The sequence below is a fragment of the Anopheles coustani genome, chromosome 2 (assembly GCF_943734705.1).
Source record: "Anopheles coustani chromosome 2, idAnoCousDA_361_x.2, whole genome shotgun sequence".
Lineage (NCBI taxonomy): Eukaryota > Metazoa > Arthropoda > Insecta > Diptera > Culicidae > Anopheles > Anopheles coustani.
This window is the reverse complement of record NC_071289.1, coordinates 64,260,763-64,329,665: the sequence shown is the minus strand read 5'-3', so window position 1 is coordinate 64,329,665 and position 68,903 is coordinate 64,260,763. Positions and strand designations below refer to the sequence as shown.

The window sequence follows — 68,903 nt, the reverse complement described above, 5'->3', positions numbered from 1 at the left end:
TGAAAGTGCAAAACAAACAAGGTATGGAGATATTATCAAGAATATTTTCTTATCCTCAAGAACCCGTATCATTCACGAAAGAGGTGCACAGTGTGCAAATATTCAATTGAGTAAAAATGTGTTGGAGTTCCTTTTCGTGCCTTTTGAATGTTTGACGGATATGAAAAATGTACAACATGAATACACATTAGAATGAATGAATGAATGAATGAATGATGAAGATCATCAAAATAAAAAGTTACCGATCATAAGGTGGTCCGCGGGTCCGCGACAGCCGAGCGGTAGCGCCGGTTAGAAAATCGGCCCATGAGCGCCGGGGCTCACCACCTCGACGGCGTGGGTTCGAATCCCAACCGAGACCGGACCCTCCCCTGTACGAGAGGACTGACTATCCACGTACAACAGGGAAACAAGTCTCGTAAGCCCTTAACGGGCAGGCATGACCAAGAGGTCGTTACGCCAAGAAGAAGAAGATCATAAGGTGAAGCATCATCCAAACAGGGATGATGTTTTGTCCATAAACGAACGACGGAATGCTATTGGGAAAATGGACTCAATTGATTCTCCTACCACCATCGCAGTATTCGAAGGCAGAGTTTTATCCATTTTCTTACCTAGCATATCCACTAGCGTTCGCTGATGGTGCGCAACCTACGCACTGTTCCCGATTATCGGCAATAAAAACCAAATCAAAACGGTATGTTACCAAGAACACTCTTTTTTTCTTATGCGTTAAACGTGATAAACAAAAAACAACCCAACCAACGTGTGCCAATGCGGCCGATAGAGACATAAAACAACATTTCTTAGCGCACTATGGGGGAAAAGAAAGAAGAACTATTAAACAAATTCGAATCGATGGCGACAATTTTGTGGGATAGAAAAGAATGTCGGATAGAAAAAGGAAACAAAAACATGTACGTATCAACCAAACAAACTGTCAAATCAAAAATACAAAAAACTAGAAAAAATAATGAACGAACTACAAATGAACGTTATATCACATGTTTGTACAATGAAACAAAAAAAAACGAGAAAGATTCAACAATTGGAAAGAGTACAAAATGTTAGAAAAATTATAACGATCGACAAAACTCGACCAAAAACAAAAAAAAAATTCACAAAAAACAAAAAATGGTTGTGGAACAAAAATACAGAAATGGAAAAAGAAATAATTACAATAAAAACACATGAGAGTGAATCGTTTTTCAACGAAGAGTGAAAGCCGAAGTGTGGTCTCGAGAACTTCGTGTGCAAAACACCATTCCTCTCCCCTTCAACGCTCCCTGCAGAGGGAACCCCTGTTGCGCAAGGGGGATGCTGTTGATGTACGTACTGTGCGGTTCAACGGAATGGACGATACGAGACGATTATATTTTTATGAATGGAGCAAACGTTACGTTTACATGCACCCCGTCGGAAGAGCGTAGGTTTGTGCGTGGTACGGGACGGGTGGGGGTCAGTTTCCGGTAGGAAAACGTGCGCACGTTGAGCGAGAAAAACAAAACAAGTCAAACACGGGAAGAGAAGGCGACACGCGAAGCGAAAACCACACAAACCTGCAGCGGAAGCATTAGTGGCCAGGGGGTTGACGCAGTGCGCTCGTCGTCATGCTCGTATGCGCGCGGTTCTAATTAGTGGCGACTGCGGCAGACACCGTGGGGGCGCACAGCGACAGCTGGCCGCGTTCGGTTTGCGCAGGTCCTGTGCTCGGGATCGGGACGAAGGCAGGCAGGCGGAGGCGATCGCTAGCGATCCAAGCTGAAATGGGGCTCGGTAGCGACGTACTCACAGCATGTAGCAGATCACACCGAGGCTCCACATGTCGGTGTAGAAGTAGATCTCGTCGAAGTTGAGCACTTCCGGGGCGGCGAACTCGGGCGTCCCGAACATCACCTGCAGCTTCTTGCCCGGATCGTACCGGCGGGCGAACCCGAAATCGATAATCTTTATCCGGTTGCCGGTCTTTGTGAGGCAGAGGATGTTTTCTGGCTGGAAGAGATGGATGTGTGTGTGTGTGTCACTTCGCGTCGGGGCGGTGACGCCGTTCGGACTCACCTTCATGTCTAGGTGGATGATGCTTCGGCTGTGAATGTACTCCATGCCCTCGCAGATCTGTCGCATAAAGACGGCGCACGCCTTCTCCGTCAGCACAAAGTCGTTGTCGGTGACGCGCTCGAACAGCTCGCCACCTTGAATACTGCGGGACAGACAGCAACCAAGTAAGCATCCATCGCTTCCATCAGCCCATCATTCTCTCACTAATATATTTTTTTTCTCATTTTTATTTTAGAACTCGACACCGTACGCATACTCACAGCTCCAGGATCACGTAGAATTTGTTCTCGTAGTCGAACGCATCGTACAGCTGGATCAGCCGCGGATGGTGTAGGCAGCTCATCAGGTCGATCTCACGCACCTTGTCGCTCCGGTCGTTCTTCTTCTTGTACGGCACGATTTTGGCCGCCAGCTCCAGCCCGGTCGCCTTCTCGCGGCAGTGAAACACCGTACCGAAGGTACCCCGGCCCAGCTCCGGCAGTATCTCGAACTGTTGCCGCGGGTCGACGTCCATCTTTAGGTGCACCTCCCGGAACGGGAACGCCGGTGCCAAGTCTAGACGGGGCGCGAAGAGGAAGAGGAAGATAAGAGTGAGAAAGAGAGTGGAAAACGATAAATGGGCGAAGGTTTGTTTAGACTCTACTATAAACACAAACGCAAGCCCTATTCTTGTGAGTCGCGTGACGCGCTCCTAGAATGGCGAAACGACTCCCCGACGATGAAGGTGTTTATTTTGGAAATTGGCACTGGAGAACATAATTTTTATCTTGGCATACTTCGTTGTGATCGTGTGAAAATCGTGTTCGAGAAAGGGATAGTAGAAAAGATCAGCTTATGCATGGATTTGTTTCTATCTTATTTAAGCTTCTTGGATATCCTGCTTATCTCACTCATATGTCTGTTGTTAAAAATAGACGTTAGAAAATAGAGAGAAGCTTTAACCTTTGTTTAAGGAATATATAGCGCAAACGAATTTGTTTTCAACTCATCTACCCTGCTAAAAGATTAAGCTTCAATTTTCTTGTAATCAGCTCATGAATACCCGTAAAATGTTTAAAAATATAATTATTTGAAAAGTATCTTAATAAAATAATTGTCGGGTCCCAAATTGCAGAACATTCACCGATATACACTTCCACCTAAACTACCAAAGGTTGGATAATGAAATTCCATTTCGAGTTTAATTGATTATCTGACAACTTGTGCTGTTTTCACGGTCGCAAACAGTTCACCACAGAATACTGCAATTTCGACGTTCAATTTTGTTCGTTTCCCACCATTTTTGTACTATTATGTAAACTTTCACTTTCAACTTTGTTTTTCTTTAAATAATCACTGTTTAATAGCTTAAACGAAAACTTCCTTTGATCGTAATAAACCGAACTAAGGTCCGGTTTGTCGTTGTGCTTTTCAACCAAAATGGCAGCTTTTTGGAGCAAATATTAATCCTATGTTTAGGATCACTTCAAAGATGAACACTTGGCTTGCTTTATAGTTGCTTTTATGTGAAGTTTCACTCCCAAGCTTGACTACTGCTCACAGTTCATAACATTCGCACTAATTTTAGCATAACTCTGTTCGAATAATTTATACTTAAAACACACTTCATAACCATCTTCTCCTGAGAACATATTTTCATGCTGGAAAATTGATACTTTTGTAACGTGACACACATTTTCACGACACACTCTTTCGTTAGTTTATGGCGCGTTTTAAAATTGGACTCACGACACGTTTTACAGAAGATCGTTTCACCCTCGTCCATGGTGGGGCGCGCTCTTCTAGGCGTTCTCCATGCGCGTCGGCTGACTTTCCACGGCAAACTGACGATCGAGCTTGATCTCGCCGAACACCTTTCCCCATCGTGCGACGCATTTCGGCATCAAGAAGGGTTTATTAATTGGAAAGCTAAGCGTAACCCCGCTAGCGGCGCATAGAAGCGGGAAAGGGAAACAGTATGCCGATGCGGTTTAATATTACGTCCTTTGATTTCAGCGCATGCCCCTCTGCTTGGGTCTCCCACCTTGGATTTGATGCGCCGTGACGTGAGTTTTCAACCTACAACCGATCTTGCTTTGCCAATGGAATCGGTGACTCGACGGTCACCTGACGCGCTGTTCTGCGCGGTATTGCGTGCGTGTATAGGTGTGTTTGTCGGTGGACAAGATTGAGGGACAACCTTGAATAATCGGGTCACATTTATGTCGCTTTCCCGCGCCGCTCCGTGATGACATTGGAGGTAAAAGAAACACACGCCGGGCCAAATGCGGGTGGAAAAACAATGCGCAACCGATGAAAAGTGAAACAAAAATCCGGGGGAAGGACCGAGCAGACACTTTAACTGCTCTAGTAAGGGCACGCGTAGCGCAGTGTCCTTTCACTCCCGGTGTTTTTCACTTTGCCCAACGTTTCGCCTCATCTCCGAAGCATAAAGCCAACCGATTTAGCAGAGCATGGCATTGCGGCCACGGACCTCGGCATCCGAGACATGCATAGAAAGATCCGCTCCGTCCACCCCATCCCGCGGGAAGCTAGTGGCGCATTTTCCACCTTTCCATTCGGAATTGGGGAGGGTAGCAAAAAAAAACTCCAATAAATCAAATCAATTAGGGAATTAAATGGAGGACCCAAAGGTTGTCTCGTCCGCTCGTTCGTTCATCGGTTTGGTCGTCGGTGAAGCGTGTCGTCTAGCCGTGGGTGCCAGCGAGTGGCCACGAGCGATGATATATGCTTTCGCCCGGTTTAACCCTTGGAAACTTGCTTCGTCTGAACCGAAGAGGAAGATCACGTTTAGAAGTTTAACGGAAATTTAATAAACTTTCCTTCATCGTGAAATCAATAAAACAATTTTGAATATTTTTTATCTTTCAAAAAAATTCATTCGGTTGATATATAATAAAAATAAACCTTAGTTACTGTATGCAAACCAATTCGATGCCATCCAAGGGTTTTGGTCGTTTCACCAGTTGGATGAGGATCGCTGCTTTTCGTCTTAGTCCCTTGGGAGGGCTGAAGCAACCACGTTTACAATGTTAAGGACTACCAACCGTTATACCTCTTTCCCCTCTCCCCACGCGTACGCGTCCTTGTGCGCTTCGTCCCAGCTGTTCCGACGCAATTACATCCAGGGAGGGTATATTAAAAACACGCACCCAAACCGAGTCACCCAAACGGGATACGAGAAGCTGCGCCACACGGTAGTTGCCCACACCCCTAACCACGACGACGACGACCACGACGAAACGACCACAAACAACACGGACACGGGATGTAAATAAACGTCGTTGAATTATTGTTTGTCTTTGCATTTCTGTTTCTCATTTTTTACTACTCTTAGCCGCTCTCCCCCTCCACAAGTCGCAGCGTGCGCGAAAATGGCCACGGGTTTGGGAGAGAGGTGCGGCGGGGTGGCTGGGTTGAGGACTTTTGTGTTTTTGGCAGACGCGTGCTCCATCCGTGACACATACAGGCGCGGATCCCGGTTGGCGATCGAGTCGGTGAATTCGGATGCCCACGAATGCGGCACGTTTCACGCATTCAAAAATAGACCTTTGCGGTGGGTCGGATTTGGAAAAAGGCCCGGGGAGGCGTTAGGCGAGGAGGGAAAACAAAAAAAAATTGTTCACTTTTCCCAAATCCCCATTGAGCGGGGTTTTCGTTGACGAGGGCGTTTCGTTACTCCATTATCCGAGCAACTGAGTTTCTCAGTAGGGGGAAATGGCAAAAGATAACGAAACAACAGCAGCGAGAAAATCAACTGGGAAATACTGGGTGGAAAACAAGCGTGCGTTTGAATGTAAAGAGTTAGAACAAGACGCAACGGAACCTTGCGCATCGTTTCCCTTTCGCGAGGCCACAGGGGGACTGAGATTTTCCTTCAAACTCGAGAGTTCAAGAGCAGCACGGCGTACCCAACAATGTCGGACCGAGGCGAGTGAAAACGAATATAACTTTCATCGCTTACGGGCGGAAAACGAGCATCAACCCGCGTATCGCGGGAGGGTTTTGCTGCCCATCCTGGCAAAATGGCACAATTGCTTCAGATTGTTTGCCGCTAAACAGCGCAAGCTACTCGGACAATGGCCACTCTATTGGGGGTTATGGTTCGGGAAGGAGGATCACGCAAATGTTTGCCATCAGCACACATAAACAGAGGGTCGGTGCGCTGTACGTGACGGTAATTTAGCTCTATTTACTCATAAAGTCATTTACTTTCCGGTTACTTTAATTATTTACTTGGTATTAGTGATAAAATGAAATTTACAAAATATTTAGTCAAAAACTTGTAAAGCTTTTTAAATAGCCCCAGTTGAAGAAACATTTAGAAAGTTTGTAATGTGTTTATTAGGGTTTTCAGGAATGATTAAGGGTTTCAAAAAATGTATGTATCTAGAATTTTACTGTAATGTGTAAATTCATACCCACTTGTTCTTCGAGATCACCGAACATTGTTTGATTGCTTTTCATGTTATGTTTCGGTATGGAAACATGAAATTTAGTAGTATAAATTAAAATATTTATTACCATAATTTACACCCATAGTGGGGTTAGATCTCTAGTTTGAAAATTAGGTTATAGTTCTATGAGATTTTCGACTTAAGTTTACCATGAGCTATTCGGTACAATTCGAGTATTACCAAATGTTATTACTTTAATTTGATATTTTCCCCTCATGTGAATAGACAATGTTTGCTGGTATATGTTTTTAGATATCTTTCTGAACCAATATCTTGAAACAATATTTTAGAGCTTGATGTTTCAACTTTGTTTCGCCCTTTGGCCTTGGTAATAAACATTCTGCTATCGAACAGTTATTTCGCTTCCTTGTGTTTGCTCTCCCATTGTGCCCGTTCCGTTCCGTTGCTGGGGCTTGTCCGAACCGAAATGCTCCTTCCTTCCCCGTGTGTCGAGCGAACCACCAGTTGCCGGTGGTTCTATTTTTGGCACCGAGCCGTCGATTGTCTAACGCGGTACGGTCCATTTCGCGCACGATTCGAACGTTATGTCGGGCGGCATCTTTGCTCGGAGGCCCTAACAGCTGTTTGCTCCGGTGACCCCGTAGTGTTTCGCGAGGCCATTGTTTGAACGATCGGCCGTGTGATAACGAAACTAGCCACATTCCACAGTAAGTCCGCTGTCGGCAAAGGTTTAATTAGTTTTCTCACTTTGGCAAAAGAAAAGAAACTGCCATCTGCTCGATTTATTTTCTTTTTCATTTCCCCAAAGGAAGTATCATTTTTTGGCGTTAGTGCGCTTCCTCCCACCTCATCGTCGTCCTCTCGCACCGAGCGGCCCATCTGGCCATTTTCATGTTCGCCCCACCGTCGCGCCTTGTGACTTTCCCCGATTCTCGTAGCTCGCGGAACATCTGGAGCGGACACAGGGTGTGACAAAGGTCACACAGAAAATGAAGCCGTCCCGTTTTCGTCGGTGGCAGTCCGTTTAATGGCGTAATCCTCTATCCGATCGCGGTCGGAACTGATTGATCGCGTCGTTTGGGTTGAGGTTGAGGGGAGCAGCTTTAAACCGGGCCGTTTTGCGGCAGCCAAACAGGAAATGTTCGTACCATTGCGGTGGGGAGGGGAAGCATTGCGGGTTGCAGATTATTTGGACACTTTTCCGCGTGTTTGTCTTGTCTTTGGGTTTTGGCCCCGAGCCATTGAGTGGCGAGTGAACAGTGCGCAAGAACAGCTGAAGGTGTGGGAAAAATATTGCCATCTTGACCGGGAGGACATAACCGGGAGAGAGATCGCGGGGAAAAAAGGGATAGCACAGAGATGGGAAACCCATACATACACACGAAAAAACAAAAATGTTCCCATACACTTGCGTTAAAACGGCACACATTTCCCGAGTGCCAATGCACCTTTTGCGCGTGGAAAGATCAAGTGCAAGGCCCTGGGTGGCCCTGAGGGCGACCGTTGAATCATCGGCACGCCTCAGCTGGTGCAGCGCTTATGCAGGCGATTTCACGGCAGACGCCTTATGCGAGCAGGTAATTAATCGCGAAATAGCATTCGTTCACCTTTGGGTCGCACGACGAAGTGGTTTGAATGCACCTCGGTGAGGAATCTTACCTTGCTTAAGGTGACAATCAAAACATTATTAGAACATCGAAATGGAGAGCGGGGAAGCTGCACCGAGCCTTGGCAACAATATTGTTATTGGCATTCGAGTGTTACGAGGAAAAAATGAGTTTACTTTAAACTGAACAATACTTTTTGGACCTCAACATGATCGAATGAGTTATTAATTTTTAATGATTATAAAACACTTCCAACTAAAGCTTAGCTCTCGTAATCATTTTCAGTTTTAATGGTTTGTATACTATTAAGAGTAATTAACTAAGGTTGGTTTCATTTGAAATACGTTTCGGCGGCAATGCTTTGCGGTTTAAAATAAAAAATAAAAAAATAAAATTATACTCATATACATTTGAAAAGTCATAGCATTGAATAGTTAACTTAATTACAAGAAGAGGATATTTTTAGACTTAGTCTTTATATCATGATCATGTGGACCTTCTGTTTCAAAAGTGGGGATCAATGTTTTCAACATTTTATATTATTATTATTTTTCATTTCCACCAATGTTGCGATGTAATGTCTCATCAATACGCCAGGAAGAAAAACAAGCCATCGATAAATCACCCTACATTTTTATCTATTTCGCTTGCAATCTAGCGTGAGCATAGTTTACGGACTGTCTTAGACATTTCTTAGGCAAAATTCATCGTGGCACAAAAGTCTGCAATCCAGTAAATCCCGTCACGGTTTATGATTATCCACTCCATCGACATGCCCGATCGTTTCGTCGCATGTTTCTTGTGGGGAAATTAAAATGGATTTCCATCTGAAACCCGTCGTCACGCCGACGGAATGCACGCATGCTTCGTGTTTTTTTTGCGTAGAAGAACCAAACTCACCCGGCTCCGACAGCGCCGGTCCGTCGTCTATGATTTATGCCTCGTCGACCTTCGGGAAATTTATAATGCCGTCGCGGATCTGTCGCGTCCCGAGGCCATCCATTAGTTGGCAATGCGTCGCGAATGGTTTTCCCTTCCGCATGTGGCGCCCGTTTGGAGCATCTTGCAGTCAGCAAATTTGCAACTCATTTGTTTCGACGTCGTATTGATAATTAATTCAATCTTAATTCGAGTTTTTCTTTTCACGTTTTAGATAAAAAAAATTCAACAACAAGGTCAGAATAAGAACAGGGAGTGTTGAAAAAATAAATACACGAATGAAAAATGATCTTGTTTGACCCAGAGAAGCACTAAGGCATTGGCATTGGTGGCTGAGGTTCACGCGGTTTACGGACGTCGACAGACGTTGACTTTCCCTCCCGATCGATCTCATCTGGCACGGTCCGTCCGATGTTGCTTTTGCTGTTGCTGATCGATTTCCCAACCCGTTGCTCCCAAACCATCGTGCGGCAAACGAGGTACCGGGCGCCTCCATCAGGGCGCCTCCATCGTCAGGCCGCCCAATTCGCACGAACCCACCTGATGAACCACCTTGACACCTCCTCGTGTCTCACGTGCGGTGTGAACATGGCCGAAATGAAAGTCACTGAAAGGCAGCATCGGTCGGTCGGTCGGTGACGGTTGGTATGTGCGACCTTGACGCTCGCTCGATCGTGTAGTGTTTCATGTTGTTCTCCCTTCCACCTCGTCTCCGCCCCGTGGCTGGCGCCACACTGGTCGCGCCGAATTATGTACGCAGATATGTTGTTTATGTTGGCCGGACGCCATGTCGCCGTCGCGACGTTTCCGTAGCGCACGGCATTGTTTGGCATTGCGCGCTTCGCAAGCCTTTAAGGTTGACTTTCAGTTTTTGTTAGCGATGAAGGGGGGTTTTTCATAATAAATAAAAATAATTGAGATGAAATTTCGGTCCCCTGAAGGCTGCACCGATAGAAAGTTAACTCCTTTCTGTTCCGTGCTCTCGGAAATAAAAACATTTTGTTCCTTAATGATGCTCCAAATTAAAATTACCCCCAAACTTATAATTCATTTCATTTCATTTTTCAATTCGGAGAACATGCTTCAAACTGAGTTCTTACAGCGAGTGCAAGCCTCGATCGTTCGTCCGAGCGTCCGATCGTGTTATGCAATTGGCAGTGAAATGTTCACTTACCCAAAGTCAACGGCGTCTACAGTAAACAAACGGCCCGGAATCGGTCGTTCGGGTTTGGGAATTCAAGGTAGCCGGGGTGCGTATCCAATCATTCATTCACACATCGACCCGGATTCAGTTACGGTCCGTCTCGAAGGCTGACTCAAAGTGAGCCTCTCTCTCTCTCTTTTCGCTCTATTTCAGCTGAGCCGTTCGAGTGTAATGCAAAGGTTTATTGAACTCACTTAAGGGCGGCGATTTGGATGGCACTAACCGGCAATTGAAAGACAACTGGTTGACGGTTGCTAATGCTTCGGCGCGCGGTCAAGGAGGTTCAAATTATTTTCTTGAAAAATTCAGAGGATTTGCAATGTTTTGCTACTGTTCTATTATTGAAAATCATCTCACGCGCATGATTTGGATGTAATGGCAGGTTATTTCGTGTTCTTCAAAATAGATGATGTTTAAAATTAATCATCTGTTTCATTTCGGTTGTGGTGGAGGTAATTAAACTAAATTTTGAGGAATTTTGTAATTAATTTTTATATGAAGTTCTTCATCTTTTTGTTTGGAAAATAGCAATGAATTTTAAAACACATTTGCAACTGCAGCGCTCTGAGGTGTGTCTTTTTGTAATGTTACATCATTACCGGTGATGGTTGAATGAATTCGCCGTTACGGTGACGCGGTTTTGGCAGACTCGGCGTCACAACGAAACCAACCAGATGTTATCGTCGTCCCCGCTCAACCGAGCAGCGCCCATTGGCCAAAAAATCACCGCCTGTAGATCCCATACGTTCGGCGCAAAAATAGCCCAAACAAAACAGCCCACCAGTGAAACAACAATCGCGGAACGCGAAAATGCTCCATCAAGATCAACAAACGAAATGCGGTGGCAGTACCAGATGATGGTTCGCGTACCACGCTTCGAACCGTTCCGTTCGTTTGACACAGCACCGGTCAGATAACATCGGGCGAGAGGAGCAAAATCGCCGATCGAATTTCATCGTTTTGCGCCCGCTCTCACTCTTCATGGGTTTTGTGATCGGAGGAGATGGTTTTTTTCCCCGTCCGAAAGAATTTATTTGGTGCGTATCGAGCGACGATCAGCGTGGATCGGATTGTTTTACCCCAAAAGCGATTCCGCTGGCGATGAGTGGACGGATTGGAGTGGATTTAGTTTAACGAGCCAAACGAGGAATTGGAGCGGATAGTGTGATGGTTTTATTTTTGCTAATGAACTTATTTTTTGTCTCAACTGGCCCAACCGAAGCTGTTTGCTTTTTCGAGGTCCAGGTTTAGTATTTAAGACCATTTTGACTTTATTTTTACGGCCATAATTTGTAAGGTATACGATTTTAAATTGGTAGAATAAAATTCTTCATTAATCATTTTATGTTGCTCCACTTTACGAATGTAATTATATTTGGTCTATAAAATTTATGTTTTATTCTTCATGAACTTTTGAATACAAGAGATTGTATTATACATTAATTATCAATAAAAGTGCGTTTAACGATAATCAAGCATTCAAAATAAAAACGTATTACTTTCATGTATAAGGCTTATTGTTTTGTACACTTGTCCCTCCTAATTGTTGACTGATCCAATTTTCTGGAAATTCGTGCTTGAACAAATATCTTTATCTAAGGACTTTGTCTTTTTATTCAATATAAAAAAAAACAGTGTAATTTTTGAGTTGCTAGTTTTTGCGTTTCTAAAAAGTTACATAATCCTACAGAACAGATAAAAATGGAACTCTTTTCCAATTTTTCTTCGATTGATTAAACACTTTCTATTAATATTCTTCCGTACGCTCATTAATGTTTACCAGATTGGCAAAAACCTCATTGATCCGACAGGCAGGTCGTGTTGGTGGTGACAGGAATATGTTTGGATTTGTTTGTGTTACGAGCGCGTTCGATGTCCCGTCAAGCATTCGGCTGCATCGAGTCTTTTCTTTTCTTGCTCACCTCGGAACATAGTTTACTCCACCCGTCAGCGCACGTGCGCACCGTAGGCGAGAGGGAGAGTGATGTGTTTAACAAATCTCCTCTAATCCCAGGAATCAATTATCACGTCAAACCGTACCCGAGCGCACGTCACACTTCAACGTGGGTATTTTTTTTTTGGTTGTTGAGGAAGAAATAGTTTTCCGCTAGCGTTTAATAGTTACAGTCCTTCATGTTTTCCCTTATCCGACGTCCTTCGGTGTGTCGGAGTGGTTTTTGTTTAAATGAGGATTTTTGTGCTTGATCGTGTCTACCCGACTTTGTTACACAACAGAAGCCTACGTGAACGTGCCGATCAATGTACGCAACTTGACAGAATCGTACCCGAGGAAAAGCGGTAGGAAACTCACCCAGGAAGAAAAACTCCTCACGAGTCGAAGAGTGAGACATTTCAATTCTAATTTTAGTTGACACTATGCCAAAGTACTAATAACCGGCTCGGCTCGGGAAGGCGGAAGATCGTATGGTATTTTTTTCTCTCTCGTCCCTTGGCTCACGATGGAATTAACGCTGGTCATTACGTCGCCCAGCAAAAAGACGGGAAAATTTCGTTCCTCGCGGTGCCCGATCATTCGATCGTGATCATAACGATCAACAGTCCCGCCCTCCGCTGCCCATCACACCATCCCGATGGGAGAGATTTGATTTATCGCTGGCAAATATTTTCATTGACAAATAGGCCACATTATGGGTGTTTCTGGGATGGGGAGAATTATTTTTATTAGGCTTGACAACTGCTCGAAGCACGGTGTTTGTGTTTGATTTTCGGGAATTTTTTGGCATTCCGCTACCGCTGCCGTTCCTGCAAGCTGGTGCATTTAGAAGATGATCCCTCTCCCCCACACCAAAGATCCTTCCTTTTCTAGAGAAGAATTTTGTTTATTCGCGGTTAACAACCGGGTGTAAATCACGCGCTGGCGTTGATGGTGAAGCTCGTTACGGGCTGGTTGTTTTTGGGGTGATATAATTTGATGCTGCATTCTATCGATTTTGCGACCCACGTCGATCTTGAAATTGGAATGCAATAACACAGAAAAGGATAAAATTTGGTGTTACACCAATCAATCTACGATTATGAAGTTTGTGATCCTCTCGATCAGCTTGAACAAGACATCAGTACACGGTACAAAAAGTGTTTATTTGAACATAACTACTCGACAGACGAGGCTAGAAAGCTATCTGTATTTCTGTTTATATTGAGTGTTATATATTGGTTTAAAAGTTATTTATATATTAAACATGTTTTAAATAATGCTAATGATTGCTAAATGTTAGATGCTTTGTGTACCTCAAACTAGCATATCACCGTACTAGGGTAACTGCACCAATAGTTGCGCAGTTAGTCATGTAACTAACAATGTGGTGTAATTATTCTGATCGAAACATGGATTTTATTCTGAAAAACATCTTTTTGCACCGTAAACCATAAAAAACTCACGAAAAAAGCGTATTTTTCTTCCTAGTTGTTTGTTCCTATAATGCCGATATGGTTCCTATAGTTGTGGTATCGCGTTCATATAGTAGTGGTAGTACTTGGAAATGACTGAATATATTTTAGCTGTGACTTATTTTTGAAGCATATTTCAAACAGAACTGCAAAATTACTCATAAATCAATGCATTGGCCTCATAGACCTCTCAAAAACCAATGCATTTTGGAGTGATGACAAATAGAAAATGGATGACCTTAAGGAAAACATAGCATACCTAATAAATTCTTAAGCAATCCAGGAAAATTAGTACAACTTGTTTGGAAAACAATAATTTTGGAGCCCTTATTTATTACGGAATGGGAAGGTAAATGTTACTGTTTTTTATGTTCCTTATTGTTAAATCCAGTTCCAGGGGGGGTCCGCGACAGCCGAGCGGTAGCGCCGGTTAGAAAATCGGCCCTTGAACGTCGGGACTCACCACCTCGACGGCGTAGGTTCGAATCCCAACCGAGACCGGACCCTCCCCTGTACGAGAGGACTGACTATCCACGTACAACAGGGAAACAAGTCTCGTAAGCCCTTAACGGGCAGGCATGACCAAGAGGTCGTTACGCCAACAAGAAGAAGAAGAAGAAGTTAAATCCAGTTAAACTGTACTTTAAAAACTACGAGTAAACGGAATTTGATTTAAAAAAAAAATGATACAGAATGTTTATTGCGTATTCTGTTGCATTACTTAGCAAAGTTGTATTCCGTGGATGTGGAGACAACTTAAAAAAACGCTTGAGTCCATGATTATTTAATATTACCAAATGATGAATGTTCGTATACTATCTGTTTGATAAATCGTTATATTCCTATAAACAAACTTTTTGAACCTAATCTTTAAATTAATTTTCGTTTCTCTAAGAATTTTTTTCTTCTCTCTCTCTCTCTCTCTCTCTCTCTCTCTCTCTCTCTCTCTTTGCTCATGTTCTCCTTCCAGCCAAGATCAGTAATTCATATTGACGTAGATAATATTAGCTCCCATTGATATGTATGAAGTTAAACGAGTTGCCCGGTTCTCTTTACACGGTAAATCATCCCCTTTTCAAGTTTGTTTGTCCCATTAATTTTGCGGTTCACCGTAACTGACTCCGACCGGGCCGTTAATCAACGGGGGAAAGTTGATTGATTAGCCAATTCATCAATTCGATCATACCAAGACCACGAAACGGAGAAATAAACTTCCACGAACAAGCACTGCAGGTTGATGCTCCCGAACGCTTCGCTAACCTCGGTTGGTGCATCAATCAAACGCCTTCCCGAATGGAGGCGCATGGTCGTCAGTGCGCAACCCGCAACACCTGGAGCGTGGGTTGTAAACTACCGAGCTCATCATCCATTCTTCTTTACCCCACCATGCTATTTGGCAGTGGAGCGCGGGCTGACGTGGGCTGATGCTCCTTTCAAACACCCGAGTCAAACTGCCCACCGTAAACATTTCACCCTTTTTCCCACCCCGCCAGCACCTCGAGTACGAGTGATAAATGTGCCCTCGCCTGGTGCTGGGAGGAGATCGTTCCGTTCCGTTTCGGTTCGATTTCACTTCGTGTTGGTACGGATTTTTCCGATAGCGTAAAGCTGGGGGAGAGGTTTGCAATTTCCCATCCTTTTCCACTGCATAGTCTATTGTCAAACGATCTTCGTACTTCGTACACACACACACGCACACGGACGGCAGCTGGCATGACAGGCTTGACGTCAACCCCGTGGTCACTCTAATTGCCGCCGGCCATGTTGTCCCTTTTTGCGCCAGTTTTCCACTCCGAAGTCGTCCATGGTGTGGCATGTGCAGAATGGTGTTAAAATATGGCAAACGAAACCAAAACAAGAAGAAGCAAAGTAAAACACAAATCGGCACCAGCCAGGACTAGGGGTAAAGGGGGAGAAGGACACTGGCCAATACCACCACTACAAACCACCACCACCAACACCACCACCAAGTGCGAGCATCTCTACCCGGCTTGGCTCCGGCTGGCAGGAAAATAAACGAGCTACATTGTTTACTAATTGAGTCTGCGGTAACGGCGTCGTAAAGCTGCCGCAATGGCTGCCGTCATTCGCCGCCAAACGCGATCGAGAGCGGGAACGCCGGGAAGTAACTCCAGCACGCTGCACAGCACCCTCGGGTGTGGAACTGGGTGGAAAACGCAGCACGTACCGAAAGATAGACTGTCGGCGATCCGATCGAGACCAAATGGAACCGAAATTCGTGTCTTAAGACAAAGACGGGGGGGAAAGACACAAAGGAAAGCAGGAGAAACGTACGCCTTACATAGCACGCGGAAATGGTCCATTGCCGGACGGTGAATCGGTGCGAAAATGAGCCATCAACACAAATGCGGCATCATTCTTGGCCCTTTTTGGGAAGGCGTGAAAAGATCTTTTTTACTGTGGAAAATGCTTCATTGATGAATGGAAAATTATTTTCGTTCAGCACATGAAAATGTTTACTGTACCGTTGATAGGTTGATAGGCAATCATGAACTTAACATTATTAAAATTCTTTTAGTTAGTTAGTTTGTTAGTTAGTTAGTTAGTTAGTTAGTTAGTTTGCAGTGCTTTTAGCGAAATTCAAATACATGTTTTAATGTTTAGCTACTTGCTATCAATTCAAGTTTGAAAAGTTCATTTTATCCATGACTCAATATTTTGTCTTGCACTAGATTACTTCTTTATTTAAAAAAAAGTAACTGGCATTATCCACCGGTTCTCTTTAATAGTCTATAATTTTTCAGTTAAATGTAATGAATTAAAATGTATCCCACTGGTTCGCCGTAGGAATATGTTTACTTTTCCATTTGCATTAAATACATTTCCGAACACTCTCGCTTACCTTGTATGGGATAGTTTTCGTCCACCTTATACATTATGTTTTTCCTTTGGAAGATAAGTGTTGTCTTTAAAGATGATGGCGTAACCGTTGTCTTTTGCTGGTGTGCGGGTTTTTTTTCTCCTTCGGAAGGAACTATCGCTCACTAATGTATTTAAGCTCCTGGGGGCGTTTAAACTGCTACCTCATTGGCGAGTGGTTTAATTTACGGTAACACTAGCTATGGGTAATCGATATCTTCCCGATTACCTTCATCCACTACACGTTGCACAAGCCACACAAAGGGATGATTTTCATTTCCGATTTTGGTTTGCCACACAATTGCTATTTTTCGTTTTGCCTCAAATCACTTTCTGCAGCTCGAATTTGCAGCTCACGTAATAGCACGATCCCGGCCGCCCATGGCATTGGTTGTCACGGGGTCAATGAAGAAGCTTGTCGCCAGCACACCCGTCGTCGATGCAATACTTCTTTCACCGATTGTAGCCCCAGCTTCGGCGGGTCTTTTCTACATTTTTATCTTCCCGTTTTATTTTCGTTATTGAGCACTGAGTGCGAGTGTTGTGAGAAACATAAAATAGACCATCTGCGACACACACATATCTCCCTTTAGATGCCACTTGAAGTCACTGCCAGCCCGGTGTCAGCTGTTTGTATTCGAAATGTATTTTTTAAAAGAACCGAACTGTGTTTTTGATTCCCCAACCGACTGCTAGATCTTGTTTGATTTTAATCCATGCTTGTCGTGGCACGTTTTCACCTCGCTTGGTTTTATTTTTTCTTGCTTGATCCGCACGAAAGAAACGAGAGCGGTCCAACTCCTTTCCGATGGAACACACGCTAGCCACTAACGATCTCTTCGGCGATCTTACACAGACTGATGGTTCGTGGTACGAGCTGTGCGCGCACGCTTAGCCAACGGAAATGTTCTCACAACAATCTCTCACATGATGTGCTGCTCTCTAATGTACCTTTTCGTTCTTGCTCTCTTTCCCCCAGTGTCTACCTTTAGTTCGATAGCATCAAATTAATTTTTAGCTGATTTGTTTTGTTAGATTCAAGAAGGATTATTGATGCTCCTGTAACTTCGAACAGAGTTTTATGACTTTCATTCGTTTTTTTTCAGACATATATTTCGTACTTCATTATTATTTTCATCAAACTCGAGGTTTACATGAATGTTGTGGTGTAAATGTTAGGCTTTTTGCCGGAGCCGGCTATCCAACAGAACTCCTAGGTCTCATTCGTAGTTCGTTCGGTCGACGGCCGTTCCTTCGATGGAGTATGCGAAATCCAGGGGTATCTGTCTTCTCGTGAAGAAAATAACTCAGCATTTCGCCACACATATGGGCATTTCGGTTGCATCAATCTACAAAGGCACCGGCATCCGCGAGGGCCAGTGCAGCGTCATTCATGCAGTATCGCTATACACTTTGTGCGAGATGGATATTTTTCCGATTTGAATCTGGTAGGATCGCCAGGTAGGATATCAAACAATTGGTAGCTTTTCGGATTGGAATCAATCGGAAAGTAGAAGAAATTAACTAAATTATGTTATGTATAACATATAGGATATGTATAAAAAATGTATATTTTGTTCTATGCAGGTTAACACTAATGTTTCAAATTCTGTAAATATGTGCCGAGTGAGCCAATAACAAATCGGCTTTCAATGGCTACACGTCATCCATATCTGCGGTTTAAAATGGTTTATTGTACACATGCTTTGCTTTGATCGAATATGTTCGTTGAACGAAGAAGATGTAAATGTGCTTCCTGAAAAATGAACTGCCTAAATAATTCAAGTTCTAACCTATAGTCCTATCACACTACTGGTGGACCTGCTGGTGGCTCGGCAGCAGCAAAGGCCGAAGACAGTACGTTAACGATCGTGATGATGAAAATGCCGATAGTGACAAAGTTATTGATCTGATTTGCCTTATAGAAGTCATTCTCGTTTTTAATGTTATACCGACTCTTCCAGATTAACATGATGCCGACGGCCACCTGTACGACGATGCTCATTACGATGAAGGTAAAGTTGACGTAGAAAAACGGGTGGCGCTTGTACGTTTCCAGCACGTACCGCAACTGGTTGGCATTGGCCGACAGCAGCGCGAGATCCATCATTCCTTGAGCGAGATTTTTCTTCTGCTGGAACACATTTACATCCGGAACGACATGACCATCTTCAGTTACATGGACCTGCATTAAAGTAGATTTAGTAATGAGCAAATCACGGTACATATGATTCATTTATATCTGTCCTATTTGTTTACGCAGTGAATGTAGAACAAACTGTTCAAAATATCAACGGAATCATAACGGTCTGGTTGACTGCAGCAAGTGTTGCCTACATTCAGGAACATCGATCGTAGGCGTAACGCATGGTAACGCTGCATGTAAAACACTTCGGTTTGATTTAATTGCACTTACCGTGCCGTCTGGGTCGATTACTTGAGCGAACGGGATGATTGGCGGCGGGTTACGGCGCCACCAGCGTCGACGGCCATTCTCAACGTCTTTACCCTTCGCTTCCGGATCCAGGGCGCCACCATCGATATCGTGATTGTCTTCCTCGTCAAACTCTACGGTTGGTTTTCGGGGTGGCAAATCAGCCTCGGCGGGTGCGGTTAGCAATGGAACTGCATCAGTACGAGGTTTCTCGGAGTCTCGTTTACCTCGTCGGCCTGGAGATCGCTTTGAAAATAAAAACAGATCAATGTAGTATTTGCATCGATTGCATTCTGCATTGTCGAATCTAGTTTTCTAGTTATCCTCAATGAAAGGTAAAGCGTTTATTGTGGTGAAAGTATTGCTTTCTTCTCACATTCGAAACTCGATTGAATTTTAGCTACAACCTTACAGCTGACTATTGCTTAAGATATGGTGATCAAATGCACTCAATAAGGCTCGGGGAAAGAGAATTCTATTATGTCACGTGTTGCTTTCTTTCTCTTTTTCTCGGGTAAATGACGAGCTTCGTTCGTTACAGATTCGATCGTGGCGGGTATTCAATTAATTTATTTTACCATGCATTGTGAATATTGGCCTTTTTGAATGAAATTTACTATCGTGGGAAAAATGTTCGTTCCAGTTTGCAAGGAAAGAAATACGTTATTGTCGTGATCTCTGCGAAACATTTCTATAATTTATTTTAAATTCTAAATTCGACAATCTGTTTCTCGCATCTTTTTTTCTTTTTTTAATCTCAACCGCTCAAGTCAACTTCTATCACAAGACTGCTCTTCGTTTGTTCTCGTTACAGTATATATGCTTTTTCTTCCTTTGTTCCAAACGCAGATCCATTTCCGTTCAAGTAGGCTATAGTTCATCCAAATTTCAATGCCATCTAGCTTGCGAATAATTTCACTCATTCATCCGTCCGTTTCGTTCAATTATTTCATTTCTATCTCGGCTCAATCCCTACAGTTATGTTTTACCTTTTACATCCTAAACTAAAGTTACCTACCCCATTTGGTGGATCACGTATTTTACGGCAGATTTTAAACCATACATCTTTCCATGTAGGATCTATTTGGTTTAACAAATTTCACCTTGCAGGTGCAGCAACCACTTACCTGTGGCCATACATTTTACATCGGAGTACAGACAAATGCAAACTTACATCCACACTGTATGGGCTACCAGGGTAAGCAAGTTATAGATGTTACAACTTACACATTTTGTTTAACTTTTCCTTCCCTCTTTAAATCGATGCTAAGTAAATTTCCTTAGGCGGTCAAAATGTTTTATGTCGATAATTCTTGTAAAAGTTATTTAGATATAAAGCTGCTAACATTATCTCGGGTAGGCAATTGCTGTAGTGACGTTAAAAAGTGTGAACAAACCATATCCGCATCCATATGCAAGGCCGATCAAAACATTTTTAGCTACACGGTTTTTAGAGTTTAGATAAATTATTTCTATCCAACCCTGAAACTAATTATTCAATTCACCAACGTGTTTTGTTTCTGACCACCATGATACATAAGGAACGTAAATGCAAAACTAATAACCGCAGCTACTCTCGATGAACGTAAATAAAGAGCAGTTGAGGCGACTTATCATGCGTTTTAATGTGAGATCGAGCATAGCAGAAGCTCATGGTTCTTTATCAACTATTTTCGTTGAGACGACACACTTATCACAGCAAACTGCTTCGGAATGCAACGAACGATAAAAATGCATATGCAGTCAACCTACAATTGAGGGTACGAATGCACCATGCTCTTGAACAAACATTAGAAATACTGCTTTCAATGGCTCAATAGGAAGCATCGGAATAGGCGCACCGAAAGAGACATGGAAACATAACTGGTTTCGTAGAACGAACATCTGCAAACGCATACTCACACTGTTCGAACGACTTCGGCCATCGTTCTTTTTCCCATTTCCAGGGTTCAACCGACGCCCTCTGCCTGTGTTCACGGTGAGGGTTTCCCGTTCCACGACATCCGGAGAATCCAAGGGACTGCCTTCAATGTTTATGTTCACCATTGCCGGCTGTTTACCGACGTTCGTTGCCATCTCTTTCCTTGCCTCTGCGAGCACTGTTAGATCGGGTCAACCGAGACACGTCTTCTCGACTGTCGTTCTCGACGCGGACTGTTGACCGGTTTGCCATCGAGGCTGCGTTAGACCCTCCGTTGTGGATTATTTGCTGCAGCCTTGGGTCACGAGAAAAGTTTAGAATATTTAAAGCAATTGGCTTTCGACGATGGATGATGGTTGCCAGAGAAATGAGAGCTTGCTTTTTGAGCCAAAACTGATCGTTAACAAAGATTGTTGCTCTTGGAAAGAATTACTGGTCATTAATGCACTTTTGGTCTGAAGGTGAGACTTGTTTGGATTAAACAGAAATTAGAATTACCCCATTATAAGCAAGTTTTCCACACATTTCCCTTGTTTTGATGGTTCAACAATTTTCTGTCCAATGATATCTTTATTTTTATCATTCTTTCGTTTATTTTCGATTAGCGCTGACTGCGTTAACCTGTTAAGGTTTGATTAGAATTTAGATTCTTCGCAGTTGTTTTAACCAATCGTTGGATCCGTTATTGAGCCAAAAAGGTCGAAATTAAGTATTTTTCAGCCTTAATTTATTCAAAATATGTAATGTAAAACCAGGGGGGTCCGCGACAGCCGAGCGGTAGCGCCGGTTAGAAAATCGGCTCATGAGCGCCGGGGCTCACCACCTCGACGGCGTGGGATCGAATCCCAACCGAGACCGGACCCTCCCCTGTACGAGAGGACTGACTATCCACGTACTACAACAGGGAAACAAGTCTCGTAAGCCCTTAACGGGCAGGCATGACCAAGAGGTCGTTACGCCAAGAAGAAGAATGTAAATCCAGAAAATAGTATGTGCTAGAAAGCTAGTATGTTAAGCAACATTTAAAAATTAAAACCATATTTTTGCGATGGCTAGAACATCTTTAAAAAATAAAAACAATATCTTTGCGATTGCAAATGACGCCAGCAATCGGGCTCAAAGATAAAAAACAATAATTTAGAGATAAAAAAAACGAGTACGTATCCCGTACAACGCTTTGAAATGCTAGCGCACGGAAAAACGGAACAAAGCACAGGACGGAAACAACCTCTGGAAAATTTTGAACTCCACATCTTCAAGGTCTTAAAAATATGAAATTAGTTTTGTAAATTGGCCTAATGTATAGGCAGGAAGCACAACGCCACAGGTCTGGGATCAAATCTCGATATTAATGGTTCGAAAAGGGGCATTTTTTACTTAACTGGAGTCAGAAAATGTTAAACAAATGTAACATGTTTAACGTCTTTATGTTTTTTTTTGCCCACTGCCAAAAACAAATTGTCCAAATTTTCTTTATATCTTACATTTATAATTACACGAGCCTGTAGGTCATTCAAACTGTATTTCAAACAAGGGCAAACGAGAACTTGCCATTTCCCATTCAAGAAACGTGGTATAAAAGCTTTTATAGATGCTTAAGATGACACTCGCGTTTGAAAGCTAGTTCGTAAATTTAGTGCGTAGCCTCTAAAATCTGACAGATGAAGTTGTTCGTACTGAACGGTCATCTCAAATTCATGGTTGAACAACTTGTTAGAGTACAGAGTTGAAGTCATGGAACTGATCAAGCCATTTGAATAGTTACATTGACATATAAATTCTATATGTATAAGTCAATTAAACTACAAATCTTCTAGTAATTGCCCGATATCCAAGATTAAGGTCTGAGAAGGTGGACAAGATCCTTCATTATACTTGTAGAGATTTGCTATAGTTTTATTATAAGTCTAGTATTGGTAACCCCGGTTCGTCCAGTAGAGTTGCTCTTCAATTAAAGGTTGTCCGTGGCGTCAAGTTTTATATAAAAAGCCGCTCGCGTCGGACACAATTTATCAGTAGCCGCTCAGGTTCTGCAAGTGTTCGTTTACATCTAACTATCTTTTGAAGCAACCAGTACGACCGCCTCAAAATGGTTTACCGTGACGAAATCATCCAGGAAGAAAATGGAATAAGCTTTTCCAACGAGCACGATTTTCCAAACGTTTCCACTGAAGACGTTGTGTCCAAAAAGGTTTGTTTCAAAAAGGTACACACATTTGTGTGTATTTGTTTCTCGACTGGAATTATTATTTTTTATTTTTCCATAGCACAATGAAGATGTTGAGCCCATCTCAAACGAATTGCCGATCGAAAAGGAACTGTTCGAAGATCCTGATTTTCCGGCAAATACTTCCTCTTTGTATCGGAGTAAGGGTGATAGTGGCAAAGAAGAGCTAGAATGGAAAAGGCCGAAGGAAATTATGGCCAACCCGAAGTTTGTCGTAGATGGGTTTTCCCGTTTCGATGTTCGGCAGGGAGGTCTAGGCGACTGTTGGTTTTTAGCCTCGTGCGCCAGTCTTGCCACTGTTCCAGAGCTGTTTGTGAAAGTTGTTCCCAAGGACAATGTGGAGTTTGATGCCGACGACTACGAGGGGAAGTATTATTTTCGCTTTTGGCAGTATGGCAAATGGGTAACAATTGTAGTTGACGATCGTTTGCCTGTAGACGGAGATGACGAATTGCAGTATGGACAAACTTCCACGGAAAACGAGTTTTGGTTTGCTCTGCTGGAAAAAGCGTATGCTAAGCTCCACGGTTCGTACGAAGCGTTGGTAGGCGGGTTTGGAGAAGATGGAATGGTCGATCTTACTGGTGGGTTGAAAAACTATTACAAACTAAAAAAGATAACTCCAAAGAAGTTATTCACCATGGTTGAACGATCCCTACAACAGAAGTGTTTGATAACAACTGGTACCAGAAAACTACCAGAATTGGAGAAAGTTAATATTTCCGGCGGACACGAGTATACCGTCACGAAGATTGTAAAGTCGATCCAACACGATGTGGAGCTTATTTGTATTCGTAACCCTTGGGGTAAAAAGGAATGGAACGGAGACTGGAGTGACAAATCCGATAATTGGAAAATAGTGAGTGACGAGAAGATTAGAAAGCTCAACGTAGTGAAAGAAGACGGCGAGTTTTGGATGGATATCAAGGACTTTGTCGAATATTTTGATGACATTTCGATATGTTATCAGTCACCTAACGGCTTTGCTGAATCGCGGAGCAAGGAAAAATCATCCTGGACAACGGTCTGCCAGCATGGCAAGTGGATTCGTGACCGCACGGCTGGTGGCTCGGATGAGGAAACTTTCTACATGAATCCTCAATATCTTATTACCCTGGAAAATCACATGTCCAATGAGGTTCGCAATAAAAACTCAATCAAATCCGGGAAGCGCTTTAACACAATTGTAGGTTTAATGCAAAAGAACAGTCGTGCTTTGGGTAGAGATGATCTTTCCATTGCACTCGCCATCTTCCCGGTGCCAGAAGATATGGATCTAACGCAGCGCCCACTGCCAAAAAGTTTCTTTGATAACAACAAAGCCATCAACAATACTTCTTCTGTTGCGGATCGCGAAAGGATTTTCAACAAGTCGCTGTCAGCTGGCAAGTACGTTTTAGTGCCGTATACTCGGGAAGCACAGCAGGAGGTCGAATTTTTCATCCGAGTTATTTCAGAGGGTGCAATTACGCTGACATGTATGAATCAGATAGATGAAGCATAAATGACAAATCTTTAACTGCTTCAAGGTTTTCAAAATATCTTACAATGTATTATGAGCAGTTTCTCCTCATCATTAGTAAAGAATTATTGCAACCGACCGATTTATAACAATTACATGTGCAACTAAACTAGAGGTGCCGAATCATACAATGTAACTGTGCGAAATATATATGTTATCGTTGAATGAAACACAAACGTTGTTTTATTTAACACTAGAATCCAAACAACGTCATTTGGACCGCAACGCGATTTTAGATTTTAATATCTTGAAAACGGCTCAATATTAAAAAAAAAAACTAGACTTTTCTTAAAATTCAAAGCTGTTCTGTTCGACTAGTTCCGAGAACCAACTTGACTATCTCTAAAATGCTTTTTAACGGTCATTTTGAACCGCTCTTTAGCTATTTTTGAAGATGTTTCAAATCCGTAAACGGATGTATAATGTAGGTCCTGTAAAAATGCAGTGTGCGCTTAAAAACTAGTATGTTAAGTAACATTAAAAACATAAAATCATATTTTTGTGATATCAAATGACGCCATAAATTGGGCTCAATGATCGAAAATAGCGCCAATTCCTATAGCAACGTATCCCACATAACGCTTCGAAATGCTCGCGTACGGAATAACGGATCAAAGGACAAGACTGAAACAACCTATGAAAAATTTTAAAATCCACATCTACAAAGTCAATTTGTGGCGCAATTCGTTACATTGGCGGATTTACACTCAAAGGGGCCTCAAGCGTTAAAATGGACAGGAACGCTACGCAATACCGTAAAACAATATTTGAATTTTCGTCTGGTTTATATGCTTCTCAATCAAATCAATCTTAAATTTTACTTTTGCACTACAATATAGATTATTATTATTTTTGATTTTGATTTTATCAATGTTGTCTAACAACTCTTACTCAATTAATCAACTTTAAAATTATATAACTTTACTTCACCCATCCTATTGGATTATATAACTTTACTTCACCCATCCGGATCAAATATTCGTTCAAAAACGTACCTCGTTTTAGTTGGGAAAACAATTATTATTTTAATTTAAATATTTTTTTTTTTGGTATGCAGATCTTTCAAATGTATGGCTACATCTAACAGGATATGTCAAAATAGCATTGCTCGATATCAGTTAGATGAAACTGTTTATGTTTTTCAACGCAATATGTTAGTCTTATGCTTGACATATTCCAAAACCTTGTTGTTTTGATGCAAATACATGCTTGATTAAAATTAATTAACGATAAAACGTTTTTCTTCTGTTACTCTTCATTTCTGATTATATACCGGACCATGCTTACATTATTTCGTTTTGGTTCTTAGCATTTCATATCAATTTGTTTATAGGATACAGTAAAATTACCCATTATTGAAAAACTGACCCCATTCCAATTGATTACCTATAGACCACCAAAGAAGATTGACTAGAATATTTGTTTTAGTAAAAATCTTACAAACTTGGCCCTTGAGGTTCGGAGCCCCCGCGGCCGCTCAGCCCACGCACCGTCCCTGGTGGCAAAATCAAATGCAAATGCAAATGCTTTCTCGTTCTGTTGGTATCAACTGTCAATAGGACAGAACGAGAAAGCATGATGATTTTGCCACCGGGGGTTAAATCCGCCACTGGCCGCCACATTAAATCACCCACTGGCCACCGGAAGAACGGGTGCCAACATGTTAGGAATTTCCACTTTTTCGACTACGTCAGGACTACACTGCTTGCTCCTGTTTAGTGTTAGGTCGTGTGGTACTGTGCTACACAACACACGCACAGCACAGAAAAGTGTGGCACCACACACGACACAGAAAAACAATTGTGGTACAGTACAGTAAAGTTGCATTCCGTTAAATCAATAAATTGTACGAATCGTTGTTTGGTTCCTTGGTATATCAATTCCATAGCTATGAACCATAGTATAGGAATAAAGTGTATGAACCAGTCTTTGGTTCTTTGAACATGTCTTTCGAATTTTGAACATCGTTATCACATAATTAGTGTTTTGTGTTTTGATTCAGATTCAAGAATCTTATTGAATCTTTGAAAAGAATCAATGAATCTGAATCTTCAGGCTAGAGGTTCATGAATCTTCGAAGATTCTTAAAGATTAATGAATTTCCTAGATTCGTCTTTCTTGAATGATTGAATCTTTGAGATTCATGAAACCCGGCTGGCGGTGCACAAGCAAATTCCGTGCCTAGAACAGTCTCACACACAAACGCTAGTCAAAACCCGTCCCCTCTAATTTGCTTGCTCCTTTTTCCAATTCTTGCCAAACCGGGTATAAATCTTGAAGATTTATAAATCTCACGAATCGGATTCTAGATTCGATTCGTGAATTGAATCACTCTTTGCAGAAGACTCATATGAATTAATCTCATCGAAAGATTCATAAAGTAGAACACTACACATAATCATAGCTATTCATTAGAACACAGAAGAAGGACGGCACAGTGCATATTTCTACACAAGTCCTTATCAGGAACTATAGACGCCCCGTTCATTTTAAGCAAAATCAACCTTCTAGCTCCAAGTAGACAGTTACGACCCAGACAATTTTTACGAGTAGAATACAGATCCACAGTACATAGCACTAGTGACCCTTTAACACAAATGATGGAGGCGTATAATTCTATAAGTAATCTAGTTGATATGAATATGACGGTTAACCAGGTTAGAAATTGTTTAAGACAGCTTGTTTGACGATCCCTAGGTTTACTTTTCTACGTTTTATCTATACTTATGTTTTGTTATGAAGGCAATCTATGCCAGATAACGCGAACCAATATATAAATATAAATATAGCCTTATTTTGTGTATAAAAAAAATGGAACCAAACGAAAATCATGGATTAAATGCCTGCGACTGAAGCGCGAAAGGAAACTTTTTCGGTCTTAAGTTTTCACCCCGGGATCTTCTTATGCTCGAAGCCCCCGTGGCCCCGCCTTTGCTCGAGATACTCACCGATGGAGCCTGCTGGGAAACGTCATACGTTCCGTCATCATGCTGATCAGGCGTGACCAGCAGTCGGTTACTCCTCCATCCACCATGGAGTCAGTTGAAATGGCAACCCTTCCCTCGGCCTTTCAAAATTGAGCAATTGTGATTTCAAACATGTTATATGCTTAACGACTTTATATCTTTATTTGGGCCACTGCCAAAAACTGCTCGTCCAAGTTTTCTTCATAGCTTACATATATAATTAAAAGGTTTGTAGGTCATTTAGACCACATTTCAATCAAGAGTAAACGAGACCTTACCATTTCCCATTCAAGAAGCTTAGTATGAAAAATGTTTAAGGTCATCTAAAATTTTGCATTTGTAAGGCAATGAAACTGCGTATGTTCTAGTCATTATTCAATGTCGAAGATTAAGGTCTGAGAAGGTGTGCAAATCCTTCATTATGCACGTAGTCATTTGTAAAAGTCTTAACACAAGTTTAGTATTGGTAACCCCGGTTCGTCCAGTACAGTTGGTCTTCAGTTTAAGCCCGTGGCATCAGGTTTTAAATAAAAAGGCACTCGGGTCGGTTTCAATTTGTCAGTAGCCGCTCAGGTTCTGCAAGTGTTCGTTTACATCTAACTAACTTTTGAAGCAACCAGTACAACCGTTTCGCCTCAAAATGGTTTATCGTGATGAAAACATCCAGGAAGAAAACGGATTAAGCATTTCCAACGAGCACAATTTTCCAAACGTTTCCACTGAAGACGTTGTGTCCAAAAAGGTTTGTTTCAAAAAGGTGCACACATTTGAGTGTTTTTGTTTTGGACTTGAATTATTATTTTTTATTTTTTCATAGCACAATAAAGATGTGGAGCCCATCCCAGAGGAATTGCCGATCGAAAAGGAACTGTTCGAAGATCCTGATTTTCCTGCAAATAGTTTCTCTCTGTATCGGAGGATGGATAAAAGTGGCGGGAAAGTGATAGAATGGAAACGGCCGAAGGAAATTATGGACAATCCGAAGTTCTTCGTTGATGGGTTTTCCCGTTTCGATGTTCGGCAGGGATATCTAGGCGACTGTTGGTTTTTAGCCTCTTGCGCCAGTCTTGCCAATGTTCCAGAGCTGTTTGTGAAAGTTGTTCCGAAGGAGAATGTGGAGTTTGATGCCGACAACTACGAGGGAAAGTATCATTTTCGCTTTTGGCGGTATGGCGAGTGGGTAACAATTGTAGTTGACGATCGTTTGCCTGTAGACGGAGATGACGAATTGAAGTATGGGCAAACTTCCACGGAATACGAGTTTTGGTTTCCTCTGCTGGAAAAAGCGTATGCTAAGCTCCACGGTTCGTACGAAGCATTGGGAGGCGGGTTTGGAGAAGATGGAATGGTCGATCTTACTGGTGGGTTGAAAAAATGCTACATCCTCGAAGAGATAAATCCAAAGGAGTTATTCACCATGGTTGAACGATCCCTACAACAGAAGTGTTTGATTACTGCTGGTACCCACGAACGACCAGAATTGAAGAAAGTTAATATTTTCGGCGGACACGAGTATACCGTCACGAAGATTAAGCCGATCCAGGACGATGTGAAATTTATTTGTATTCGTAACCCTTGGGGTGAAGGTGAGTGGAACGGACCGTGGAGTGACAAATCCACCACGTGGAAAGTAGTGAGTGACGAAAAGATTGCAAAGCTCAACGTAGTGAAAGAAGACGGCGAGTTTTGGATGGAGATAAAGCACTTTGTCAAATATTTTGTTGACATTTCGATCTGTTATCAGTCGCCTAACGACTTTGCTGAATCGCAGAACCAGGAAGAATCATTCTGGACAACGGTCTGTCAAGATGGCAAGTGGATTCGTGACCGCACGGCTGGTGGCTCGGATGAGGAAACTTTCTACATGAATCCTCAATATCTTATTACCCTGGAAAATCACATGTCCAACGACGTTCACATGTCCAACGAGGTTGAAAAGTCAAGCAACTCCGAGAAGAGCTTTAACACGATTATAGGTTTAATGCAAAAGTACGGTCGCGCTTTGGGTAGAGATGATCTTTCCATTGCACTCGCCATCTTCTCGGTACCAAAAGGTATGGATCTCACGCAGCGACCACTGCCGAAAAGTTTCTTTGACAACAGCGAAGCCATCAACGATACTTCTTTTGTTACGAGGCGCGAAATTATCTTCAACAAGTCGCTGTCAGCTGGCAAGTACGTTTTAGTGCCTTATACCTGGAAACCACAGCAGGAGGCCGACTTTTTCGTACGAGTTATTTCAGAAGGTGATATCACGCTGACATGTATGAATCAGATAGATGAAGCTTATATCACAACTGACTAACTGCTTCGGGATTTTCAAAATATCTTACAATTCATTATGAGCAGCTTCTCTTTATCATTGGTATAGAATTATTGAAATCAACTTTTTGACAACTTTTTGAATCACGAGGAGGACGCGATTTATAACAATTATACGAGCAACTAGAATTGAGTAACCATGCGAAATATATATTTTATCGTTGAATGGAACACAAACCTTGTTTTATTTAAATTATAGAAATCTTCACACTGGCCATATATTCTCTTCTTCTCCTTGTACAGTGACCGGCAGGAAAAAGTGCCCACTTCGAATTTTGTTGATTTTCGCTCAATATTTTTTTCTCAATCCATTTAAATATACTGCAAGTATTTTTCGTATATTGATTTACATATTTCATATAAGATCCACTAATGAGTAAGCGAAAACAAACATATTTTGATTTTGAGAAAAAAATAATAAAAAAAGTATCTAAAAAAACCGTGACAAGAAAAAGTGCCCACTTCAGTTATTTATTATTATACATAAAAATAAGAAATAATAAATGCATTTTGATATTTTATGTGTTCTCTTTTAGCTTTTAGAACATGCTGAAGGCGCTTTGGCATGCTTTTTACTAGGATTTTTAGTTTTTGGGGATTTTATTCTTCTCAAGCGCGCATTAGAGCTTCAAAATTGTCGTTTTTATTCGATACATCAGTGTTGTCCACCCTGGCATCGAGAACTGCCCACAAATTCTTAATCTCCGGGCTCTGAGGAGGCCATTCCAACAGTTTTGTCCGACAAGACGGGAAGAAAGACTTCGTCTTCTTGGCAGTATGTCGAACTTGGCCCCGCCGGGCTGCGTGGAACTTGCCCCCGCCGGGAGAACGAACTTCTCTTCAAGGCCCGTCAGGATCAGTGAAATCTCCAGATTTTGTTGCAGGATGTTTATGTTTATGTTGTAATCTGCAGTTTTAACACCGTTAATGTTCCCAAGGCTCCCCACTCTACTGGACGAAAAATAACACCAGACCACCATATTGCCTCCTTCATGGCAAACTGTGCCCTGGATGTGGCGAACCTGCAGCATTGCCTTCTCCGATCTGCGCTGTATACGTTCATGCCATCTTCGATTAAAAAGTTCAAATTTTGATTGGTTAGACCACAGAACCGTTTACCAGGACTCTAGAGGCATAGCAGCATGTTCCTCAGCGAGCTTAAGACGCTTGGCCTTATTGGTCATGCTCATATAAAGAAGCCTCCTAGCAAGTCTGCTCTGTAACCCGTATGCAACAAGCCGACGATGGATAGTTCTTTCGAAAACTGATGAGTGAAGTGTTTCCATGACCTCTCTGACAGTTACTTTTGTATGTTTTTGATCTCACGAATGATCTTAGTGTCCATGCGTGCATCTGTTTTGCACATGTCTCCCCTACCAGGGCGATCCGCCTACGTTTAAAATTTCATTGTGATTTTTCCTACCGCTGCCTTGTGGATTTCGTGCTTTGAATGAATTACTTCAATGTAAATGACTGTCATAAAACATATTTTATGCAAGGTAATTTCTTGTAACACTCAAATTAATGAGATACCAAAACCTGATATTAACAAATTGTATATATACAACCAAATATGAATTAAACACGTGATCATACATGTATAAATATCAGAAATGGTGCTAACAAACCTAAAAAATATTAAAACGCAATAAATTGGTTAGCCCTCAATGGAAAAGTTTATGCAAAGCTCTAATTTAAAAAGTGGGCACTTTTTCTTGTCACTGTTTTTTTAGATTCTTTTTATTATTATTTTTTTCTCAAAATCAAAATATGTTTGTTTTCGCTTACTCATTAGTGGATTTTATGTGAAATATGTAAATCAATATACGAAAAATACTTGCAGTATATTTAAATGGATTGAGAAAAAATATTGAGCGAAAATCAACAAAATTCGAAGTGGGCACTTTTTCCTGCCGGTCACTGTATATGTGAACGGTTTCGACAGGGTTACCGAAAAATGCGTGTTACAACTATTCCATGGTCATCGCATTTCGCGGTATTTGTTGGTTATATACTTAATCAATCCAATATGTATTCCTTCAACATTTAGCAACAGACTACTATATTTCTTCTCGGTACTTTCCTTTTCTACCTAACTTGAAGTCTGCTAGATTACTGCTTAGATGTTTGAAGATGTAATAGATAATTCAACAGTTTTGACACCTCAATGCGGAGCTATACCCGTTTTAATGCATCGAGGTATGGAATTTCAAATGAAAAAAAAATGCCTCTTAAACATTTTTCAATGAACAATGATACATGTTTATACATTATCATAAGACTTGCGTACGTGTGCGGATGTACGCGTGTTTCTCCTTCCGGAGCTACAGTCTGATATTTCACATATTATTTGACGGTTTACACAATATTCTAATGAGATCTTCATGTAGATCTGCATAGAACAACAGCTTAGATATTGTTTTATGCGCATAATTGCTTCACGCCCGTCAATTAGTTATATTTTTATCCTAGTTCTAAAGTTATGCTTCGACTCTCTCCAACAAAACTCCATTTGAAACACATCCAGAAAGCACCGGTCGAAATCCAGTTTTGGACATAGCTTTCTGTTCTATTATATTTAGTTATTTTGAGAGGTCTAATTGAATGAATACTTTTATGACATTTAAAATGATTGAAATTGCATCGATTCTCACGTGCTGTATAAAACATGCTGTATAACTTTCGATGTATACTCCTTGACATATCTCGCTGTCATTGGATTGCAGTAGTGGTCAGCGATGCATACAGACGCTGGTAGATGGTTATTTTGATTAGTATCGTGAACCGAGCCTAAATTTAGGTTCATATTGATGACTGCCCCGAAATTGCCACGAATAATGATTGTTCTACGTAAAAATCTACGGAAAGTTAAAAACAACCTTTGGTTTGTGCAACACGAATAAAGTTTTCATGCATTTTTATGTTCTGTTTTTGTGTTAAGCAGTGTAGAGATCTCTCTCGTTTATGTTGTTTATGTTAGTAAAACTGAGTTTGAAATGTAAAATTCAGATGATTTTTTTTAAACAGGAATCAACAACATATACAGTGCCTAAACTTAATGTGTAAAAAGTTTCAGAAGTGGCGGTTCAGTATTGGTCGACTTTTTAGCGTACACAAAATTTCATACAAAAAAAAAAGCTAAAATATATTATAAATTTCGATATAATACATATAGATCGATCTTAGGTAATCTGTTTCGGTCTTAAGTTTTTACTTAATAAGGGGGCTTCTTATGCTCGGAGCCCCCGCGGCCCCTACTTTGGTTGTTATTGGACAGTATCGATATTAATGGTTCGAAAAGTGACGTTTTATACCTAACTGGACTAAGAACACCTTACCCAAATGTAACAAGTGTAACGATTTTTGTATATTTCATTATGTTGGCAACTACCAAAAGCTGCACCTCCAAGATTTCTTCACATTCAAGGGGAAACGAGACTTTGCATTCATTTTTTGAAAATTTATCGAAACATAACCTAAGTGAAGAAATGTTTTGATTTTCCGATCTAATGTATTGGTTTGCTTAAAAAATCACAAACGGCAAAATTTACATATTGCTCATTGACTGATACTCTACGATGAAGCGTAGAATAAACCATGCTTAAGGTGACACTTGCGTAAGAGCAAAGATGTGTAGTTTGAAAACCTTGTTGTTTTTAACCTCCTAGATAGGTCATACCTACGGAAATTCTGTGCGTAGCACGTGTAACCGGTCACAACGTGTACGGTCATCTCAGAATCACGGTTGAACAACTTTCTTAGGGTAACGAGTTGAAGGCATTGAACAGTTGAATGCATTTGAATACTAGAATTGGCATATCAATTACTTATGTGTAAGAAGTTGAAACTATAAACCTACTCTACTGTATCTAGTTACTACTCAATATCGAAGATTAAGATCTGAGAAGGTGGACAAGATCCTTCATTAAACATGTAGTCATTTGTTATAGTTTTGATATAAGTTTAGTATTAGTAACCGAACAGGCCTAGTAGAGTTGCTCTTCAGTTAAGGTTTTAAATAAAAAGGCTCTCGCATCGGGCACAATTTGTCAGTAGCCACTTAGGTTCTGCAAGTGTTCGTTTACATCTAACTAACTTTTGAAGCTTCCAGTACGACCGCCTCAAAATGGTTTACCGTGACGAAAACATTCAAGAAGAAACTGAACTAAGCTTTTCCAACGAGACCGATTTTCCAAGCGTTTCTTCCATCAAAGGCGATGTGTTCAAAAGGGTTTGTTTGAAAAAGATGCACAGATTTGAGTGTTTATGTTTTTGACTGGAACTATTTTCTTTACTTTCTTTTCCATAGCGCAATGAAGATGTTGAGCCCATTACAGAGAAATCGCCGATCGAAAAGAAGCTGTTCGAAGATCCTGATTTTCCGGCAAATAGTTCCACTCTGTATCGGAGGAAGGGTAAAAGTGGCAAGAAAGAGCTAGAATGGAAAAGGCCGAAGGAAATTATGGCCAATCCGAAGTTTGTCGTAGATGGGTTTTCTCGTTTCGATGTTCGGCAGGGAGCTCTAGGTGACTGTTGGTTTTTAGCCTCGTGCGCTAGTCTTGCCAATATTTCAGAGCTGTTTGGGCAAGTTGTTCCGAAGGAGAATGTGGAGTTTGATGTCGACGACTACGAGGGGAAGTTTCATTTTCGCTTTTGGCGGTATGGCAAGTGGGTAACAATTGTAGTTGATGATCGTTTGCCTGTCAACGGAAAAGGCAAATTGAAGTACGGGAGAACTTCCACGGAAGACGAGTTTTGGTTTCCTCTGCTGGAAAAAGCGTATGCTAAGCTTCACGGTTCATACGAAGCGTTGGTAGGCGGGTTTGGAGGAGATGCGATGGTCGATCTTACTGGTGGGTTGAAAAAATACTACACTCTCAAAAAGATAAATCCAAAGGAGTTATTCACCATGGTTCAACGATCCCTACAACAGAATTGTTTGATTGCTGCTGGTACCAAAAAACAACCAGGAATGGAGAAAGTTAAAATTTTCGGCGGACACGAGTATACCGTCACGAAGATTAAGCCGATCCAGAACGATGTGAAACTTATTTGTATTCGTAATCCTTGGGGTGTAGGTGAGTGGAACGGACCGTGGAGTGACAAATCCACCACGTGGAAAATAGTGAGTGACGAAAAGATTGCAAAGCTCAACGTAGTGAAAGAAGACGGCGAGTTTTGGATGGATGTAACGCACTTTATCGAATATTTTGAAGGAATTTCGATATGTTATCAGTCGCCTGATGACTTTGCTGCATTACAGAACAAGAAAAAATCATCCTGGACAACGGTCTACCAAGATGGCAAGTGGATTCGTGACCGCACGGCTGGTGGCTCGGATAAGAAAACTTTCTACAGCAACCCTCAATATCTTATTACCCTGGAAAATCACATGTCCAACGAGGTTCACAATGAAAACTCAAGCAAATCCGGGAAGCGCTTTAACACAATTGTAGGTTTAATGCAAAAGCATAGTCGCGCTTTGGGCAGAAAAAAATATTCCATTACACTCGCCATCTTCCCGGTGCCAGAAAGTATCGATCTAACGCAGTGCCCATTGCCAAAAAGATTCTTTGATAACAACAAAGCCATCAACAATGCTTACCTTCTTGCGAATCGCGAAATTATCTTCAACAAGTCGCTGTCAGCTGGCAAGTACGTTTTAGTGCCGTATACCCGGGAAGCACAGCAGGAGGCCGAATTTTTTATCCGAGTTATTTCAGAAGGTGATATCACGCTGACATGTATGAATCAGATAGATGAAGCTTAAATTAAAACTGATTAACTGCTTCGATCTTTTCAAAATATCTTACAATCCTTATCATTGGTATAGAACTATTGCAACCAACTTTTTGACAACTTTTTGAATCACGAGGAGGACGCGATTTTTAACAATTATACTTCCATTTAGACTTGAGTATTCGTGCGAAATATATATTTTATCGTTGAATGGAACACAAACCTTGTTTTATTTAAATTATAGAAATCTTCACACTGGCCCCGACATATCTTCGTCTTCTCCTCATATATGTGAACAGCTTCGTCGGGGTTACCGAAAAATGCGTGTGACAACTATTCCATGGTAATTGCATTTCGGGGTATTTGTTGGTTATATAATTATTCAATCAAATTTGTATTCCTTCAACTTTTAGCGACAGACTGCTATATTCCTTCTCTGGACCTGCCTTTTATACCTGAATAGCAGTCTGCTAGATTGCTACAGATTATAAAATACTCCTCAATTACAACCGCAACATTACATTTTTATGTTTATTTAGGATCACGATCACGACCGTACCGAGAGTTTACATGTAAGTTCTAAGACTAGCGAGATTTACGGGCGCGTCCCGTTGGTACCGCGATAGCAGTTATCGACGCGAGAGTAGGGTGTCCTTCGCGCTGTCCTAAACTAAAAGTATTGGAAGTACGATCTTCCTCGTACTTGATCTGAATTCCTTCTAGCGCGCAAGTTTTCCTAAAGGTTCCCTATCATAAAACATAAAAAAATATGTTTCTGGCACGAATTTTCTGTGCCTGGCGATCTCGTCGCACTTTAAAGGGGGTATTCGACCTACATTCTTTCAAATTTTATTTTCTTCCATAATTCGGTCAAGTGAAACCCTAAAAATGAGCGAAACATATCGTCCGTTCTTAACAATAGTGTCATGCAATGTTGTTGCCTACGTGCCCACGGCACTGCTCCTGCGTACTTCAATACATATCCTGAAGTCGATCTATGTGTTTTTGAATCGCCAGCCCAGTCAGCATCTGAGTATCCAAAGAGCCCTTTTGTCTCGTTACCATACTCCAATCGATCATCTTTGGTCATCTTCAGAAAACGAAGCACTCATTTAACAGCTGTCCAATCAGCTAAAGTTGGTGCGCAAACCTTTCTGCCAAGGATTTAAGGACTTACAACTATATCCGGTGTTGCACATACATATGAAATGAAGCACTACAATCGATAGTCGACGTGAACTCAGCATCCATCAGATTGTTTGCACCCTTGGCATCTTGAAGTACGAATCAATATCAATCGGGTATCAATTTTATCAATATATCCCGCCAGAGATACGCTGTACAGCCCATTACTACGTTGAATCGTTGCAATTCCACGTTGCTTCCGCCTTTTGCGCTAACATATATAACACACAGTAACGACTGAAATTGTCTACCATGATTATGAAATAGCGCTTCCCACCTGGTGTCGAGACGACGAATGGTCCAGATAAGTGTGTATGGATCAAGTCACCTACCGCGCTAAACTAAGATTTTGAAGTTTTCGGGAATGATGTTCTTTACATTTTTCCTTCAAAGCAACCACCACATACCGAGTCAACAGAACACTCACGTATGCCTAATCCAACTTCTTATTCCTTCTTCATGATGGTTTTCAAAGTATTATGGTCTCTGTGACCCAAGCGACGATGCCACACGCAAATGCAGTTGGTATTATGCCCGGCCGTTATCAACAGCGTACGCTGTACATCGGTATTGAGCTGATAAAGATTTCCACTGTATAGCCCCCCTTTGTTGTCTTTCTTCACATTGCAGCCAATTTTGTAAACAGTTCCTGTGCAGTGCTCATTACACTACTTGTTTATGGAAAATGTAATAAACAAGTACTTGTTTATGGACAGTATAAAAATTGTTTATGTACAGTTCAATGTGTAAAAAATTTCAGTAATGGCGGTTCAGTATTGGTCAAGATTTTAGTGTACACAAAACTGCATATTAAAAAGCTAAAATATATTATAGCTGATCAGGCGTGACCAGGAGTCGGTTCCACCATTACCTACCATGGGGTGAGTTGAATTCGCAACAATATCTTTCAAATAAATTTCAAAAACGAAAGAAGGCTTTTGGTTGCCTAATGGTTGCCGTATTCGAGCTCGTTAAGCGGAGTACTGTTATTGGACTGTGTCGTTATCAATGCTTCGAAATATTTTTACTTAACTGGATTTAGAAAACTTCAACTAAATAAAACATGTTAAACGACTTCATTTCCTTTCTTTGGGCACTGCTGAAAGCGGCACGTCCAAGTTTTCTTCATGTTCTACAAATACAATGAAACAGGTATGCAGGTTATTAAAACCGTATTGAAACAAGGGCAAACGAGAACTTCCCATTTCTCATTCAAGAAGCATAGCATACATGATAAAGGTGAGACTCGTGTAGGAGCAACAATGTAACGTTTGAAAATCTTGTTGTATTTAACATCCTGTATAGGTCATACGTACGGAAATTCATTGCGTAGCCCGTGTAACCAGGCTGATAAACTTGTTCACACTGAACGGTCATTTTAAATTTGCGGTTGAACAACTTTCTTAGGGCAACGTGTTGAAGGCATATGTATAAGCAAACTAAACTGTAAATCATCTAGTCATTGCCCAATATTCAAGATTAAAGTTTCAGGAGGTGATAAAGATCTTTGTGTCTTTTTTAGTAGTTTGTCTTTGTCTTATTACATGTTTAGTATTGGTAATCCCTGTTCACCCAGTAGAGTTGCTCTTTAGTTAAGGTTTGCCCATGACGTCAACTTATGGATAAAAAGGCACTCGCGTCAGACACAATTTGTCAGTAGCCGCTCAGGTTCTGAAAGTGTTCGTTTAGATCTAACTAACTTTTGAAGTAACCAGTACGACCACCTCAAAATGGTTTACCGTGACGAAAACATCCAGGAAGACAATGTGTCCAAAAGGGTTTGTTTTAAAAAGATCCACAGATTTGAATGTTTACGTTTTCGAATGGAACTGTTTTCTTTGTTTTCTTTTCCATAGCGCAATGAAGATGTTGAGTCCATCTCAGACGAACCGCCGGTCGAAAACGAACTGTTCGAAGATCTTGATTTTCCGGCAAATACTTCCTCTCTGTATCGGAGTAAGGGAGAAAGTGGCAAGGAAGAGCTAGAATGGAAAAGGCCGAAGGAAATTATGGACAATCCGAAGTTCTTCGTAGATGGGTTTTCCCGTTTCGATGTTCGTCAGGGAGATCTAGGCGACTGTTGGTTTTTAGCCTCGTGCGCCAGTCTTGCCAATGTTCCAAAGCTGTTTGTGCAAGTTGTTCCGAAGGACAATGTGGAGTTTGATGCCGACGACTACGAGGGAAAGTATTATTTTCGCTTTTGGCAGTATGGCGAGTGGGTAACAATTGTAGTTGACGATCGTTTGCCTGTCAACGGAAAAGGCATATTGATGTACGGGGAAACTTCCACGGAAAACGAGTTTTGGTTTCCTCTGCTGGAAAAAGCGTATGCTAAGCTCCACGGTTCGTACGAAGCATTGGAAGGCGGGTTGGGAGATGAAGCGATGGTCGATCTTACTGGTGGACTGTACAAAAATTACACCCTCGAAGGGATAAATCCTGAGAAGTTATTCACCATGGTTCAACGATCCCTACAGCAGCAGTGTTTGATTATAACTAGTACGCTAGGAAGAGAAGATATGAAGAAAGTTAATATTTTCGGCGGACACGAGTATACCGTCACGAAGATTATAAAGCCGATCCAGAACGATGTGATGCTTGTTTGTATTCGCAACCCTTGGGGTGCAGGTGAGTGGAACGGTGTATGGAGTGACAAATCCGGCATGTGGAAAGTAGTGAGTGACGAGAAGATTAAAAAGCTCAACGTAGTGAAAGAAGACGGCGAGTTTTGGATGGATATAAAGCACTTTGTCAAATATTTTGTTGACATTTCGATATGTTATCAGTCACCTAACGACTTTGCTGAATCGCAGAACCAGGAAGAATCATTCTGGACAACGGTCTGTCAAGATGGCAAGTGGATTCGTGACCGCACGGCTGGTGGCTCGGATGAGGAAACTTTCTACATGAATCCTCAATATCTTATTACCCTGGAAAATCACATGTCCAACGAGGTTCACATGTCCAACGAGGTTGAAAAGTCAAGCAACTCCGAGAAGAGCTTTAACACGATTATAGGTTTAATGCAAAAGTACGGTCGCGCTTTGGGCAGAAAAAAATATCCCATTGCACTCGCCATCTTCTCGGTACCAAAAGGTTTGGATCTAACGCAGCGACCACTGCCGAAAAGTTTCTTTGACAACAGCGAAGCCATCAACGATACTTCTTTTGTTACGAGGCGCGAAATTATCTTCAACAAGTCGCTGTCAGCTGGCAAGTACGTTTTAGTGCCTTATACCTGGAAACCACAGCAGGAGGCCGACTTTTTCGTACGAGTTATTTCAGAAGGTGATATCACGCTGACATGTATGAATCAGATAGATGAAGCTTAAATCACAAGTGACTAACTGCTTCGATGTTTTCAAAATATCTTACAATTCATTATGAGCAGCCTCTCCTTATCATTGGTAGAGAATTATTGCAACCTACTTATTGAGTACATACTACTCTCGTACAACCACGAGAAGGATCTGGTGTCCAATCATACCATGTAACCGTGCAAAATATATATTTTATCTTTGATTGAAACGCAAACATTGTTTTATTCAAATCATACAAATCTTCACACTTGGCTGGCGTATCTTCTTCTTCTCTTCATGAATGTGAACGGCTTCGTCGGGGTTACCGAAAAATATGTTTTACAACTATTCCATGGTAATCGCATCTAAACCTGTTTAGGAGCTAAGCCAAGCGTGAAAGGACTTTTTCGACTACGTCAGAACTACACTTTACACATTCATTCTGGGTCGTGATACGACCAAGCTACTGAGGCACCAACTCTATTTTTTCTTATTCTCAGTACAGTTTGATGAGGAAAATTATGGATATCGAGTTTTAAATTACCTAGTGATATAGTAGATTCCGAGTGAAAGTAAATAATGTTTTTCATAGTTTTCATTACAATAATTCATTTTATTCTTATATGTTTTTATGTTTCTATTAAACCATTAATTCACCATCTGAGATGAAGTAATGATCAATCGTCATTTTACGGCTATGCTGCGTGCAAATCTATGCTATGAGATTCTTATTTTGAACAACTTTTGCTGTGATTGGTGCACTTTAAAGCAATCTACACCATTTTCGAGAAAGCTGTGCTGTTCAATATGAAATTGAAATTGTCCTTGAAAGTGCATTTTACATCTTTTACTGACTAAATAATAGATTCAACCCTTATCCTATGGTTATCTCTTATCTTAGTCACACAACGGCTGCACTGGTCTGAGGTTCAGCCACACCAAATGCTGAAATGAGTACGTTAACGATCGTGATGATGAAAATGCCGATCGTGACAAAGTTATTGATCCTGTCCGCCTTGCAAAAATCATTCTCGTTTTTAATATTATACCGACTCTTCCAGATTAGCATGATGCCAACGGCCACCTGCGCTATGATGCTGGTTGTGATGAACGTGAGGTTAACGTAGAAATACGGGTGACGCTTGTACGACTCCAGCACGTACCGCAACTGGTTGGCATTGGCAGACAGTAGAGCCAGGTCCATCATCCCTTGGGCTAAATTTTTCTTCTGCTGATACACATTTACATCTGGAATCACCTGACCGCCTTCCGTTGTCTGAACCTGTAATAAATTCGATAGATAAATAATAAATGTTTAATTGCCAAATGCAGGAGAAAACGGATTCAAGAATTTAAGGAGTTCAAAAAATCCGATTGCAAGTGTTGTGTTTTGCATACGTTCAGGCGCAACGATCAAACGCGTAACGCATGGTAATGGTGTGTACAAAACGATCTGTTCGTTTGCAGTCTATAGCGTTATGTATTTCCACTTACCGTTCGTGTACCATCGGGAGCAAATCCTGGGGCGTACGGAAATCTCGGCTGCTCGTCACGGCGCCCCGCGCGTCGCCGGCTTCCTGTACCGGATGTACCATTGGCCACCGGATCCAGGAAACCACTGTCGATGCCACGATTGTCTTTGTCATCGAAATCGCCCGTGTTATCCAGCGAATCTTCATCGTCAAACTCCGGTCCGGCAATGGGTGGTTCCGGGCGAGGCAAATTTCCTTCGGTTGCCGTTGGCAGCAGCGGAATCGCATCGGTACGGGCCTTCTCGGTGTCTCGCTTTGCTCGCCGCCCTGGAGATCGCTGTGGAAGAAAAAACACTCTTGTTATGTGCTACTCTAAAGAAAGCTGAAGAGTGGTACCCCTTCCTCGAGATGAGATGAGGTCATTGAACGCAGCGCAGCAGCCCAAATTCGGCATATGCAGTTTATTGTGGTGAAAGTTTTGCTTTCATCTCCATTTCGCAACTCGGTCGGCAACCCTCTTCAACCCAACATGCATGTAATGCAAATATACATGATAAAATCGCTTATGTATTTTTTGTAGAATACCTTACGTCACACTTTAACTCAACATGTAGTCGTCAAACGTAAACGATAAGACGTGTAAAGGAAACAAAATATGCTATTATGTCACGTTTGGCTTCGTATCTCTAGTCCTCAAATGGCGTCTATATGGACAACAACGTTTCTGCGGTTCTTTGTTGTTCTGATTCCGTCTTGCACTCACATTTTACTGTGTTTCCAGTCTTCTTCGTAGCACTAATCCGAAACGGATGGAACGTAATTCAGTGTTTGTTTGTTATGCTTCTCTTTTTGGTTTGTATTTCATTTTTCCCAATCGGCACCTTATCGGAAATGCTGTTTATATTAGCAGCCGTTTCAAAAGTCTTATCACGTTCTAATAGCATAAACAAAACAGTTGCGAGGCCAATCTTACAAATTCACCATTGATAATTGCAGACGGTTTGTTTTGTATTCTTTGCAACCAACAAAGTTAGCGAATACGTCGATGAATTCATTGATTTGATAAATATTGCTGACGATGGTACTATTAAAATCACGCGAAATAAATTATAAATTCAAACAACGTCAGTTTTGAGCATGCAGGTGCATAAAAATACAGAATAAAAATTCTATACAGCGGTTGAAGTGGTTTGAGCACTTTTTTTCCTTTTCCTTCAATCCTAAATCGTAAATTTTGGAAATCGTAAGAGTGATAATGGATGCATTTTGTAAACGTATTTGTGACAAGTAATAATATTTTAATTGGCGGCGGACAAAACATAGCTACATGTTAAACGAACGAAAACAATGTCTCAATTGAAGTAACTGATCTTAAATATTAAGATGAAAATTAATTTTAAAAGGTGTGTGGTAAGTTATAAGGGAAGCTGAAGTTTTTTTATCAACCATTTTCGTAAACACTATCAATTTTCCACAATTCGTTGTGGAAGGAACGATTCAAATGTATCTTATTTTGACGAAGGTCGAATGATAAAAATATGCACACAGCATACCACGATTACGTCATGCTCGTGAATAAACATTATAAAAAAAACAATGTTGTCATTGGCTCGATAGAAACCATAATCATGCCCAGTAGACGCCGCAACAGAGCGAATGAAACAAACCGGTTGCGTAGAACGCTATCGGCCCCAAGACAGGTTTTTACTTCAACATTCATTCCTTTCGTATCATCACGGCGACGTTTGGCGAATAGGGCTAAGCTTCTATCAATAACACGATCGTCTCATCTCGAAGGGAAGCCACTGGTTCGCATTCCTTTCCTCTAACGTGAAGATCACCTTCATCGTATGAAGGTTAGAATTTTTATACTTTTTAAATTGCACAATTAGTTTGGCATCCGAACGTGTCACACGTGGCGCGTTCCAATTTCCGCCTAGGGGAAGCGGAATAAGTGCGCGCACGTCGACGGCGTGGTGTTTTTGTTTTCGTTCACTTGCCCTCTTTCCAGCTGCCATTGACCGTGATCTACTACTGTCGCGATCGTCGTCCGTCGATTATCTAAACACGCATACTTACACTGTTCGAACGGCTACGGCCATTGTTGTTCGCCGCCGTTCCAGCGTTCAGCCGGCGACCCCTTCCGGTGTCCACGGGGGGTGCGGCGGGGGTGGCTCGGTCCACAGCATCCGGGGTGTCGAGTGGGCTACTTTCGATGTTTATTTCCACTGCCGCCGAATCTTTTCCGGCGTTTGATGCCATCTTTCTTCTCTCTTCAAGAACGGTAAAACCGGTTCAACTGTGACGCGTTCTTTTCGACTTTCGTTCGACTCCAACGATCGCTTTCGTGGCCGCTGGCAGAAATTATTCACCGTCGGCTTGGGTCGCCCGAGAGGTTAAGAATTTGTGAAACAATTGGTTTTAGCCACTCGCTAATGGATGTACATGAAAATTGTGTGCCTTTTATTCGCCGACACGCGGCGGGGGGATTCACTTGACTGAACACGATCGCGCTACACACTGTCTCCTATGAATCAGCCGTTTAATCAAGATGATGATCGTCCACGATTCACACAAGCAAACATTCACACACAGGCACAGCCACTGTTCCGCGAAAATGACAAACCGAACCTCTCGCGATCGCCGCACGCACCAGACTGAGGGAACGCGTCGCGAATTGTTATGAGTTTTATATAAAAATCGCGAAAAAAGGGCAACAGTGGCGAATGCCGCTACTATGGACGGTGTTGTGTTTGTTTCGCGGCTTCCCCGGGGCTGGTGTTTGTGTCGGCGGCCAATTAATGCTGGTTTTTCCAGGGGAATCCGTACGAACGTCATGTCGGCCAGCGTCTCCATCTACGGAAGGTGGGCCCCGCAAGAGTGGACGCTTTTTTGAAGTGATTTAAACCCCAAACTGGTTGTTGACGCGACACCGCGACGTACGTTTTTACCATCTTACACGTGTTTGGTCAGAATTCATGTTGGGTAGGGTAACGGAAAGAACGGCCACGTTCTAAACAGTAGTGCAAACATTAGAAACCACTCCCGTGGTCTTGTTTCGGCGGCAACTCTTTTTTCGACTCAAGATCTGCTTTCGTCTCCATACATTAGCACGTCCATGTGCGCGCCAACGGATACGGTTGGCAAATCCTTAGCGGGTGAGACGTTTGTCATTTTTACCACCGTGATGAATCGTGGACTTCGTTGGGTAAGTTTTAATTGTTGGCTTAAGTGTGCGTGTTAAGTTGGACTGTGAAATGTGGAAATGGTCAAGAGAAAAAAAACTCTGCTGGTTTTTGGGAAGCTGCATGAGCTGTAAAAAGATGCTGATAGCGAGCGATAACGAGCGGAAAGTGTGGATGGTTGCAAATTTATTTGCCAAAACTTATCTATTGCGTATATGTCTTTTAGCCAAATCTTCTTACCTTGAAGATTTTGGCTTATCTTTCCTTGGATTGTGGAAAAAAAGCTGGGAAAAACTGGCACCGTTGCTCGTACAATCCATGGTTCTCTAATTAAATGGCGCCAAATGCTGTTTACCAACTGATGTAACAATACGCTATCTCACACCACTGTGAGGAGCAAAACTTATGCGGACCGGTTCGTGCAAATAGGCAATAAAAATATTCACTCCCTTTCTGTTCTTTGCCGTGGCGTAAATTATACTTAAAACGTGTGCAAAAGTATCAAAAATGTCTGAGGAAAAAAAACGGCGAAACAAACCAACTATCCAATTGATGAAGAGGACGAACAAAGTTAAAAATAGGGGAACGGAGTGTCCGATCGATTTTGATGACTAACGCTGAACAGGTGTAGGTAAGGCAATGGGGTTTCCCCCTTCAAAGAACGGACGTTGAGGGAGTGAATTTAACAGGGGGACAGTTGACGATGTCCTTTTTCAGCAAGGGTCGCTCGGGTCGAAGTTTAACACAAAGGAACACGCACATGCTGTTTCTGAGTGACCAAAGGAAGTACCAAAGTGCAAACGAAATGTAAAAAAGTAGCACATTTTATTACGGCGCCCGTGGGGCAACACCGAATGCAGAGATCAGTACGTTCACAAGCGTAATCATAAAGATGCCGATCGTGATCAGGTCGTTGATCTTGTTCGCCTTGCAGATCTCCTTACGATCGTTCACGTCGTAGCGACTGTTCATGATGAGTCCGATACCGACGACGACCTGCACCAATAGGCTGACGGAGATGAAAAGCAAGCTGAAGATGTAGTACGGATGGCGCTCGTACGTTTCCAGCACGTAGCGCATCTGGTTGGCATTCGCGGACAGCAGCGCCAGGTCCATCATGCCCTGCGCGAGAGTTTTCTTCTGCTGGTACACGTTCACGTTCGGTATCACCTCCGGCACCAGTCCAGGCTGCAGGCCGCCGACCTGATGGTGCACGAAAATAGTGTCGGACTTAAACAGTTCACCCCTTGGTTCGCACCACGTGAACGACTTTAACTACTCACTGGGGAGGTGGGAAGCGTTTCGTCGTTGCTGGCAAGGGACATTTTCACTGAAAATCTGTCACGCCGTACGTGAACCACTAGCAAGCACGGCACGCAAGTGCGTCCGAACCACAAGATTTCCCACTGGCAACTAACGAAGAGAAGGAAAACACGCGAAACCGACGGTGTTCCGTCGGTGCAGCCAAAACAAAAATAACCGTCCCAGACCTAAATTTCATGTCGCCGAGACTCTTTGTCGGAGGATGCCATGCAGGTTGCCTACCTTACAGGCGTGTAATATGTAGTTATGATGCGTATTGCATACTCTCAGGCTGCCTCAGAGCTGGAGGTTTAGTACACTAGAGGGCGCTAACATCATGCGTTCCCGTTTCCAACCGGTTCGAGCCGGGAGTAGTAGAGTCGGGGCTCACCAGATGGCGCTAGCAACGACCACTAGATGGCGCTAGCATAAGTACCAATAGTATTTGTTATGTCAAGTCATGACATTCGATGTCATTTTACTCTGAATGACTTTACCTTCAAATATATACACTTCTGGATTAGTGATGGGGAAACTGAATCTGAGATCCGGATCTTCGAATCCGAGTCCCAATCCATCATATCATGTGTGCCTACCAAATTTACCGATTTTTCATATTATTTGTTACTTTAACAATCAATGGTTGAATTGATCCAAAGGCTAAATCGAGCTTTTGGATGGTCCCCAGGACCATCTGGATCGCTATCGCTATCCGCTCCAAGGGGGAGCTGTTTCATTTCAGTTCCGAGGAAACTACCCACCACTATGCGCACAATTTGAGAGAGAAAAGAGAATTGAAAATGCTCTCGCAACATCGCAAAATCTCTCTTTCGAAGAGAGAGATTGCGCATCGGGACCTTTCGAACTCTGTCGGCCTGGATCCCAGTATGAAAATGACATTTTGATGTTTTCGAAGAGTATCGGTCGACCGGGCCATGACGCAGTATTAATTTCTTCAAAACTGGAAACGATGGATAAGCCTTTATTTCGACAAAGTTGTTGATCTGCAAAATACCTTTCGTTTGAGGGGTCTGTCGTAAAAATCGGTCCACAGAATCAAAAGTTATAGGCAAATTGGCTGTTTCGGCCATTTTCCCATACAATGTCATTTCGCAAAAACTAAGCAGCCTGGAAAATCTAACTATCGCTAAAGTTGTGTGTCTTGAGCAGACCTTTCATTTGAGGGGTCAATCGTGAAAATCGGTTCAAAGAATCAAAAGTTATTAACAATTTGGCAATTTTTTGCCTAATCGGCTATTCGAAGTATTGAGTACCTTGTTCCACCGGAACCGATAGATTTCCGAAGCTTTTACCCTGGGGGACTTACCTTTCGAGGTGATTGCTCGGGATCGTTGTATGGAAGGAACAAGATCAGGTCCCTTAAGTAGTACTCGTGGGTTTCACCACACTATCAATCATTGATAGCTGGCGGTGTTAACCAAAACTGAGCGAAAATACCTACCCTACTCCGGAAAGTGGTCTCCTTTTGCTAGTTGAGAAATCTAAGATGTATCTCCTTGTGCAATCAATGGCGACCGTTGTATGAATGGAGCAGAGTTGGATATGATTGTTCTGGAGAGTAATGCCGCAATGCCCCCTCTCGTTTGATGATTTCTATTTAATATCGTAAGATACTTTTGTCCCTCTCAAACCTATGTAGGGGTAGGCGGTGGGATTTATCACCACCATCATCATCATCAGCATCATCATCATCATGTAAACAAATCAATGTTGGTCTGGAAATGGTTTATCCTAATCTGAATCCCCAGAATCCGATTCAGAATTCGGTAAAAATGATCTGGTCCTGATGAAATGGGTTTGGTTGGGTAGAACAACTCGGATAATAGACATTCTACTGTATTTCTTTGTAAAAAATAGGTTCCAGGAATTTTTCTAGAGCCTAACTTGCAAATCGTACCAAAAACTCAATCTATGTCCATTGGACATTCTACCCATTTGAGTAAACTTAAATCAATTACATTGTCTCTAGATCGACTCGATATGTGACTAATTCGACTCAAACCATTGTGAGTCGATTCAAACAGTTTACGATCAAGTCAAAACAGAATCAAATCAAGTCCTAAACCAATCAAATCTGATTCGAATCCTAATCGAATCAAATCTTTAGAAACCGTCAGATGGGATTCGAATCTTTAGAATCCGTCAAATGGGATTTGAATCTTTAGAATCCGTCTAGGGATCGAATCTTCGAATCTTCCGAATCACGATTCTGCCAACACTAATCTGGATGTTTTTGTTTACATCGCGACGACGTCATTCCGCACGATGTGCGTTTTTTGTGCCGAAACACGAAAACCATCGCAGGGAAGAAGCATCGCAGAATCTATTACGAGTACTTTGCGCGAGACCGATAAGATCAAGTATGTCCGTGGCGTTTCGCAGTGCAGCAGCAGGAGGCCGCCGTGTTCCAAAATAGCGACAACATTACTTTATTTTCCCACACTTACAGTGAATGGCGTCGAATGCGGCGCTTGGAAAGCTGATTTTGGCGGCAACATTCAGCTTGTTTTTCTACTACGTCTTCTGGATTGCTGTGCTGCCGTTTATGGTGATTGATGCAAGCGAAGGTAATACATTTAGCTGGCAAACGGTACACCAACCTACAACTTCCATCAACGTTATGTAGAATCTGAACTGCTGTGTGTCGTAGTGTTGATCTTGCGCATCGATCACAACCATCGATGCTTGCGGTCAAAACGCGAAGATCAAAAAGCAGCACCAGCGGATAACCTTGAAGTCGCTTACGATCCGTGGCGAGCCACGCTCACACGTACACACAGGCAACAGCTCACAGATTGAAGCCGATAACGATGACGGTCTAATTGGTTTTATTGCCACCAGTGAATTGGCCTCCGCGTGCTCTTTTGCGAGTGTTCTGAGCTGCCTCAATTGAGCTAATTCTGTGTTCTTTATTTTTTCAGAAAGTTGGATCTACGCGCTGTTTCCACCGATGAAATTTGCCTTTATCGTTCCGGCTGTCTTCGGCGTGGTGCTGGTCGGCGGGCTGTCGTTATTTTCCGTTTATCATTTGCGCGAGCACCTGCAATTTGTTCGCTAAACTTCAATTAGGTAAGAACGTGAACCACACTCTAGATAAGTTTAGTTTCCTTTGGGCATTGACCCTGGTTGGTGGTGAAGCAAAATTGTTTGGGATCCGTTTAATCCTTCAGATTTTATTAGGTAAACAACAACCATCAGAGTGTAGATTGTCATAACAAGTTATTGATATAAGCGTCTTCTGTGGGAAGATAAGGATTTCACTTTGCACACATCGTGTTGTTAAGTCGTTATGTTTTGTTATAGTACGCGAGAAATGTAATCAAAACCTGGAAATGAAGGCTTCAGTTCGCTCAGTTGTGCCGACTTCTTATCCCCCCTCATTTTCGTCACCATCCAGAAGAAATATTGCAGCATTCACCACTAGTTCAGTAATTGATTGGTCTCGTATTGTGTCGTTTCGTTGCAGTAACAGGGCATCATGGAAACGTGGCTAGTGATCGGTGTATCGGGCGTAACGAACGGTGGCAAAACGACGCTCGCCAAGTCCCTGGAGACGTACTTTGCGTCGCAGCAAAATAAAGGCTTTTTTAAGGAGAACCTCACCCTCAACAAGGTGGTTAGTTTGTGCCAGGATGACTACTTTCTGCCGGTGGACAGCCCGAAGCATACGGTGATCGAGAAGCTGAATCACATCAACTGGGAGATCCTCTCCTCGATCGACATGGAACGGATGTGCCTGGATATCATGAAAATCCTCGGTCACAAATTTATCCTGTACAACTGCCACCAGCTACGTCAGAGCGCCGACGAGGGCACCGTTGTCGGGGGCGAGCAGTCCGTCGATTCGATGGTAGAGGATGAGGAGGATAACATTTTTGCCGACCATTTCCTGAGCAACTTCCTCAGCAAGTACGACGAAAACGGTGGCGGCAGGACGACGAATTTAATTAAAAAATCAAAGAACGAATCATACCAAAATATGAACATCAAACTGAACATTTTACTGCTGGAAGGGTTCCTCATTTTCAATAACCCTTTCACGCTGGACCTGTGTAGCATTAAGTTCCATATCCACCTGCCGTACGAACGGTGCTACGCACGGCGGTTGCAACGCGTTTATGATCCGCCGGACGTAGTCGGTTACTTCGAGATGTGCGTATGGCCGATGTACGAGAAGCATTTCCAAGAATTTAAGGACCGCAAGGACATCTACATCCTGAACGGTGAGATACCGCAGGAGAACATTTTCAACTACGTGCTAAACTGCGTAAAAGACTTACTGTAAGCGGAGGGGATTTGGTTTCGATAGGGTTAGCGTTTAAGTTTAACCATAATTAATCAGTACAACAACTACGATCATTGTAAACGATTCCACTAACGGGTTCCTGCAAGTTCCTTACATTGTAAACCGTCAAGATAGGACGTCCTGGTGTTTATTGTTTTGATAAACATTCGTAAAATAAGAAAGCTCGTATGACTAAATACGTTACCGATCTCGCGTCGCGTTTGTTTATTTAAACCAAAAGTTTGTTTACGAAAACGTCCGAATATTCGTGAAAACTGGGGATTATCCTGCCCCCCTTGTGTCACTGCATTTTTCACTGGAAACGAAAAGGAATCAATCAATCCCGTTCGACCCGTCAGTCAACTTGAACCTCCCCAATTGGCAGCACTTAGCATCGGTTCGCCGGGCTCGGTTCACGAATGCGATATGTAAATAACTTTCTTTCTCACTTGCAGATTTTACTGCCCTTGGCGTAGCAAAAAGCCCCTCCTCGCCCCCCATCCATTCCGACGTATTGCTTCATTTTGGTCGCGTGACGATGGCTTTTATGTTTTCGGCTGGCCTGGGTGATTGCTTTGGGGTTTATGTTAACGCCAAACGTTTTCACCTTTCGTGTATCCGTCTCGTTCGGCACGGGCGCAGGCGAGATGAGTGGAACCGGTTTTCTGGGCAATTATTTGTGAAGCGCCAAAACGGGCCGAGGTACAAATTTGGGGTTTTTTTTTATTTGCGCAAGTGTTCGTTAAGTAGCTCCGGCAGGGCGCAATGGAGGAAGCTCGAACTGTGACACGAATGCCGTTGTGCTATTTGGATGATGACGTTAATAATACAGGCGGAATTGTGCACTAAAAATCATAAGATTCTTAAAATTGATCATAAAAGGAATCGTTCCTGTATTTGGTCCTCAAAAGCACGTGATGGTTGAAACAGCATGTGCTCCATACAACGAATTTATAACTTGTTCGAACTTCTACAACCAATGCAAACTACAATATCTTCTAACAAATGGTTTTAAAAAAAAATTAGCTCCATAAAAAAGACTCAAATCATCATCTTAGCGTTTTATTCTACTAAACCATTGCATTGATACGTTCTCAGTTAGTCCATGATTTGCATTAACAAATAGCTACACATTTGCGCTACAAATTCGCATAAATTCTGCTTAAGGGCACTTTTATTTTTCACATACGATGCATTCAACAGAGCATAATCTCCCCAAAAACCAAACCGGAATCACTAAACCCCTGACGCCCTGCCGTAGTTTCGGGATGAAAGTTTAAACGAAATCGAAAGCCAACCCCGTCGGTTGCCGGCGGTACGTTTCCGTTCCGGCGCCAGGCCACGAAATGTTTAATTCATGCGTATGGGTAGGTAAAGAAAAAAATATATAACGGGAGGTAAAGATCAAGCAGCAAAGAAACATGTAAGAAAATCCGATCCCCGGTGCCTTTTTGCGTGCGCGGTAAATTTCGGGCCTCAGCACGGGGATCAATTCGAATGCGATAAACGTGGGATCCTGTTGTCGTGGATGATATTAACTTGGCTTCCCTGCCGAAAAACGGAATCAGAGACTTTCGAAGGGTAAAGAGCGTTAACCTTTTCGCAAACTTTCGTTCGGAATCAGCTCGAAGGAAGAAAGCGAAGTGGCGGGTGGTGCAAAAATAAAACTGGAGCTGTGCATCGTCTGGGTTCCCGGGCGAGGAGAGTTTCCTTAGTCGTTGGAATCGTAAAACGAGCTGAAACATTGTGTCGTATGTGCGTACATTTAGTACCTGGTAATGGTTTGCAATTCAGCCCATCGGTGGCAACGTATTTAATCCCATTTTTCTCCGTTTATTTCTAGAGCAGTCATTAAAATTTGACTTCATCTGTCCGTCCAACGGGCGCACTGACAACCGCAGTAAATCGCCCGACAATATTCCCACCAGAGTGAAGAACATTTCCCAGCGATATCCTCCGACTCCGACGCCAACCGAACCGGAGGTTGATTGACAAGCTTAATAAAATTCTCGTTTATCTCCACCATCTTGCGAAGGGAAATCGCGAAGGCAAACGTTGGCAGATCTATGCTGCTGGACGCTTGGTACGTCCGCTAGAAAGCAATCGGAAGGGCGTGTGCGTTTCTCGACTGCATGAGCTAGGATATTTGCTTTTCCAGCATCATAAGTGCCCTCCATAAATCTCCTTCTCGACGAGCCCGTTCGCACCAGTGCACCGGAGGGCGTCATGCAAAGGGCTACATATGCACATGACACGTGTCCAGGTAAACACGCTCCCCCCCCCCCCCCCACCCGAAGTTGCACCATCGAGCTTTTTAATCAACCTGGCAAATAGCCATCAAGATGCGAAATGAGCCGTCTGTGCACGCGCTCGTATCTAGTGTGGTGGCTCCAACCAAACGGCTCGGAAATCGGTTTTTCATCTTCCTCAGCCCGACGGGATGCAGGGCTGGGGATTGGTTTGTGCGCTGCCGATCGCCAAAGGATGCCAAAGTTAACGATCAGAACACGCAGATTCTTCGCACCGGAGCCTTGAAGGAAGAAGGATGGTAGGCGCGTGCACGAAGAAGAGCGCGGTTCAAATGCTCTTGCAAACGGTTCGCCGCAGGTTCATTAACTTACTCCTATAAATCTTGGCGAAATCCCCCACCACCCCACCGTGGGTCGCTTTGCATCATGGGGTCCACCGTCACGCGAGCGGGACAGCATACGGACTCGTACGTTCCGTCCCGTTCTGCAGCCAATTATATGATTATGTGATCGCGAGCGATGGCCGGCGGACAGAAACGAGCGGGCCAAGCCAGGAACGAACACCGCGAACGTTGGTTCTAAGATGCATGTTGCTGGTATCCGCCGAGCAAAGCCGAGCCGGGGCACAATCAACCCTTGCGCCGAAGATGGTCTAAGCTGGTGTCGGTCCCATTTCCTTTTTGTTATTTTTTTTTCTTCTGCTGAGTGCTCGGGATTACTTGATGGGGCTGCGAGCAGGCCAAGCGTCCAGCAGGGTCGCCCCCGGGGTCATTGTGTTGAGCAGCGAGATGGCAGATATTGGAGATATAATTTACAACCGACGGATGTGGTCGGAAGGTAGTTCGAATTCGCGGCCTGTCGACAGAATTTGAACAACCGATACCGATCTAGATGTGCAGTAGAATCCTGCATGGAAAATAGAAAACGGTTGGATTTGTTTTTTGACGAATATGTTATTTGCGAGCTGAGGTCGTCCAGAGTAGCCCTTTCGGGAGCTGATTGATCTTATAGAATTCAAAAAGAGAGACCAGACGATGTTGCAGAATATAGTTTTGTGGAAAAGAAAGTTGGCGATAAACATAAATTGTGCTAGAAAATATTTGATCGATTGGGAATATTTGAAAGGTATTCAAACCTAATTTTATATACACTAAATCCTCGTAAATTTTTACCGTTATAATTTTACTCAAGTTTTAATTTTGATAGCATGGTTTACTCACGTGCCTGGTGATTTTTTTTAAAGGAAATAAAAGCTTTATTATGTAGAACATATTTACATGTGTAGAGATTTTCCTTAACAGGATGACAGCTACTAAGAATTTACTTACATCTCTTGAAGGGATGATTAAAGATTATTTAATGAACTGGTTGTTGCTTGGAAGGTTGAAACACTTTACATACTAATTTATTGCTACTTATTTTAATCTTAAACTAGTTTATTTGCTTATGAGACTAAGTTACGAATCAATTCATGTATTGATAGGAGACATTTAGCTCTTGTTGATATATTTGTATTGGATATATTTGTATTGGTTGATACGTTCCACTCTAGCTCTAGCTCCACAACACGATTTGTAGGGGTCCTCCAGTGAAGGTTTAACATCATTTTTAGTATCTTGTTTGCTCTGATTTGCAACTTCTTTTTGTGTGTGCTCGCACACTGCAACCATACTGGAGATGCATAAAGTATCATTGGAAGTATTATTGTTTAATATACCAGTAATTTGGTTTTAGAATTGAGTTTTGATTTTCTGTTACAAGTGGATATAATAATCTTATGAGTTTATCCAATGTAATGTTCGTTGTGTCTAGGTGAGGGCGATATATTAATTTATTGTCTAATTTTAGGCCAAGGTATACATCCGTTGCACTCCAGTGTATGGTTCTCTCATCCATATGTAAGTTTTGGTGAGATTAAGATTATTCAGTCTTTCATAGTTTGCAAAACAAAAATATAAGTCTAATGCAGTTTCATTAAATTCTTCAAAACATACTTCAAAATTCTTATCGTTACTTAACAACTATGTGTATAAAGAAGAAACTAACGAAAGTTTGAATTTTGCTACAAAGGTTAACAATTTGAAAATCATTAGATTGATGCAAAACAGGGATCACCAATGCCCCGCACGCTAACGGATTATATATGACCCACTATAAAACTTTACTAGGACTTACAAAGTACTCCAGTATAAATGTAAAATTTAGAATTGAATCTCGCGAAATATTTTATTGTATCATTTATGTGTGGTTTTTCACATCGGGTAATTGAAAACGTGGGATAAATAGTGTATAGCATGTTTGACGCGTGGTTTTAGGTTTTTAAATTCATAATCTGTCTCCACTTGCGAAAGGAGACCCTATGACTTGGAAATGTTGTTAGAGAAGGCTCGTGGAAAATTTGTATCAGCTTCAACAAAACATGAGTCAAACAAGAGAAACAATATGGAAGACCGAATAATCTCGTTTTGCGCTGCAGTAATTCTTCTCAGCATAATATGAGATGATCAACTCCCATTCTATGACCAATTTTCTATCTCTCCTGAGGAGTTCAAGTGCGGCCGAAGTGAATTAAATTGAAATAGCTCCCCGTGAGGACAATAATGGGCATTCCTAAGGGGGGCATTCCACGCCCAACGATTCGCTGTAGGGACAAAGGGCTCGCTGCATAGGCTGGACTAGTTCATCGATAACATCACCCGGGCAGAGGGCACTGGACTGCAGGCGAGTGCATCCAACACAATGCACTCTCCGATCGCTCGATAGGGCACTTTCGTTGCACTTGAACTTGACCTTGACGTGGCGAGCACGGAGTACGGAGAGGTAGAGCCTCAGGTCATTACAAGCGCCGAACACCGAAGGGCCCGGGAGCGGGTGGCGAAGAACGTACGGGGAACGTCACCACTCCGAAGACGGTGCAATTTATCGCGTGGTTCGTTTTGGGAGCCTTCTTCAGCTGACCACAACACGCTTAATGGGCCGTTGTGTGCGTCGGCTGTCGGTGGACGTCGACGTCCGTAGAAGGAAAGCGCGAGAAGAGAAAATTATCGTCGCCGTTTGGCCGCGAATGGACGCGAACCGGGCCCAGAACGGACCCTTCTGCCTTCGAGGGGTTTGCAGAATCGGCCCCGCGGAATGCTTACCATCTTCACCTTACCACCTCCGCCTCCCGGCAGCCCCGTAAACGAAGCGCAATTATGTGCCGACGTGTTTGGCCGTGTCGTGTCGGGGTGCAATTTCTAAGATCGTGCAGAGGATAAATTAGATTCGTGGTCGTCCATTGGACCATTGTCGGGCGCAATAAACACCGCAATGGCAACGGCGATCGCGTCATCTTCAGCGATCCCTACCCCCGTTTCTTCCTGCCAGCGAATAAACTACCAAGTTGGACATGTTTTAAAATTATTTTTTACATCATTTTATTCATTTTTTTGTTGTTGCTGTCCGTGTCTGCTTGCTCGCAAAATTTTCCTCTTTCGTCGTTTCGTTTGTTTTCTTCCTCTTCTCGCAACCATCCTAGCATTATGCAATACATTTCTTCTGCCCTGAAACTGTTTTTTCTTCACACGTACCACCAACCCTTCGAAACTTCGAATCCTGTGCTTCTTTTCAACTTTGCCCGTTTTCTTTTTGTTTTTCGTTTTCCTCGTTTTCCTACGTTGCGCTGAGAATCACAAGTGCAATAAATTAAAGTGTCGCGTGAGGAGGAAATTAAAAAAAAAGGAAAAACATACAACTGCAGGGGAAAGATGTGGCTCGGTCCCTCCGTCTCCCACTCCCGGGTGTTTCGCATCGCCCTCGCTTCTCCGTTCTCGGTTCGTCGCCATCGGTGCCTTCAACTCTTTCGTACGCTTCGCGTCTCCTGCGTCTCGGAAGCTTTTCATTGTTAAATAAATAAGTTAGGAAAGTAGTTTCACCATCGACGATTTCGCAAGGGGGTTTTGCCTACGCCCCCCGGGGGTGGGACATGACATGCGTTTGTTTGTGTGTGTGTTTATGTGTGAGAAAATAATTTTAGATGAACGAATGGTTTGCTCCCGTCGTCTTCGAGAGGCCGGTTTTGTTTTTGTTTCCGGAGGGGGTTTCGGGTGGTTTTTGGGGTTCCTTAGAAAAAGAAAGGAACTAGCGTGCCCTCCGCCCCCGTTCCTTCCCGGAGTGCGGTGCTTTCCTCTGCCCCCGCTCGCTTTCGCTTGTGGATATGGCTTAGTATTCGATGTGTAGTAGTGGCATGTGCTCTCTCTCTTTCTCTCTCCCTCGCTCCTTCTGCTTCGGTTTCTGTCTCTACCGCTATCATCTATCTACCTAGGTCTATCTATGTTGCTTTGCTAGCGCACCGTCCTCGTCCTAGGCGGCAGCGGCGGTCTCTGTCTGGGGCGTTTCAACCGGAGCCTTAATCGGAGCCTTTTCCGGAGTTTCCGTCGAGGGCCGGAAGAAGTTCTGCACGTTCTGGACGATGTTCTGGATCGGGTTGGCGGGCTGCTGCTCGCCAGTCTGGCCGGCGTTGGTGGCCGGTCGGTTGAACACCGAGCCGACGGCGTTCTGCACCTGCTGGATGATGTTGGGGCGGGCGGTGGTCGCTTCGGCGTTGTCGCCGGTGGCGGCGGCAGCGTTATTTCCAGCGTTCGGGTTGAAGAAGCTCTGCACGTTCTGGGCGAGCTGCTGCACGATGTTCGGGGCGGCGGTGGACGGCGCGGGGGCGGCGGCCGACTCGTCCTGGGCGACCTCTGGGGCGTTCTCGCCCGACGGAGCGGCGGTGGCCTGGCCGGGACGGTTCAGGACCTGGCCGAGCGGAGTGCCCTGGATGAAGTTGTTCACCGGCTGGATGATCTGCTGGAGCAAGTTGGGACGGGTGGTGGAGCTGCCCGGTTCCTGGCGCACCTCGTTTCCGCGCAGCGCTTGATGAGGCTCGGCTTCGACTTCCTTCACCGGGACGAGATCCTCGGCGATCGGCACGGACTTGAGGACACCGGCGGGCTCTTCGACGACCACGGGCGCTTCCTGCTTCTCAACGTTCTCGGGCACCTCCGGCACGGCGACGGCGGCCTTGACGGCGGGGACGGCTTCCTTCTCGACGACGGCCTCCTTCTTTTCCTCCTTGTCCTCGCTCACGACGACGGCGGCAGGCTCGTTGACGGTTTCGACTGGAGCGACCTGACGGAGCGACTCGACCGGGGCGACCACCTTCTCCTCGACGACCTTCTCCACGGCGGGTTCGACGGCGACGACGGCGACCGGCTCCTCGACGGGCACGACGGGCGCAACCTGGCGCAGGGACTCGACCGGAGCGACCACCTTCTCCTCGACGGCGGCCTCAACGACGGCGGGCTTGACTTCGGCAACCGGGACCTTGACCGCCTCCGGCTCGACGACGGGAACGGAGCGGAGCGACTCGACCGGGGCGACCTCCTTCTCCTCGACGGCGGCCTCAACGACGGCGGGCTTCTCCTCGGCGACGGCAACCTCCGGCACGGTGGCGGCGGGCAGCACGGACTTGACCAGCGGGACGACATCCTTCTTCTTCTCCTCCTCCTCCGGCTTGACGGCCTCGACGACGACGGCAACGGGCTCGGCCACCTCCACCACCGGCTCGACCGACTTGAGCGACTCGACCGGCGCGACCACGGTGTCCTTGACGGCGGCCACCTCCTCCTCGGCGGCGACCACGGCAACCTTCTCTTCGGCCTTCTCCAGGATCACTTCCGGCACGGTCTTGACGGCGGGCACCACGGTCTCAGCCGGGACGACGGCGGCTACTTCTTCGACGGCAACGACGGGCTCCTCGGCGACGGCCACCGGAGCCACGCTGCGCAGCGACTCCACCGGCTCGACGACGGTCTCCTTGACGGGCTCGACGGCTTCGACGACGGTGGCAACGGCGACGGGCTCGAACACCTCCACGGCGGGCACTACGCTGCGCAGCGACTCCACGGCGGGCACCACTTCCTCGGGGGCGGCGGCGACGGCAACAGGTTCCTCGGCGGCGACGACGGCAGCCACCGGTTCCTCGGCCTCGACCGGCACGGCCACCTTCAGCTGGGCCTGGGTCGGCTGCTCCGGTTGCTTCTCCTCCAGCACGGCGTGCTCGACCGCCTGGACCACCTCCGACTCGGGCACCGTCTCATCGGCGACCGCGTCGGCCACCAGCACGGCCACCGGTTCGGCCGCCTCCACCTGCTCGGCCGCCTTGCTCTGGCTGTCCACCGGCTCGACCACCTTCTCCTCGACCGCCACCAGCACCACGCCCTCGCCGGGTTGAGCGACGACGTCGTCGGCCACCGGCACCACCGGCGCCTCCTCGCGGCCGGTGCGCGTCAACGATGCACTCAGCGCCCCTCCGAAGGCGCACGCCAGCACGGCACAGACGACCAACAGTTGCCGCATCGTTTCAGTCAATTGTCGAAAAAACAAACCCGCTACCGGAAACACCGCACCACGCACCACTCTTTGACCACGGCACTGACAACCACCGGAACAAATAAAAAAACACACCGTCGGGTTCGTGGCGTGCACTGGCGCACAAGTCTTTCGTGTTTCGGGGCTTGGAAAACGATCGTCACACGGGGGGAAATTCTCTTGCGGGGCCGCGGCGATCTGCACTTGGCCAATTAATGTCTCCGACTGAATGTAAAATGAGAAAGAAGCTCGGTTTTATATCGACGAGCCCGAGTCCGCGTCCCCCGGGGACCGGTAAGCCGATGACCCGTTAGGTGCGCGCCGTTCGTCCGCTCTCGCTCGCGCTCGCCGCCATCGCCCGCTTCGACTTCGCTCCGTCCCGTCCCGTGATATGCGAAGCTTTCGCGCATCACCCCAGTGTTTACGTGTGTGTGTGTGTGTGTGTGTGTTTGCCCTGTCGTCCCACGTCGTTCCTCTTCCATCCTTCGCTGCCGCACTTTCCTTTTTTCTACCCGTTTCCTGTTCCTTTTTCTTCGTTCCCGGCCCGAGCACGCATGGAGTTTTTCGCTGTCACCCGTCGGTGGACGACGACGGTTGGTGTGCCGCACCGAGTGGCCATCCCCCTCGCTCACTCTCTCCTCCCCCCAACGGGTCGGTTGGACATTTATGTTGGGTCGCAGGAGAGCAAGAATGAACGAAAGAAAGCGATCGAAAGAGCAACGGATCGGAAAGGTGGCAATGGCATGGAGGACGACGGTTGCTCCCGCTTCCCCGGGAGAGAGTGAGAGGGTCACATCCGCTCCCCCACCGCACACAGTACGTCCCTTCCCATCGGGGTTGGCAGGGCTATGAAGGTTTGAACAAATCCGGACCGATCGGTTGCAAGAAGAAGAACATTTGCACACGAGAAAGATCAACATTCGACATTCGAACGCGAGCTCCTTTCGGTCCGGTGCAGCCGACAGTGCCATTCTGCATTCCTTCCCACCGACCTTGCGTCTCACCGAAGCGATGGAGGTGAATCTTGGAGGAGATGAACTTAACGCTTAAGAAAGCGTAGCACCGCTTCGTGCTATCTCTGTGTTCGCTCGGGTCGACCGCGCAGGACACGCGCAGGATTTGCGTTGTTTTGCAGCACACAATCATAAATTAGCAATTGGAAATGCTTACCGGGGCCGGAAAATCACGGGCTCGATCGCGCCACTCATCCGCTCGGCGGAGGGAAAGATGTAATATTTTTACCTACCCAAGGGACACTAACCGGGTTTGGACCGGGGACGATAATGATTATTATAGCCTGCTTGTGCGCGTGCGTGTGTGTGTAAGAAGGGTTACAAGAGAATCTTTCAATTGCGAACCACAAGAGTTGATGAAAAGCGTCCCTGATGGATCGTTTGCCCGAGACTGGAAACGATCGTCAAACTGTCCGACAAGAATTGTTTATGCTCGAGTGGAAGGGGGTTGGAATCCTGGAGGAGGGTACATAAAACATAACATACAGTAGGACGCTAATAAAATTTAATGCAAGAGCGATGTGTCGAGTACGTTTGTAGTAGGATTTTATTGTACACTTGAGATTTTGCAGCTTTTACACAGCGGTTGATGTACCCATAAGTAATACAGCGTTCGCTCCATTTGTGAAACAGGTCAGCTCTAAGGGTGATCGTAATCGTTAAACCACATTTTATTGGAACAACACTCGTTTTTCGTCCTTTTAAATTATTCTCCAGTTTTTCATACTAATAAAACAAGTAGAACGATTCTTTTCAGTTCGTGCGAGCATAATAAAATTCCGAAAAATACACATAACAAATTCGACTCTCGGCAGTTCTAGCGCCAAGGCTTTTTACAGTACACACTCCTTGTAAAAAAACCAAAAGCATTTGGTTTGAAAGTCATTGAACCTTTCCGCGAACCTGAAAGAAAAGCCGTTCAATATATTGCACGGCAATCGGAGCGTGGATTTTCCCAGCCGCAAAGAGTTTCTTTTTGCACCTTCTCATGAGAGTCGGTTGATAAAACCGGGAATCCGGGAATAAAGCAATAAAAGGCGCAAAAATCTTACCCCGTTATACAATCGCCTAGGATGCCGAGTGTCGTGTGCGAATAAAACCGTATGTTTAGAGTGCTGGCTTAAGAGGCTCAGTCGGTCGGCTCCGGAGGGACTCTCAATCCATCGCCTTTACGACGTAGCAGTGGGTCCCGAATTTACCCGTCAAAATGAGTGTGTTCGAAGAATGGGGCCCTACTAATGGGCGGCCGCGATGATTTGGGGGGTTGTTTTGAAGTCGGTAAATTGTTTCTCGCCCCCCCCACTTTCCGGGGCGACGTAATTGGACGTTATAAAAGTGGCCGGGAACGGGAAAGACATTCAGCTCGAGAGCTGAAACTGGACGAACGGGTGGAGGAACCTTAGTTCTGCGGTGCAGGGATCGACGGAGAGGTGGAGGAGATGGCTGCTGGCGGTAAAACATAGAACGGAGCCAAAGTTTAGCCGCATGACAGATAAGTCGCAGTTAAGTCTGGCTCGCCCGGTGTCGCTCTTTGCGGGTGGAATGATGCGGCCGGTAGTGATGCCCGTAGGAGATCGAGGAAGAGAAGCTGGTCACACATCGCCCCGTTACACCACACGGATGACCCGCTCGTAGCCTCTGCTGGACAGCTGGACTCTGAACAAGATCTGCCGTTATATCTATCTGCCACTTAGTTACCTGATGCCGCGGCGTGCAGAAGAAGGACGCAGGGGTTTGGCAGGGGCCGGCAGGCTCGTGTCGCACGTAGCCAAATTAGTTCACCACGGGATGCTGTGGTAGAGAGCTGGGCGCGAAGAAGGGAAATCTTGGGCGCCCTGTGATCCCGCCGAGGCAGAAGGGTTCGTCGCTTGATGCCTACGTCTCAGAATAAATTACCACACTTCGCCACAAAGTCGCCCGGGACTGGTGGACTGGCCGGTCGACCTTTTCCTACCGGGTCCCACTTCTTCGGGCCTGCCGGCTAACGGGACTTCAAGATCAATAAAATTTCTCTCCAACAAGCCGTCCCGAATGCTCTCGATGTTGGAAGCCCGGAACGGCACGGGCCCACGAGCGGGTTCCCTTGAAGAGGTGGTGTCGCCCTCCCCCCGAACGTGTGTCACTATTTTTAGACGCAATCGATACGGATATATCACCCACCTTCCTGCGCGGTCACTGACCGCGAATCGAAGTGCGTTGAAAATGCGTTGGCCACCGAGGGCAGCCTCAGCTTGCGTGAGTCAGTCGAAGAATGCGACCGATTGGGTTCTCCATGCCATGACATTATTCAGCGCATTATGGATATGGAATGTCTATGCTTTGTTTTTATGCTTTCCTGCACAACACGGACTGGTTTTCGATGGCGACGTTTCGTTTTCTACGATATCGTCACCTTTTTTCTCGCTGGACAGTGAGAAGATGTGGACCCGTGCGCCCGTGTCAGGTTCTATTTATCTCTCCTCCCCTCGGAGCTGGTTCCAGTGACGAAAGAGGCGACTAACCCGGGGCCAGAATGCAACGCCGTCTCGTTTGTCGCTTGGAGCGGACGAACCATTAGAGACCAAACCGAAAAAGAACTGTTACACCCATAAAAAGAACTGTCCCGCCCGGGGCGGTTACATTCGCGCGGGTGATAAAATGTAATGGAGCCATTTTCCCGAGTCCCGATTTGACTGATCTCGAGCTCGGAACGGGCGAGCGCTGGTGACATTCTTTCCATCCGCCCTTGCCCGCGGAGGAGCTGGCGGACCGCGGGGAGGTGGATAGATAAATCTAGACGCACCGGCAGGAGATAGCGGCGGGCGAAAGGTTCTGTCCGTCATGTTGTGTTTTTTGCTCCCTCCGCTGCTCCCTCCCTCTGCTCCTGTGGTCACGTTAGAATCGAGGCCTGTGGTTAAGGCTTGTGGCATAAATAATCGGTCTGTGTATGTGTGCGGGAAACTGAAAAACAGTGCGGTGCTAACGATCGCGATCGGGCGAGCAGAATCATTGAGGAGAAAAACATGCAACATAATAGTCACCGCCCAGTCCGATGCAGCGGTGGAAAAACCCATTCGATTGCCGAGGGCATGCACGGGAAAGGGGGGAAGGAACAGAAGAACGGAACGCGAGCCCGGCCGGAGTGGACACGAAACCTGGGAGACGGAGAGCAAAATGCAAGATAAAGTGTTTTATTTTTATCTTCGCTTGCTCGCTTTCTTCCATCGTAATCATAATTTATGCCCTCGGTTGTTGGTGTTCGTTCGGTTCGTCTCCGTCCGTTCGTTCGCCGATTCCAAAACAGGTTCATATCGGCTGTGACCACCCCGTGTCAGAACTGCAGCAGCAGGCCCTACCCGGGCTGTCCGGTGGATGGTGCACGGTCATGGTGCCCGTGCTAGAAGCTTCCGTAGAAGTTTTTCCTCCAACTCGCTGGCCGGCGAGCTGGTCGGCGCCGTCTCCAGCGGTGTGAGTCTCCGCGGTGTCCGGTGTCCGAGGAGATGCGCTAAGTGCCGAGGTACACCGGACAGAAATCACGGCGCTCCGCTGGACCGATGCATGTTATTATGCAATTTTGTACAGCTGCGATTGCGTTGCGCTGAGGATGCACCGACGCCAGGGCCTGCCACTGGTAAATGGCATTTCTGCATCTCCCGCTGGTGTTCGGTTTGCTCTGTACGTGCGTATTGCTGTTGGTAGTATTATTGTTATCGTGGTGCCCCTGTGGTTAGCGTTGTTACTGATTTCTCCATTGGCGAGCATCCGTCCGTCCGTCCGTTCGTCCAACTGCCAGAGAAAGACAGCTCTTAAAAGGATCCAGTTCTTTTCTTTTACTCATCGGTAGATGAGGCCCCGTTGGGAGGGAGTGGGCCGATGGGCCTGTTTTTGTACGGCTCGATCGTTCAGGATGCTTGCTGAATAGGGCTAAAAATAAATTCTGTATAAAGCATTCGACTGTGGCTCTGGAAAGGACTTTTGTTGTGCTGTTTCTGTCCGTCATCGCTGTACACGGTGGTGCGGGTTTTGCAATGGCTATTTTTGCTGTAAATTGAAGCATAACATCGCTTTCTCGTCAAAAGAACCCATTACGAGCGAAGATTAGAAAAAACGCAATCAAAAGACTTCAATCTGAGCGTAAATGACGAACCTGTTTGTCAATTATTTTTATTTCTCAAATATTCTTTCAACCCATAAACTCGATGTTGTATTTACACTAAACAAACTTTTTTAAGTTAAAGCAAATTTATGATTTCCCTTTAAAATATTTCACTTGAATACAACAACGAACATTTAAACCTAACCAATCAAAAGACTTCAGACCAGAGTTTAAGTGACGAACCTTTTTGATAGAATAATTTAATATTATTTGTATTGTCAGAATGCCTTTTTCAGTGGAATACACTTTTTGTAAACTGCAGCATAACACCGTTTCTCCTATGAAAGATTCCACTTCGAAGGTAGATTAGAACGAAGCCAATCAGAAGACTTCAACCTGACCGTAAGTGACGAACCTTTTTGTAATGATTTTCTGTCCTCTCGAATATTTTTTCATCCCATAAACGCGATTTTGTATTTACATAAAACATTTTTTGTTTCCATGTCCATTTCGAATGAACATTGGAACGAATCCAATAAAAAAACTTCAACCTGACGGTAAGTGACGAACTTTTTAATGACATGATTTAATTTAATTTTTATTATTGAAATGTCCTTAAAATTCGGTTAAAAAATTATAAATATGGTTGTTTTTAGCACGCAACCCTTCTTTTTTGTAAGCTGCAGCATAACATCGCTTCTCCTGCAAAAGATCCCACTACGAAGGAAGTTTTGAACGAAGTCAATCAAAAGCCTTCAACATGTGTGCAAGTAACGAACCCTTTTCATTGCACTGATTTTTTTTATTCCCAAAACACTCTTTTCTTTTACATACCATTTTTGTTCATGGTGTGTTAAATTGCCAAATCGTGATAGGATTGACGATGTCGCTTAAAATCAATCTGCTCCACTTCCGGTTCGTTGAATGAAATTGTGTCAACATCAATGAAAGGTTTAAGCTGGTAAAGGTATTTTGTTCGGATAACAAAAATCCCCCTCCATCCTTCGCCTTCCAATGGACACCATAAGTCAGAGCCGGAAGGGTGGAAGATTTGGCTTCGTCGGCGAATTTCTCGTCCGTTTCCGAGAAGTGCTGTGACAAGATTAAATGCATGTGTGTGACGGGTGAAATTCGCTGCGAGTCCAGTTTTATCTTGGCCGAGGTTTTATTTTGCACCTCAATCGTATTTGTTAAAATCGATCATCATAAAAGCAAACAGGGTCACCGAGTGGAGATCCCTGCCCAGCGATCTGCGCTGCTCAGCCTCCTGGGGCTCGGGACGCGTAAACATCGCACCACCGGGCAAGGCTACGCCTCGGGCAAGAGAAGAAAAACAACATCCAAGCTGACGGATTGCTTTCGTTCGGTGCGATGACCGCAAGTCCCGTCAATCGAATCGTGCCCTGTCAGCTCGGGTGGCACGCGGAGTGGTTAGAAACATTCTGGGACCGGGCGGACGCGTCGCCTTCCGTGGTTGTAGGCAGGAAGTGCGCACGGGTTAGGTCGACCCGTTCGTTAGGCGTTCGTCTCAAGCAGGCTGGTTCCCCTTTGGGCGACCCGGAGGAACCGTGTTTTTTTTTCTTGTCGGTTTGTTTTTAGCCTTCGTTAGGTCGTGTGGCGCGTCAAGATTTATATTTTAGGGACCGGGCCTAAATCTAGGTCACAAACAGCAACACGACCGTCGCCAGCAGCCCAATCTCGAACACAAAACGGCGGCGAGCGTTGTGTAAAATCATAAAAGGAAAGTGTGATTGCCTGGCGTTGCGGGAATTCGTGGCTCGTGGCTCGTGGGCTTGGGCGAAAGCAAGACGTTTTCGGCGCCCAGGGATTTGTAAAAATGTTCGCCAAAACTGACGCGGGACGAATCGAGGCTCCGATACCGGATACTAACTTTATTTATCGTAGCGTCCCCCCGCTGGGACGGTTGTTTACCGTCCGGGTTAGCGTCTCGCCTTGGTAAGGAGAAACGATAGATGACAAACGAAAAAGAAACCGAGAAACCGCAATCATGCTGCGCTTGTACAGCATACCGTCAGAGTAGAAGGAAAAAAAACAGGCGTCCATTGCTAGAATTGGCGAGGTAAGGCATCGTACGACCCTTCGCTGCACCGCGCACAGCGTAAATGGAGTGAAGTTTTTCGACCTTGGCATTGACACGAGTATTACTCGACCAGCATTGTACTGAGAAAATAGTTTGCTCGCTAACCCTTCGTTGAGTATGTGACTATGGGAGGCATTGGTTAAGAGAAGCGGAAATTTGAGTACCATTTTTACCATAACTTTAATTATGATGTTTGACTAATGTTTGAACTATCATTGTTACTGCAGCATAAACTTATTTTTACTGAAGGTCTGTACTTCTTATTCGTTTTCCAGAATAAGCTTTCTGCTTCAGAAAGCTGACAAATCATGTTCTCACTTTTGATGGTTTTAATAATTATTTTAAATTAATTGAAAAACGAACCAGAAAATAATTGAATTTTTACTGGTTTTATTTAATTTACTCGAAGTAATCGAGAGTTGTTTTCGCAATGTCGAGCAAGACACACTTATGTGTTGTATAGCGAGAGAGTCATTCACAAAATCTGTAGTCCACTGTAGTATATTACAGAGAGCCCAAAGTAACACATGCAATCCATTTGTTTAAGACCTATGCAAGTTTAATAAAACAATCCATTTTGGTACTTGACATTTACTTGAGAGTTAAGACAAGGCCCGTCATAATTGGCGACCTTGTAGGCGACGTCAGTTCTATACTCAGCTAATACGGGACTGGATGTACGCCAAAAAGCTGAAAAAAGATTACTGATTCCATACATTTTAGAATGTCAGCGTTAACAATTGACTTAAATTATCGTCTATTCAGTGTGATTAAGCTGATTTATGTTTCAATTTTGTAAAGTAAAGAATACAAGACAACTATTCTAGTAAATGTGGAGTAGAAAATTAAACAACACATACTTCTTGTATTTAGGTATCACGCCATCCAAGGGTTAGTTCAACGAACGCTTTCGCAAGTGCACGGAATCGCGTATGCCGGGCTTGATTAATTGAACTCGGTCAATCGTATTCAGCGACGTATTGAAGTGCAACTGCTTCCCTTTCCGCACCAGCAAAGGAAAGTGGTAGTAGTCCTGCCCGACTGGAGGCATCCTGCCGGAGGACGCACCCGCCATGCGTGCGTCATTCTGCAGTCAAGATGCGCCAGGCCACCGGTTGGGGCGTTCGATCGCATTGAAATTGCATCCATTTTGTCCAGCGGCGGACATGAATTTGACATGGCAAAACTATTCGGCCGACACCGAAACGATCGCCAATGGTCGCCGGTTCCTGGATCGAGCATCGAGCGAACGTGCAACCCATACCAAATGCCCCGCGCCGTTGGCAGATCTGGTGCGCCGGCTGATTGGGCATTCAGCACCGGCACGCTACGCCCGAGTGAAAAGCGAAAGACATTCTTTAATGCATCGCAATTTAACGAGCGATAATCTCGCGCAAAATATCGTACGTGCCCGGCATGCAGGCATCCCGTCTGCGCGAAGAACAATTTCCTTATTTCCAATGACCGATCGACGTCAGATTGGCAGGAGCGGCGATCGTCGGGGTTTGCTGCAGGTGTCATTCCCCGGAGTCGTCGATTTCCTTCTTCGCTTCGTTCCATCTAGGAGCCGTGGGGTTTGGCGAAGTGGATTGCGGTTAAAGGTCATGATCAATCATGGGCCGGGCGTGCCCCGATCGAGAACGGAGTGAGATCTATGCGAGCTGCAGTGGCCGCTGTCTGCGACGGCGGTGTCGTTGAACAGGGCAAGAATCTCACCTTTATGGACCTGGGCTGCCATCAGGGACAACCTGATAAATGACGCTTGTTTGGTGCGGGAAAATTGAAATCCAAGCTCCCCAAGGGCTGGTTTTTTGTCATGTTCTGCCACGCCGAGCAGGAATTACATTTCCGCAGAGCGCGCCATAAATCAGCAGCATTATTTGTTTGCAATCAAAATAACGATTCAATTAATTCCAGCACGAATGGACGCGTGTTCTTATTAACGATGCGTGTGCAAGATTTCTGTCGGGCAGGAAAGCGGTGCGCACACGGAGACATTTATCCAAATGGTCGATGTTGTTGCAGCCGGAATATTATTAATGCTCCTTGTTTTGAGGAGAACATGATGGGAATTTCTTGCTAGATCTTTCGTTAAGAGGAATCTTTGTAGATCTTCTTTACAATCTTTAATCTCTAAACACCATCAAGGAAAAAGGTGTTCTTTAATTCAACTGCAAAATGATTTTGCTAAAGCATATGCACTTTTGGGGTTTTCCATAGGACGTAATCGTAATTAGTTCACCCGTTTAAAAATATGCAAATTGATTCTTTTGATGAACGGTTTGATCCTCGCGCTCGAGTGGCTTTAAATTTCATTTATTGGTTTTCAAAACTACTGTGAATTCGCTTTCATTTAATTCTTCTGATTCTGATTCCTAAACCGAGCGATTCATATTTTCTCGGACTTAACTCAACAATAAATGGTTGCTCCATCGTTCATTCCTTTCATTCTTCCCCGATGGGGGCCAAATTTTGGCAAAAGGGTTCTTTCGGGTGGAAGACCGAAGGAAAACGAGGATCACAATTGAGAAAACATCACTGTTAATTAAGATTATTTATGACGGAAAGCGACGCAAGTGGCCGCACACGGGTATATACGGTTACATGATTAATCCCGTATTCGCGTCGGGATCTCTCTCTGGGGCGGGAAAAACGTTGGATCAATTTTGGTTTTCTTTTTT

At 44.1% G+C, this 68,903-nt stretch overlaps 11 protein-coding genes across 11 annotated transcripts in view; 6 read left to right on the top strand and 5 right to left on the bottom strand.

The window, feature by feature from the left end:
• Positions 1-3,231, bottom strand: part of LOC131263681 (myosin light chain kinase 2, skeletal/cardiac muscle-like) — a 5,414-nt gene extending 2,183 nt beyond the window's left edge. Inside the window, exons 1-4 of the mRNA XM_058265923.1 lie at positions 3,207-3,231; positions 2,319-2,613; positions 2,059-2,200; positions 1,793-1,992 (exon numbers count right to left, since the gene is read on the bottom strand). Of these exons, the coding sequence (XP_058121906.1) occupies positions 1,793-1,992; positions 2,059-2,200; positions 2,319-2,613; positions 3,207-3,231 (662 nt within the window). The remainder of the gene's footprint in view (positions 1-1,792; positions 1,993-2,058; positions 2,201-2,318; positions 2,614-3,206) is intronic.
• A 15,087-nt stretch (positions 3,232-18,318) lies between these two features.
• Positions 18,319-21,024, bottom strand: LOC131264829 (ninjurin-A-like). The gene is made up of 3 exons (XM_058267096.1): positions 20,851-21,024; positions 18,931-19,194; positions 18,319-18,699 (listed from the first exon to the last, which is right to left on the bottom strand). Exons 1-3 carry the CDS (start codon positions 21,022-21,024, stop codon positions 18,319-18,321), a joined length of 819 nt encoding a protein of 272 aa, XP_058123079.1.
• Positions 21,025-22,958: 1,934 nt separating this feature from the next.
• Positions 22,959-24,600, top strand: LOC131264828 (calpain-A-like). Its single transcript, XM_058267095.1, has 2 exons — positions 22,959-23,060; positions 23,137-24,600. The coding sequence occupies exons 1-2, from the start codon at positions 22,959-22,961 to the stop codon at positions 24,598-24,600; spliced, it is 1,566 nt and encodes a 521-aa protein (XP_058123078.1).
• A 3,624-nt stretch (positions 24,601-28,224) lies between these two features.
• LOC131264827 (calpain-A-like) lies at positions 28,225-29,889 on the top strand. Its single transcript, XM_058267094.1, has 2 exons — positions 28,225-28,326; positions 28,402-29,889. Exons 1-2 carry the CDS (start codon positions 28,225-28,227, stop codon positions 29,887-29,889), a joined length of 1,590 nt encoding a protein of 529 aa, XP_058123077.1.
• A 4,143-nt stretch (positions 29,890-34,032) lies between these two features.
• LOC131264826 (calpain-A-like) lies at positions 34,033-35,676 on the top strand. Its single transcript, XM_058267093.1, has 2 exons — positions 34,033-34,137; positions 34,216-35,676. Exons 1-2 carry the CDS (start codon positions 34,033-34,035, stop codon positions 35,674-35,676), a joined length of 1,566 nt encoding a protein of 521 aa, XP_058123076.1.
• A 2,884-nt stretch (positions 35,677-38,560) lies between these two features.
• Positions 38,561-40,162, top strand: LOC131264825 (calpain-A-like). Its single transcript, XM_058267092.1, has 2 exons — positions 38,561-38,608; positions 38,687-40,162. The coding sequence occupies exons 1-2, from the start codon at positions 38,561-38,563 to the stop codon at positions 40,160-40,162; spliced, it is 1,524 nt and encodes a 507-aa protein (XP_058123075.1).
• A 277-nt stretch (positions 40,163-40,439) lies between these two features.
• LOC131264824 (ninjurin-A-like) lies at positions 40,440-43,863 on the bottom strand. The gene is made up of 3 exons (XM_058267091.1): positions 43,681-43,863; positions 41,624-41,938; positions 40,440-41,411 (listed from the first exon to the last, which is right to left on the bottom strand). The coding sequence occupies exons 1-3, from the start codon at positions 43,861-43,863 to the stop codon at positions 41,031-41,033; spliced, it is 879 nt and encodes a 292-aa protein (XP_058123074.1). The 3' UTR covers positions 40,440-41,030.
• A 1,746-nt stretch (positions 43,864-45,609) lies between these two features.
• Positions 45,610-46,111, bottom strand: LOC131264823 (ninjurin-A-like). The gene is made up of 2 exons (XM_058267090.1): positions 46,070-46,111; positions 45,610-45,989 (listed from the first exon to the last, which is right to left on the bottom strand). The coding sequence occupies exons 1-2, from the start codon at positions 46,109-46,111 to the stop codon at positions 45,615-45,617; spliced, it is 417 nt and encodes a 138-aa protein (XP_058123073.1). The 3' UTR covers positions 45,610-45,614.
• A 2,266-nt stretch (positions 46,112-48,377) lies between these two features.
• LOC131267209 (uncharacterized) lies at positions 48,378-49,172 on the top strand. The gene is made up of 3 exons (XM_058270015.1): positions 48,378-48,469; positions 48,559-48,676; positions 49,031-49,172. Exons 2-3 carry the CDS (start codon positions 48,562-48,564, stop codon positions 49,165-49,167), a joined length of 252 nt encoding a protein of 83 aa, XP_058125998.1. The 5' UTR covers positions 48,378-48,469; positions 48,559-48,561; the 3' UTR covers positions 49,168-49,172.
• Positions 49,173-49,576: 404 nt separating this feature from the next.
• Positions 49,577-50,602, top strand: LOC131267206 (nicotinamide riboside kinase 2). The gene has a single exon (XM_058270012.1). The coding sequence runs from the start codon at positions 49,588-49,590 to the stop codon at positions 50,392-50,394; it is 807 nt and encodes a 268-aa protein (XP_058125995.1). The 5' UTR covers positions 49,577-49,587; the 3' UTR covers positions 50,395-50,602.
• A 6,382-nt stretch (positions 50,603-56,984) lies between these two features.
• LOC131264822 (calphotin-like) lies at positions 56,985-59,021 on the bottom strand. Its single transcript, XM_058267088.1, has one exon. It carries the CDS (start codon positions 59,019-59,021, stop codon positions 56,985-56,987), a length of 2,037 nt encoding a protein of 678 aa, XP_058123071.1.
• Between the last annotated feature and the right edge of the window lie 9,882 nt (positions 59,022-68,903).

Coding starts and splice junctions, on each gene's coding strand:
- LOC131267209 (XM_058270015.1), top strand. CDS start 48,562: ATGGCGTCGAATGCGGCGCTTGGAAAGCTGATTTTGGCGGCAACATTC. Junction 48,677..49,030: donor GGTGATTGATGCAAGCGAAG/GTAATACATTTA, acceptor TTATTTTTTCAG/AAAGTTGGATCTACGCGCTG.
- LOC131264829 (XM_058267096.1), bottom strand. CDS start 21,024: ATGGCAACGAACGTCGGTAAACAGCCGGCAATGGTGAACATAAACATT. Junction 19,195..20,850: donor GCCGAAGTCGTTCGAACAGT/GTGAGTATGCGT, acceptor TTATTTTCAAAG/CGATCTCCAGGCCGACGAGG. Junction 18,700..18,930: donor TAATCGACCCAGACGGCACG/GTAAGTGCAATT, acceptor ACTTTAATGCAG/GTCCATGTAACTGAAGATGG.
- LOC131267206 (XM_058270012.1), top strand. CDS start 49,588: ATGGAAACGTGGCTAGTGATCGGTGTATCGGGCGTAACGAACGGTGGC.
- LOC131264823 (XM_058267090.1), bottom strand. CDS start 46,111: ATGTCCCTTGCCAGCAACGACGAAACGCTTCCCACCTCCCCA. Junction 45,990..46,069: donor AAACGCTTCCCACCTCCCCA/GTGAGTAGTTAA, acceptor GTGCACCATCAG/GTCGGCGGCCTGCAGCCTGG.
- LOC131264822 (XM_058267088.1), bottom strand. CDS start 59,021: ATGCGGCAACTGTTGGTCGTCTGTGCCGTGCTGGCGTGCGCCTTCGGA.
- LOC131264824 (XM_058267091.1), bottom strand. CDS start 43,863: ATGGCATCAAACGCCGGAAAAGATTCGGCGGCAGTGGAAATAAACATC. Junction 41,939..43,680: donor GCCGTAGCCGTTCGAACAGT/GTAAGTATGCGT, acceptor TTTCTTCCACAG/CGATCTCCAGGGCGGCGAGC. Junction 41,412..41,623: donor CTCCCGATGGTACACGAACG/GTAAGTGGAAAT, acceptor AATTTATTACAG/GTTCAGACAACGGAAGGCGG.
- LOC131264828 (XM_058267095.1), top strand. CDS start 22,959: ATGGTTTACCGTGACGAAATCATCCAGGAAGAAAATGGAATAAGCTTT. Junction 23,061..23,136: donor AAGACGTTGTGTCCAAAAAG/GTTTGTTTCAAA, acceptor ATTTTTCCATAG/CACAATGAAGATGTTGAGCC.
- LOC131264825 (XM_058267092.1), top strand. CDS start 38,561: ATGGTTTACCGTGACGAAAACATCCAGGAAGACAATGTGTCCAAAAGG. Junction 38,609..38,686: donor AAGACAATGTGTCCAAAAGG/GTTTGTTTTAAA, acceptor TCTTTTCCATAG/CGCAATGAAGATGTTGAGTC.
- LOC131264827 (XM_058267094.1), top strand. CDS start 28,225: ATGGTTTATCGTGATGAAAACATCCAGGAAGAAAACGGATTAAGCATT. Junction 28,327..28,401: donor AAGACGTTGTGTCCAAAAAG/GTTTGTTTCAAA, acceptor ATTTTTTCATAG/CACAATAAAGATGTGGAGCC.
- LOC131264826 (XM_058267093.1), top strand. CDS start 34,033: ATGGTTTACCGTGACGAAAACATTCAAGAAGAAACTGAACTAAGCTTT. Junction 34,138..34,215: donor AAGGCGATGTGTTCAAAAGG/GTTTGTTTGAAA, acceptor TCTTTTCCATAG/CGCAATGAAGATGTTGAGCC.